Here is a 69428-nt window from a genome sequence, read left to right as displayed (position 1 = left end):
CCCTGATGCAGCCAGTGCCCTGAGCTGGAGGAGCCACGTGGAGACCCCCTGCCAGGGCTGAGATGCTTACAACACCATTGGTCCCACCCACTGGTCTGTGATCTTCCTGCACTCAGCATCATTACATGTGTTTCATGAGTCTGAAGAGAACTTTATACATTGGTACTGGACATATGGGCTAATATTGGACTTATGGACTTGATCTGGACTGGGCTGGGATATTTTCTCAATATTCAATTGCTCTTGTAGATAAAGCTCTTTCTTATACACATATGAGTGTCTGTGAATTTTTTTCTCTAGTCTACCCGGACTAACACACCTTCCATGTCCTTTTTTATTCTCTGACTCTCAGCAAATCCTTGGGTGCCATTCTGACCCCTGTTCTTGGTCTCCTCCATCTGGGTGATGTGTCTTTGCCCTTGTCTTTTCTTTGTCTTGTGCAAGACTTAACAGATGTTCTCCGTAAATTCACTTTGAGAGTCGGGTCTCTTTTAGAACCTCAAACAGTGGGGAATATGTTCAATCTCTGTCTTTGACAGGCTTCCACCTTACACGGACAAGTTCTGGCTCACTCAGGTTTCATTGCCTTGTGAGCATTAGCTTCCTTAACACTGAAGCTGAAGTTCACCTGCTATCACTGCCGGTGCCGTCAGTCTTCTTGAATATGCTACTTACTTGGTGCGTTCACATTACCTGCAGTATTCATTTTGGAGGCAGTGGCAGTTACATAATCTCCTGTCAACTTACGAAGGGGTGGAATCTAGCCTGTCAATCAGGTAGCAGCTTGATGACCTCATTTGGAGGCACAATGGAGATAAATAGCTCACTGGAGGCCAGACACACACTCTCCCTGCAAGACATTCCTGTTGACAAGCCACATGGATGGAGCTATGCTGACGGCAGCCAGAGCCTTGGAGCTGGAGGAGTCACGGGGAGACCCACACCAGCGCTGAGATGCTTCCACTGCCACTGGATCCACAAGAATTTCCACCCACTGGCCTGTGAGCTTCCTGTATTTAGCATCATTGCATGTGTTTCGTGAGTCTGAAGAGGAAATTATAGACTGGTATCGGACATATGGACTAATATTGGACTTATGGATGTGATCTGGACTGGGCTGGGATGTTTTCTTCATATACAATTATTCTTACACACGTTTGAGGGTCTCTGAATTTGTTTCTCTAGTCATGGGGTCTTTGGTAACACATACCACAAACTGGATGACTTAAAACAACAGACGTGTGCGTCGTAAGTTCTGGAGGCTACAAGTTCAAGTCAATGCACTGGTGGGGCCATGCTTACTGCAAAGTCTCTCGGGGAGGGCCCCTCCTCACCTCTTCCAGGTTCTGGGAGCCCGGGGCATGCCCTGATTTGCAAATATGTTTCAGGAGACCCTCTGCCTGTCTCTGCCTCTACTTCTTCAACAGGACACTGCTGAGACAGACTTATGACCCACCCCACCCCAGTACAAACCACACCAAACTCACTGCCATCTAGTCGATCCAACGCACGGCGACCCTGTAAGACAGGGTAGAACTGCCCCTGTGGGTTTCTCAGATGGCCACTTCTTACAGGGATGGAAAGTCTCCTATTACTCCTGTGGGGCAGCTCCTATTCTTGAACTGCTCACCTCGTGGGTAGAGGCTCCATGCCTGACCCTTATGCCACCAAGCTCGCGCTAATGTTCACTGTAGGGAGGCCTAGCAGTTCAGTGCTTGGGTGCCAACTCCAAGGTCCAGGGCCCGATCTCCCCAGCTGCACCACAGGAGATGGGGCAATCTGCTTTGGTGACCATGAAAGACTTGGAAACCCTATGGGCGGCCCCCTCCTGCCCTGTAGGGTCTGTGAGTCGGAATGACTCCATGACAACTGGTTAACTCAAATGATGACGTCGTCCACCTCCCTGTCTCCAAAGAAGCATGTGCTCACTGGTACCAGAAATGGGAGCTTACATCTTTTCAGGGGATAGCATCAACCCATACCTGCTGTCCCCCATAGGTGCCTGACCTGCTCCAGGACTGGCTTCACATGATCCCCTGGGGAAGCGTTTGCATCTAGCCCTCCCCCGCGCTCTCAACCACTCCCCCTGAGATCTCCTTCACCATAGTCATCCTCCCCACATGGCAATGACTCACCGACAGCCTGCCCTGCATTTTCACGTGGCCTTCTCTGTGCCTGTGGCTTCTCGTCTGTCTCCCATGAGAACAGGAGTCATTGGATGCACGGGCCACCTAGGTTAACCACCATGGTATCATCTCTGCTCCACTTAAGGACCGATGCAAAGATCCAATTTCCAAATTAGGTGTCACAGGATTTGGGGGGACCTGTCTTTGAAGGAGCCACCATTCAACCCAACACAGCCCTCCCCCGCCCCCGCCAACCACCACCACCACGAAGGCTTTCCAAGGTCTTAGCTTTCTGTCTCTCTCTTCGCTGGAGCAGTTGTTTATCAAGCCAGGGACCTAGACCCTGGGTCCCAGCCCTGCCCCTCAGAAGCCTGCCTTCTGGTCCTCCCTCTTCCCTACTCTCCTGCCAGGCAGGAAGGATAGGCCCAAACCCTCCCCATTAAATGTCTTCATCTGCCCCTGAGGCCGCTCCTCCGGGTCTACAGAAGAATGGGTGAGCGCCCCAGCTTGCAGAGAGCACCCCTGCCAGCCCCACTCCACTCTGGTGAAGGGTGGCCGGCTGTCATCTCTCATTGCTTTCGACAGTTCCCTGCTGGCCTCTGACCTGCCAAGGCGAGCTTGCCAGGGCTGACAGGTTGGGTTAAGAGGGAGCGCTCCCCCGAGCCAAGACACACTTTCTCGCCTCCAAGTTACTTCACCCTCCCCTCACCAAGGATGCCCACAGCTCCGCTCTGCACTTTTTCAGTCAAGCACCACTTCACTGCCTCCTCCGGCCCTGGCAAGATGGGCACAGTTCTGTTGGTCTGTGTTGGAGGGGGCGGGGGACTTGATTCCTCGTTTGGTTCATTTGTGTTTAATAGAAGTATAAAATCCGCAACATAAGAGCACCCCGTTCAAAGTGCACCCCTCCATGGCATTTAGCACACTCACCATGTGATACAGTGTGAGATTATAAAGAGACTCTTCCCCAGCTTTGTCTCCCCCAAAGACATACCAAACATTAGATGCTATTTGCCAGCACATGGTGGGAGGTCAGATGCTGAGAGACATCCTCCCTGAAGGCGGTTAGTCAGACTACTGTCTGGGTCCACCACAGGTAGGGCCTGCTCCAGCTGTTAAGGACAATGGGCTACTTCTCCCTGAAGACTTGTGACCATTAGTCTGTAAACCCTACTGATAATGGCTTCTATGTGAGCCAGAAAACAGGTCAAACTGGCTCAGTGACCTCCAAAGTTAGGTCACCATCATGAATCTAGGATCCACCCATCTTGTCATATGTATACCCCCAATCCCTCCTCTTCCTATTGCGTGTATATCTCTAGATTGTCCCCCTCTCATTGCTGTATCACCTATAGTACAACCCCTTCCCGTGACATATGTCTTTACCTGTAATTAGTGGGCTTGCATGCCCCCCAAAGATATATAAGCTTTGGTTAGCAATAAAGATTCCCCTTGACCTCTCCTCGGCTTCCTCTCCCCCTTCCTCACTTCCCTGTTCCCTTGTCCTCCTTCCCCACCCCTTCTCTCTTGCCCTCTGGGCTCCCATCTCCACATGGACCACCAAGCGGGGCTGAGGTGAGCATGCTACATGAAATGGGTCTGACTCCATTATTCCAATCTCTCTTCTCTCTCTCTTGCTCTCTGTGACTTCACTATAATCTTTATATATATTAACCGTACAACTGCGCCTATTGAGCCTGCGGTTAGTTGTGTGTGTGGGGGGCTGATCTTTCCCCCCACAGTACATCCACAACCTCTCCCTGGGGGCAGAACAGCCTCATCCCTTCAAGCAGCAACCCCACACCCATCAGCAGTCACTCCCCCTCCCCGTTCCTCCCCTCGGGGGGGGCCACATGCCCCCCATTTCCCACCCCCCCCAACATCATGTGCTTTCTGCCTCTGGGGCTTTGCCGGTTGGGGGAATTTCATGTCAGTGGGGTCAGACACACTGTGTCCGTCCATCTCACTGAGGGTCCTCCTCTTTCTTGATGACTTGCGACTTTCCAAGCACGATGACCTTCACCAGGGGCTGGCTCCTCCTGAGCACATATCCAAAGTATATGGGAGACATGGGGGGGCCCACAGTGAACACATAGATCGCAGACAACGACATAGCACAATTCACAGACAATGCTCCACATCCTGCTTGGGTGAGTAACGAGGGGACTTCTAACTACTTAATAAGCAGCCTAAGGTACAATCATTGGCCTCTTCCCATCCAGAGGAGAGACAAGGTGATGCAAATTAAGACTTATGGGACTAATTAGTCCACACGGACTAACGGACCATGCGGGCATCAGTCTGCACCACCCTGAGACCGGAAGAACTAGATGGTGCCCGACCGCCACCACCCACTGCTCTGAAAAGAATCACACTGCAAGGTTCTGGAGAATGTGAAGTAGTCCTCAAAGTCAGGAAAGAGACCAGGCTTGCTGCTCAGAAAAAGATGGGTGGGATTCCCCCTGCCCTTCCTGCCCCACCCCGCCCCCACAGGACGATGTTTCTTAGTTATCCAATAAGCCTGAAATTGAACCCACCCCTGTGGTTTAAAAAAGAAAATCACCCCCAATAAAATGATTTTTTAAGAAAACAAAACAAAGAAAAACAGCTCAAAAGGACCTCGTTGACTCCGTGTCCAGGTTCAGAAGGTTAGAAAAGGAGGAATGGAAACGGGAGACAGCTGAATGGATGCCAGTATACGGAGAGGGAGTTACAATGGATGAGTTGAAACAAAAGGTGTATGAATCATCGAATGGATAACTGATGATCTTCTCTGTAAACCTTCGCTTACTTCACAATATTCTCATTTGTTTTGTTTTGTTTTTTTCATTGTTATCAAGACATAGTGAGAACAAGAAGAGAGTTAAAAGTGCATGAGACCGTCTCACCATGGACGTGGCGAAGCAGGAATTGAGCCGTACTTCTGTCAAAACAAAGCAGGAGCTTTGGCGGCATAGTGGGTTATGTGTTGGACCATGACCCGTAAGGTCGTGTGTTAGACAGGGTTCTCTAGAGAGAAAAAACCAGATTGCTAACAATTATATATATCTATATATATACAGATAGAGAGATAACACAAGAAATAAACAGTTAAATTATAAAGCAGTACAAATGACTCAGTGCAACTGACTCCCGTGAGACAGCTGTGGCACACTGGCAGTCCTTCAAGTCTTGAGGGCCACCAGGTCGTCCTCTGTAGAGCAATTCAGGCTCTCCAGGCACAGGCAGCAAACAGCAAGGCAGGTTACCAACAGTAAGCCAGATGACAGGGTCCCACAGTCCCCAGTTCAAGAGATGTAAATTCCAATTGTGTGGCAAAGCAGGTCTTGAAGGAACCTAAAGTTACAGCGACACAGTCCATGGGTTAGGTGTCCTACAGGTAGTGTAGCTTGCAAATTGAGGCACAGAACAAGAAGGCAGCCCGCACAGTGGTCCAATGACCAAAGAGCGAGAGACAAGAAAGGCGAGGCTCCCCGAGCCATTTATCTCTCCGCCTTTCAATTAATCCCACATGTGTTTATCGGTCAGGTTGGCACAATAAACTAACTATCTCAGGTCATCTGTTTGAAACCAGTAGATGTGCTACAGGAAAAAGATGGGGTTCCCACTGCTGGAAACAGTGATAGTACCCAGAAACACACAGGGACAGTTCTACCCTGTCCTATTATATGGTCACTATGAGTAGGCATCAACCCGTTGGCAGGGGGTTCTTCCAAAATAATTTCAGACTGAAGAAGTTGGTAGAATGCTTCAATTTCTTCAACCCAAGCTATATGTTCAGGAGAGACCAGGCTCTGGAAAGGGATGACTTCCAATGTATCTAGACTCATGCTTTGTAGATTCCACATTCCAATTAGTCATGGCTACTTGCTGCTCTTTCTTCTCCTTTTGAGTCATGCTTCATCAGCAAGTGGAAGTGTTGGAAGCTTTACTCCATTCAAGCCATCGTGTCCTACTCTCCGTTGGGGAGGCAGCTCTTCCCCAATCGTAATTTGAGTGCCTTTCCACCTGAGGGGCTCATCTTCCCGCTCTATATAAGACAGTGTTCAGCTGCTGCTCCCAGCGGCTAACTTTTCGGAAGTGGTCTGCCTCTTCCTCCTTCCTAATCTGAGTCTGGAAGTCACACTGAAACCATGGATGACCTTGCTGGTAGTTGAAATGCCCGTGGCGTAACTTCCAGTATCACAGCAATAGGCAAGATGCCACAGCACAACAAACTGGCAGGTGGGTGGACGGTCATAAAGATTAAAACCAAAAAACCTCTCTGCCATTGAGTCAATGTTGACTCATAGCGACTTTGTAGGGATTATAAGAACTGCACCCATGGGTGTTCGAGGCTGTCAATCTTTGGGGGAGCAGAAAGCCTCAACTTTCTCCCTCTGAAAGGTTGGTGGGTTTGAACTGCTGACCCCGTGGCTAGCAGTCCCCCCTGTAATCCCCTATGCCATCAGAATTCTTGGCTCTTACAAAACCCTCAGGGGCAATTTTACTCTGCCATATTGGATTTCTATGAGTCTGAAATAGCTCCCAGCACCTATCGATAAGATATAAGAGAGATCATACAGTGTTGGTCCCTTCTGAGCCTGACATTTCATTTAGCAGAATGTCTTCAAGGTGGTAGCACGCATCAGAACTTGAAGAATATTCCCTTGCAGGTATGGACCACATTTTGGTTTTATCCATCAAGCGCTTGGATACATGGATGGTTTTCATCTTTCGGCAATCATAAATAATGCTGCCATCAACATTGGTGCATCATGACTCATTTGAAAGTTGTTTCTGTTCTTTTCTGTGTTCTTTTTAATTGAGTTTGAGTTTTTTCTATGTGTTGTCTAATCATTGTTTGTTTGTTTGCTGCTTGTGCTGTGTGTAATTTTCTGCATGTGAAATCCACGATGGGTAAATCTATGGAGACAGGAAGTGGGTTAATAATTACCTTTGGAGGATGGCAGGGAGGCTGAGGGGAAATGAGGAGCTCCCAACAATGAAGATGAGAAGAAATGTTTCTGAAATGGATCGTGGGCATGACTGCACAACTCTTTTCAATAGGATTGAACAACTCAAGTGTCCGATGGGTGAAGCGTGTGAGGCTGGGTAGACCAGAGAAACAAATCCAGGGACACGCATATGTGTGTAGGAAAGAGCTTTATATCAAGAAGTTGTTATAAATCAAGAAAACATCCCATCCCAGTCCAACTCAAGTCCATAAGTCCGATACTAGTCCATAAGACCCTCTTCAGACGCACGCAGTCACAACCGATGATGCAGAATGCAGGAAGATCGCAGGTTGGTGGGTGCAAAGTCGTGCGGATCCAATGGGGGTGGTCACATCACAGGGCTCTGGCAGCAATCAGTCAGCCAGCAGAAAGGGGAGGACAGACGGACAAACAGAGGAGGTTCCCAGGACCCTCCTTAGGAGAAGGCCATGCCCACAAGGAAGCACCATCAGGCTGTGACCTGATGGACGGGTTGGAGACCACCCTTACACTTTCATATAGCTTCAAGTTGACATGAAGTCATAAGTAGATGGCAATAAACCTCTTTTTAAAACATTGGTGTATCTTGATTTTTAACATTGATGTGTATTTACTAATGTGTTACCTCTGTTTATGAATGTTTTCTCTCATATCATCTTTATCACGTGGGTGACCAAAAGTTATAGAACATTCTAATCATCCAGAAGCCTGTCTAGGGCCATTTCCAGTCAGTGCCCTACCCCAAAGTTACCACGAGGTCAGTCTTTCTCATTCAGGGGCAGTCCTCCCCCACCCCAGGGTAGGGCGCTACAGACTTCATGGGAGCCATGGCCGGAGATGACCTTCAACATACTATAATGGGAAGGACAATGTCCCATGACAAAATGTCTCTCAGCCCCAGTTGTCAGCAGTGCTGTACTTGGAAAGCCCTGGGTTCCCCTGGCTGCTCTCCTCCTAGTTGGTTCCTCCTGTTCTTGATGGTCCAGGTGGCTTCATGGTTAGCCATGGGGCTGCTAACCGCAGAGTCAGAAGTTCAAAACCACCAGCCGTTCCTAGGAGAAAGATGGAGCTTTCTACTCCCGTCAAGTTACAATCCCACAGGGGCCGTTCTACCCTGTCCCACAGGGTCACTATGAGTCAAAATCAATTTGATTGTGTTGAGTTTGGGTTTTCAGTTCCTGGCGGTCATGGAAATGGCGTCATGCAACGTGTCCTCTTTGCGTGTGTGTGTGCCTTTGAAATTCACCGTGTCACGTGTGCCTGCGTAGTTCGCTCTCTGGTGTGGCCGCGTTGTGTTCCGATGCACAATATACTTGGGCGAATGTTCCACTTGCCGATCCGTGGCCGCCTGGATGTTGCCCACTGTTGGAAACTGTAAAGGAAGCTTCTGCGAGCATCTGTGTGTATGGCCTTTGGTGGACATCGGTTCTCATTCTGGCTGGAAATAAGCCCAGCAATAGAAGTGCTGGGTTGTAGCCCCTTTGCTTCAACGCACCTTCGTGTGATGTTTAAAATGCAAGGGATTGTGTCCAAAACAAAACCCGAACCCCAACCTTGGGTTCTCCTCTTCGAAGATCCATCCTGGAAATCCTGCACCTGGAGTCTCATGAGTGGTGACGAGGGGATGCCCACGGTGGAAAGGGGGGACATTTCCAGCTCCCCACTACCTCACACTGCATTTTCACTCCCTGGTCAGCTGGCATTTGGCTTTCCGACATCCGTCCTAGGCTTGTAGGTTGGACATCATCTTTTGGGTTCCTGTGGTCATGGCCTAGACCTTCACAGGACCCCCGCATCCCCGCCATAGCTCCTAACCCAACACCTATTTTGCGGTATCAGAACCTCAGCCTGCAGTAGAGCCTAACGTCTCCACCTCCACCCCAAACACAGGATCCCTTTAAGACTGGCTCGCAATCCCAGATTGCCCCAGGCCCCACGACTCCCTCTCACACTATTCTAGCCTGGTCCCTGTAGGCATTTTCTCTGACTACATCTTCAGAGATTCCCTACTTCTGGTTCTCTCAGCTTAAGTGTGACTTCCCCCAGGGAGTCCTCTCTGAACCTCTGCACAGGAGAGGCCACCCAGTTGTCCCCTCCCACTGCCCCATGACCAAAACTCATTGTGCACTGGCTGAGTAGTGGGGAAACAGTGTGCACAGACACTCTAGCCCTAGCCCAACTGGCTAGGAGTCAGGACGGCCTACTCCTCTACCCTCCCCCCTCGCCCTGATTAGTGGCCCTGGGCAGGCAAGAGAGCGTGGGATTTCAGATCCTTAACCACAGACCGGGCCACGCCTTCTACAGAAGCCACCTGGGACCCTAGGATCAGTTTGGCAGGCGCACTTTACTTTCAAGAGGCTGCTTCCCATTGCTGACCCAAGAGTAGCTAAGACTCAAGAAATCTCTTCCACTGCCATCCACACAGCCCATACCCACCCAGGGCTGGCAGCATGAAGGGGCCCTGCCCTGGGGTCCTCAACTCTGCAGAGGGCTGCCCCCACCTCCCTCCATCACTGCCAACATCCTGGCCCAAGCATCACCTCCTCTCCTCTCTCCTCCTCACCTCCCCACACCCACAGCCTCCCTATGGCTTCTTTTTCTCCTTCCCTCAACACCCCTTTCAGCAGCCCCCACCTCAGACGCGCTCAGCTCTCTCCCCTCACCCCTACATTGCCCCGCTCACAGCCCAGGTCAGGGCCCCAGCTCAGTTCCCATCACCTGCCCCAGCCCCGGGGTTGCGCCTTCCCGGGCACCTAGAGGGGAGGAGGGCGGGGCCGCCTCACCTGGCGGCGGCAGAGCAGCGAGGCAGCGGCCCCTAGCGGTCGGGGAGGGAAGCACAGTCCAGCGGCCTTCCCACCTCCCGCCCTACCCACCTCTCCATGTGGACCCTGCACCCCTCCTTTGCGATCCCATCTTCTTTCTCATGAGCGCCTACTGTGTGCCAGGCGCTGCTCTAGGCGCTGGGCATGCAACAGTGAATAACACACACACACACACACACACACACACACACACACACACGCCCTCGCTGAGCTGATATTTTAATAGACAGGAAAGAGCAATCATTAAACCAAAAAGAGCTCTGTGGTCTGTCCCCAGGTAGAAAATGTTGCGGGAGGAAGGGGAGAAAGGGGGCCTAGAGAGTGAAGTGGGTGTAAACATTAAGAGGCCTTGTGAGCTTTCTCTGTCACTTATTTACTTATTTATTTGTGAGCTTTCTCTTTAAGGCAGTGGTTCTCAGCCTTCCTCAGGCCGTGACAGTTCCTCATGTGTTGGTGACCACCCCTCCCAACCATACAATTATGTTCCTTGCTACTCCATCACTGCCATTTTGCTACTGTGGTGAATCAGGCGAACCCTGTGAGAGGGTCGTTCGACCGCCTCCAAAAGCCGCAGCTTCTCCCTAGCACCCGAGACCAGGCCCCCACGGTCTTTCAGTTAGACAATGTCAGGCTGACTCTCAACACCCCCACCCCAATCTTTTATGAAAATCTGTTATTGAGGCTGCGTTCATACAGCATAACATTAACCACTGATTCCGTGGCATGTAGGCCATTCACTATCTTGTGCACCTACCACCTCTACTTCCAGAACATTCTCGTCCCCGCAAGAAGAAACCCTTTCCTCACTAAACACGAACCACCGCCCCCCCCCAACAAGGTCCCTGCTCACCTAACCCCCGCAGCCACTTATCTGCTTTCTGTCTCTGTTTCACCATTTGGATGTTTCAAATTAATAGAACCACAAAATCAGGGACTTTTGTGCCTGGCTAGTGGTTATGAGTTGGGCTGCTTATGGCAAAGTCAGCAGTTCAAAGCCACCAGCTGCTCTGAGGGAGAAAGATGGGACTTTCCACTCCCATAAAGAGTTACAGTCTCGGAAACTCATGGGGGTGCACCTACCCTTTCCTCTAGGGTAGCTATGAGTCAGCATCAACTCAATGGTAATGAGTTTGGTTTTTTTTTTTTTTTGCATTTTCTTTCAATGAGCATGATGTTCTCCAGGTCCATACACATTGTAGGAGGTATCGGGCCTTCATTCCTTTTTTATGACCGAATAATACTCCATTGCAGGCCTACAAAGGAGCCCTTGTGGCACCATGGTCAACTAAATGAAAGGATCCAACAGCTGAGAGATGTGACAGTCACCATTCATAAACATGAACCAATACCAAACACTGCCACTGATTCGATTCTCACTCGCAGGCTATAACTCTTTACAGGAGCAGAAAGCCTGAATCTCCATCCGCAGAGCAGCTGGTAGATTTGAACTGCCGACCTGGCAGTGAGCAGTCCAACACTTGCTTAGCTGACCTTGGGAACCTCATGAGACAGTCCTACTCTGTCCTATCGGGTTGCTATGAGTCACCTTCATGAGCTTGGGTATGTTTGTTTGTTTGTTTTTGGGGAGGGGGGTTGGTAGCTCACCTACTTTGGACATATAACCAGGAGAGACCCGCCCCTGGAAATGGACATCATGCTTGGTAAAGTAGAGGGACATCCCAAAAGAGGAAGGTCCTGGACAAGATGGATGGACTCAGTGACTGTAACCATGGGCTCAACCCGAACAACAATGGTGAGGAGGGCCCAGGACCGGGTCGTGCTTTGTTCCGTTGTTTATAGATCGCTGTGAGTCGGGGCGACGCCACAGCACCTAGCCACAATATGCATGCGCCCCCAAAAGCCCCGGAGGCTCAGTGGCTTATGAGTTGAGCTGGCAACCAAAAGGTTAGCAGTTCAAAACCACCAGCTGCTCTGAAGGAAGAGATGAGACTTTCCACTATCATAAAGAGTTACAGACTCGGAAACCCATGGGGACAGTTCTACCCTGTCCCAATGAGTTGCCATGAATTAGGATCGATGCAATGGCAGTGAGTGTTTTATGCATACGCCACATTTTATACACTTACTGTGGATGGGCTCTTGGGATGTGTTTGGATATTGTGAATAGTACGGCAATGACCATTTGTGTATATGTTTCTGGGTAAGTATTTCTTTTAATTCTTTGGAGTATGCCTCTGGGTGCAGAATTGTGGGGTCATATAGTCGGGACCCCACTGATCTGTCCGTTTGTCATACTGGGGTACATTTGTTCTGCTCTGGTGCTAGAAGCAGTGCCACCGGTATTCCAAATATCGTTCATGGAGAACAAGTTTCAGTCGAATCTGCAGGCGAAGGAAAGACCAGGAAGAAGGAAGAGGCAAGTGGTCCACTTCTGAAAAGTAGCCACGGAGAACTTTAAGAACAGCAGCGGATCCTTAGCTGACAGAGCGCTGGACAACCAGCCCGTCGGGTCAAAAGGGACTCAACCCACGACTGAAGCAGCGCTGCCTCCGTGGAGCAAAGCGCTGGGCACCTTCATTTGCTGGTGGGACACGGTTCAAAATAAGAAGAGTGGACTGCAAGTTTCCATTAATAATCAGAATGTGGAACCGACAGAGGAGGAGCCGAGGGAAACTGGAAGTCAACACGACAAAACAGAATACATAAAGATCGCTTCCCCGGGCATGAGTGAGCTGAACGTTTCCGTTCAGTGAAGTGTTCCAGAGCAAAGAGGTCACTTTGAGGACTGAGGTGGCCCTGACCCGAGCCGTGATGTTTTCAATCCTGCGACAGCTGCAAGAGCAATTAGAAAGGCTGAGGAAGACGCGATGCACTTGAATCACGGTGCTGGCGAGGACCATGGGCCCGCCTATGAACTGTTTGGAAGGCAAGATGGCAAGACTTGGTCTAATGTGCCGTGTTTGGTCAAGCCTAGGGTCAGCCAATGAGAAGACTCTCACCAAGATGAATGGACACGATGCCTACAACAGTGGTCTCAAAAACACACGGACTGCAAGCATGGCGCAGAACCAGCCAGCTTGCTGTTCAGTGGCACACAGGGCTGCTCTGAGTGGGAGCCCACTCGGCCACACTACCAGCAGCATCGTGGGTCCAAAGAGGCTTGGAGGGCCCGTGGTGAAAGGGCTGGACTGTGAACAGAAAGGTTGGTGGTTCGGACCTCAGGAGGAAGACACGAGATGAAGGTGTGGCAATCTGGTCCCTCTTTCCCTGTGGAGAGATAAATAATAACTTGCCCCTTGAGAGGGTTAGTGCCCTGTGCCTCCGCTACCCATTTCTTTTTTTTTTTCTTTCCTCCCCCACTCCTCATTTTTAGTTGGCTACCACATGTATCCCTGGATTTGGTCTGGTCCCTGCCATACTACCTGGACCTACCTCACCCCAGAAATCTGGCTAGACCAGAGGATGTACACTGGTACAGATAGGAACTGGAACACAGAGAAATGGACCCCTCAGGGCCAGTGGTGAGAGTGGCGATACCGGGAGGGTGGAGGGAAGGTGGGGTAGAAAGGGGGAACCGATTACAAGAACTACATATAACCCTCTCCCTAGGGGACGGACAAGAGAAAAGCGGGTGAAGGGAGACGTCAGACCGTGTAAGACATGACAAAATAATAATAATTTATAAATTATCAATAGTTCGTGAGGGAGGGAGGCGGGAAGGGTGGGGAAAAATGAGGAGCTGATATCAAGGGCTCAAGTAGAAAGCACATGGTTTTGTTTTGTTTTTAAACATTTTATTAGGGACTCATACAACTCTTATCACAATACATACATATACATACATCAATTGTATAAAGCACATCTGTACATTCTTTTCCCTAATCATTTCCTTTTTTTTTCTCCTCTTTTCTCTTTTTACATTTTATTAGGGGCTCATACAACTCTTATCACAATCCATACATATACATACATCAATTGTATAAAGCACATCCGCACATTCCCTGCCCCAATCATTCTCAAAGCATTTGCTCTCCACTTAAGCCCTTTGCATCAGGTCCTCTTTTTTTCCCCCTCCCTCCCCTTTCCCCCCTCCCTCATGTGCCCCTGGTAATTTATACATTGTTATTTTGTCATATCTTGCCCTATCCGGAGTCTCCCTTCCCCCCCTGCTCTGCTGTCCCTCTCCCAGGGAAGAGGTCACATGTGGATCCTTGTAATCAGTTCCCCCTTTCCAACCCACTCACCCTCCACTCTCCCAGCATCGCCCCTCACACCCTTGGTCCTGAAGGTATCATCCACCCTGGATTCCCTGGAAAGCAAATGGTTTGAGGATGATGATGGCAATAAATGTACAAATGTGCTTGACACAATGGACGGATGGATGGATGGATGAATTGTGACAAGAGTTGTATGAGTCCCAGTAAAATGATTTTTAAAAAAGATATGGCAGTATCCTTCCGTGATGGTTCCAGCTCAGGAATCCCTCTGTGGCACTTCTGCTCCGGTAAGATCTGCTGTGAGTGGGCACTGACGGTGTGGCAATGGGTACATGATGCTGAGTTTAACCTTGGGAGGAAACATCCCTAAAATCTTTCAAATTCCCCTCCTCCCGCCCCCCTCACTGCCCTCTCATGGTCCTGCGTGTCACTAAGAACAGATCTATGAGGCAGGGCGCGGTAGGCCAGCCTGCAGTCCCTCAGCCCTTCACACAATCGCTGCCCGTCCCAACTCCAGCTCCTCCACCTCCCTGCAAACCCCCTAAATCCTACTCAGTGGGGCTCATCTCCTGACCTAGGGTAGTGACATTGTCCTTGTAGTCCCCGTAAAACCCTGGACCAAGGAGAGGGACTCCTATCAGGTACAAAGGAGGGAGGAGGCACCGGATATACAGTCATCAGGACAAGTCACACTGGTATGGAATCTTTTTTTAAAATAAAACAACGTATGCCAAAAATCCCTGGTGAAGGAACCATCAAAATCTTCACTAAAGGCAGCACGAATATTCCTGACTTCCTTCTTTCCCTCAGGCTCCAATATGTCTTGGCAGAGCGCTGTTACTAATCGTGTCTTTATTTAAAATCTTTGATATTTCACTCATCATTCATTCTGCCTTCTTTTCAAACATGAACATTTATCCGGATGGTGAGCTTTTGGGGTGCTCCAACGTGACTTCGTCTTACGTACATTGGCCATGTTGTCAGAGAGGCCCGCCTCTGGGGAAGGACCTCGTGCTTGGTAAAGTAGAGGGGCAGTGACCAAGAGGAAGGTCCCGAAGAGATGGATGGACACGGCGGCTGCAACAACGGGCTCGGGTGCAGGACCGGGAAGTCGTTGGTTCTGTTGTGCATAAGGTCACTATGGGTTGGAACAGACACCTAACAACAGGACAGCCAAGAGTTTCCCTTGAGGTTGGGAGACGGGACACTGGGAGGGGCTGTGGTGGGAGTCATTCTAGGCGCTTGGTGGGCTCCGGGCTGCGGTCAGGCGACCGTGTTTGCGAAGCTGTTGGCATCTGTGTGTCTGCCACGTTGACAGTGGAGACTCAGCAGCATCTGTCCCCTCCCCTGCTGTACACCAGGACCTGCTGTATCATGTTCAAGGGAGGACGGACCCGTCCATCTTCCAGACTGCTGGTGCAGAGCATGTCTGAAGTCTGGAACCATTGCCGCATCCGGCTCCTCACTCTGGGCTTGTTTGGGATTCTTTGTAACCTAAGCTTGGCTGTCCCGACCAGGCCATGGTGTTTTCCAGCGCCTCCCACGCCTGTGAAAGTTGGGAATTGAATAAGGAAGTCCGAAGAAGGACCTGTGTGCATTTGAATTGTGGTGCTGGGGAAGAACATTGAAAGTGCTATGGGCTGTCTAAAGAATCAACAAATGGCTCACCTCCTGACATGATCGCTGAAGACAAATGGGTGCATAAGCAAATGTGGAGAAGAAAGCTGATGGTGCCTGGCTATCAAAAGATATAGCGTCTGGGGTCTTGAAGGTAAACAAGCGGCCATCTAGTTCAGAAGCAACAAAGCCCACACGGAAGAAGCACACCAGTCTGCGTGATCACAAGGTGTTGAAGGGATCAGGTATCAGGCATCAAAGCACAAAAAAGTCAAATCATTGTGAATGAGGGGGAGTGCAGATTGGGGACCCAAGACCCATCTGTAGGCAACTGGACATCCCCTTCCAGAAGGGTCATGGGAAGGAGATGAGCCAGTCAGGGTGCAGTGTAACATCGATGAAACATACAACTTTCCTCTAGTTCCTAAATTCTCCCTCCCATCCTCCCCCACTATCATAATCCCAATTCTACCTTACAAATCTGGCTAGACCAGAGGATGTACACTGGTACAGGTAGGAACTGGAAACACAGGGAATCCAAGGCAGATGATCCCTTCAGGACCAGTGCCGAGAGTGGTAATACCGGGAGAGTGGAGGGAGGGTGGTGTGGAAAGGGGGAACCGATTACAAGGATCTACATGTAACCCCCTTCCTGGGGGATGGACAACAGAAAAGTGGGTGATGGGAGATGTCAGACAGTGTAGGATATGACCAAATAATAATTTATAAATTATTAAGGGTTCATGAGGGAGGGGGAAATGGGGGAGAGAGGGGGAAAAATGAGGAGCTGACGCCAAGGGGTTAAGTGGAGAGCAAATGTTTTGAGAATGAGGAGGGCAACAAATGTGCAAATGTGCTTTACACAATTGATGTATGTATGGATTGTGATAAGAGTTGTATGAGCCCCAATAAAATGATTTTTTAAAAATCAATAAATCTGTCTTGGAAGATGTAGAAGCTACATAATCTACTGTCAGTTTGAGGGAAATGGTAGAGTCTAGCCTGTCAATCAGGTCATAGCCAATGAGGCTTCAACGTGGGCATGGCCTTCTCCTAAGGATTATGGGAACTCCTGTCTTCCTCCCTGGAGGTGGGACATATAGCTCCCTGTGAGACATTCCTGTTGACAAGCCACATGGAGTTATGCTGATGGAGCCAGAGCCCTGGAGCTGGAGGAGCCACATGGAGGCCCACACAGGCACTAAAATGCTTCTACCACCACTGGATCCACAAGACTTTCCACCCACTGGCTGTGATCTTCCTTGATCTGGACTGAACCGGATGTTTTCTCAATATACAATTGCCCTTTGATATAAAGCTCTCTCTTAGACTCATATGAATGTCAATGAATTTGTTTCACTAGTCCACCCAGACTAACACCGAAGTACAACTAGAATGCCCCTGAGAGGCAAGGATGGCGAGACTCCTTCTCACATACCTTGGACAGGTTACCAGGCGAGACCAGCCCCTGGAAAAGGACGTCATACTTAGTCAAGTAGAGGGGGCGTGAACTAGAGGAAGACCGTCACAGGATGGACTGACACAGTGGCTGCAACAATGGGCTTCAACACAGAACCACAATGAGGGTGGAGCAAGACCCGGCAGGGGTTTGTTCTGTTGTGCATAAGGTCGCTATGGGTCGGAACCGACTCGATGCACCCAACAACAACTTCCATTTTGTGCCCGAGGTGAGTGGCTCCTCCCTTCACCCTAATCCTGGCTGGCCAGGCCAGGAGCCCAATAGACACTCTGTCTCTCTATCTGGGGTTTGAGGGGAGAAGTTGAGTTGGAGGAAAGCGGGGACCAGGATGTCAGAGTCCCCCCATCGCAATGTCTGTAGCTCTTCTTCTCATGCCCTGCGTTGCTTGGCAGCAGCTCTAAGTCCAATCACTGGGTCGGAACCTGAACCCTTTTTGTGCAGGGGCGTTCTGGAGCACTGTGAAGTCATGGGAGAGAGGAAAGAAGACTCAAACAAGCGTTAACACGGATCACTGTCTTGGCAGCCTACACTTCCCTCCAGCTGCGACCGAAGGAAACACTTGGGTTTCTCAAACCCCAGGGAACTTCTGAATTTCCTGCCCAAACAGTCCCTCCTTCTGCCTTTCCGCCCTTCCAGGTACTAGGGCCACAAACCTCCAATTCGCCCGTCTCCCCTGCTCACCTTCAAACCATCTCAGAATCTGCCCACATCTCTCACCTCCACCAGCCCCACCTGGTCCAGCCTTAGCTTAGATCACCTGGACCGGAGCCTACCCTTCTGCCTCCCTGGTCCCCCAGCTTCTATCTTTGACCCCCCCACCCCCCAAACCTGCGCCCCCACTCCTGCCAGAGGTGTCCCTGCGAGCCCCGGAGTCAGGCAGATTCAGAACTCTGTAGGACTCTCACCTGGCGCTGAGCAAACACCCAAGTCCTCCCTGTGGCCCAGAAAGCCCTTCACAACCCGCCCCCCCCCATCGGCTCCTGCTCTCGCCCTCCTCACTCATGCCTCTTCAGCCACACGGGTCCTCTCACCCACCCCGTGAACACCCCGCCACATTCCCACCTCGACTCCTCCCACCTGGGTCTCTCTGTCCTAGACTCCCACTCTTCCTCACCACCTTCAGGTTTTTGTCCCACCATTGAGGAAGGCCTTCCCTGCCCTCCTGAGTCTGGAATGGAAGCCGCTGCCCTCCTGCTCCGCCCCATCTTCCTTCCTTCCTGCTCTTTCCCGGAGCCTTTATCCAGCTCAGGCACCTGGGTCTTTCATCCAGGGGGCTGTTTTCTGAGTCTGTCTTCCTGGCCAGGGTCTCAGCCCCTCCAAAGACAAAGCATCTCGGGCAGCCTCGTTGACCACCGGGTCCCTGGTGCCTAGCACAGGGCCTGGCACACAGTTGTGGATAGGCGCCATCCCCACCACTGTCCCCGTGCCTGAGCCCCTTGATGTGGCCTGAGCCCCCCGTGTGACTCTGTCCGGTCAAGGTCCTTCCTCTTTTTCACCACCCTCCGCTGTACTGACCATGATGTCCTTCTCCAGGGACGGGTCTCTTCTGACAATATGTCCAAAGTATGTAAGACAAAGTCTTCCCAAGGGACACTCTGGCTGCACTTCTTCCAAGAAAGCTTGGTTTCTCTTTTTAGCAGTTCCTGTACTTTCAATAGGCTTCTCTAGCACCACAATTCAACCCTTCGGTCTTCTATATTCAATGTCCAACCTTCACCTGGATATGAGGGAATGGAAAATAACATGGCTTGGGTCCGGCACACCTTAGTGCTCAAAGGAACACCCTTGCTTTCCAAGACGTCAAAGAGGTCTTGGGCAACAGATTCACCTAAGGCAACACATCTGATCTTTCGAGTGCAGCTTCCCTGACTGTGGATCCAAACACAACCCAATCCTTGACAGCTCCAACCTTCTCCCCATGGATCAGGATGTCACCTGTGGGTCCAGTTGTGAGGGCTCTGGTCTTTTTTTTTTTTCACCCCACCCTGGCCCGCCCACCGGGTTCTGGTCTTCTTTACATTGAGCTGAGATCCACACTGAAGGCTGCATTCCTTCATCTTCGTCAGCATCCAGTAGGTGCTCAGTAATTGTTTGCTGAGGAACCAAGTGATTCCCACTCTGGTTCTACCCTATCTTGGTAACTCAACTCTGGGACCTCTTGACCTTTTACTTGGGTGCCGAAAGAGCTGAATGGGGCTCAAACATTGTTCAAGATGGGGTTCAAGGAGCCCCAGGTGCACACGGAACCCCACCCATGTACCCTCTTAGAGCTCAGAAAGGTCTAGATCCTGGGTTACCCAGCCCTATAGCCCTGGGTTTTTCATGGATTAATTACGCCATAGGAGCCCTGGTATGGTAGTGGTTATGCGTTAGGCTACCCACCTCAAGGTTTGCAGTTTGAAAACACTAGCCATTCCTTGGTGGAAGGATGAGGCTCTTCATTCCCATTCAGAGTTTCAGTCTCAGACACCCATAGGGGCAGTTCTACCCTGTCCAAGAGGGTCACCATGAGTCAGAATTAACTTCATGGCGGTGAGCTTGCTAGTTTCTTGGTTTCATTTAATTCCACCATATATTCTGGACGGTTTCATCAGAGGGGGCCCCTGCTTTCCCAGTTGCCATCCATTCTGACTCAGAGAGTCCCCATATGTGTCGAGAGTAGAACTAGGCTCCAGGGTTTTCAGCGGCTTTTCTGATTTAAATCATCTTGTCTTTCTTCCAAGGCACCTCTCTGATAACCGGAACCACCAACTGCAGCAGTTGTATAATCTGTTGCAATTTGAGAAAATTAAGAGTGAAGGGGTGGAGTTTAGCCTGTCAATCAGGTGGCAGCTTGATGACCTCATTTGGGGCGCTAAGGAGATAAATAACTCGCTTGAGGTGGGACACAAGCTCAATCCCTGGGAGACATTGCAGCTGACAAGATACATGGAGCTACACCAGAGCCCTGGAGCAGAAGGAGCCACATGGAGACCCCTACCAGTGCTGAGATGCCTCTACCGCCACTGGATCCACAAGACTTTCCACCCACTGGCCTGTGATCTTCCTGCATTCACCATCATTGTATGTGTTGTGTGAGTCTGAAGAGGACTTTATAGATTGGTATTGGACAGACATAAGGGCTAATACCGGACTTATGGATTTGATCTGGACAGGGCTGGGATGTTTTCTCAATATACAATTGCTCTTGTATATAAAGCTCTTTTTCAGACACCTATGAGTGTTTATGAATTAGTTCCTCTAGCCTACCCAGACTAACACACCAACTTCTGTTGCCAACCCACTATTGTCAGGTGCCATGGAGGTGGTCCTGGCTCATAGCAACCTTATGTGCATCAGAACAAAGTGCTGCCCAGCCCGCGCCACTTCCACAGCCATTGCTCTGTGAGAGCCCACTGTTGTAACCACTGGGCCTTCTTGGGAGCTGTCTCTCTACTTTCCCGGGCATGATGTCATCTTCTTTGAAGAAAGGTCTCTCTTGAAAACATGTCCAGAATATATGGGATGAAGTCTCTCCATCTGACTGTTTTTCCTGCTCAGTAGGGCATCCTTAATGCCTGGTGTTGAGGAGGGCAGGAAGGAACCAATGGAGAAATGAAGGATATACACCAGGGGGTGCACAGGGAGCCCCCCCACCCGCAGCCCAGAAAGGAGCAAGGTGTTGCTCTGCTAAACACTGAGTCCACAGTCCATCCCAATCTCCCAGGCGAGGAGGCCAGCTTCCTGAGACTGGGCACCTGGAGGGGCCTGGGCCTCGAAGGTGGGGTGCCCTGGGTAGAAGGGACAAAACTCAGAAGGCAGAGAGTGGGCCCAGGTCTCAGGTGAGCAAATGTGTCTGAGGACCAGGATGCACAGAACGTGGGGGGACCCCGAGGCTCCGGGCCCCATAGAACTGGGGCACTGAGTTCATAGGTTCGGTGGCAGGAAAGGGAGACTCATGGTCATGGGACAGGGTAGAGCGTTCAAGAATGAGAATGTATAGAGCCCTGGGCGTGGAGGACCCAAAGCCTACGATAGTGACAGAGGTACCGGTACCAGTGGGCCCGGAGTGTTGGCTCTGGAGCCAGACTGCAAGCACGGTCTCCACTGCGCCTGCGCAGCAGAGGGGCTTTGGGGCACTGAGGGTTGAGAGAGGACTGACGGTGTCCACATGGCCCACACCGAGGTCCTTTTCATGCCCTAGCCTCTCCCCACCCTTTGCCCCATGAGCAGCACCTCTGCCCCCATCCCCTGCCCGCCCCACCAGCCTGAGGACCAATCCCTGCACAACTGGGAGGGGGCGGGGAGGGTGGGAGAACGCTCCTCTGGTCACTTGGACCAACTGTTTTGGTGGGGTGTCTTTTTTGGGGGGAGGGAGCTGTCCTGACCTAAATTTTTCAAAACTGAGACAATGGGTCCCTTCAAGGACGCCACTCCTCCCCCTATATAATGAAAGGGGAGAGCAAGTGAAATTCCCTCCTAAACCAGGAGTTGTGGGCATAGGAGGGTGGGCGGCTGAGGTTGGAGGGTTGGGGGTGGCTTAGAGATAGAGGTCTGGGGTCTGTCTCTCTGAAACTGACTGCCAGAGAGCGCAACTTTGTGTGCATGTGTGGTCCAGGTTGGCTCTGAAACACCGTACCCACTTCCCAGAACCTCAAAGCCCTCTGTGTGCCCTACCCGGTGATATCTCAGTGGGAAACTGAGGCATGGAAAAGTGGGATGGATCTTTCAGGTCCAATCCACCCATAGACAACATCCAATTTCCTTGCTTGTTTTGTTTATGGGGTAATAAGCCCTTGCTTGAAGCCAACAGTGGGGTGTTCTCATGTCCACCAACCTCCACTTCATATCCAGCGCCATCCCCAGACCTTAGTCATATCCATTTAAACCCAGATCCTGGTTACTTGGATCCAAGGCTGGCTTTCTGTCGGCCTTTTGAGTCCCGGGTGTGATGGGAAAAGCAAGGTGTACCCTACCTGCCCCCTCAACCTTGGGACAATGGGTAGGTGTCTTGGGTTCAATGGCTGGTCATATAAATCAACCTCTGGTCGTCCAGCCTACCAGGAAGTCTGGGGTCCCTGTGTTTAGCCAAGATGAGCAATAAACGATTAACCCCACATGCTTCCGCACGATTCAGTCTGTTCCCTTAGGCCCCTTGGAGCCCAGACAGGGATTCTCAAGGCCAGGTTCATTCCTTTCAGATATCCAGTCCAGGTTTTCTTAGATGCTCACAGACCCCTTTCAAGCCTGCCTCAAGCTTCGTGTACCGACCACTGGAAACCTTCCACCCACCCTCTACTCCAGCGCTTTTTCCTTATTTCTCCCCAAGAGCCAAGCTTGGGAGGCAAAAGATGCTCTTCCTTGGAAAAGATTGAGCTTGGCCTTCGCTGCCCCTTGCACGCACTGCCCCCACCTTTCTATGCACAGCCCATCATTTTTTGGTAGAATCCACATCAGGATTTGTCGAGGTCCTACTCTTCTCCCCGGCCCCCACCCCCCCCCCGCCCCCCGCCCCGTGCCAGATCCTGGTATGCAAAGGTTCAGCCCAGACTTTGCCTACACTGGCAGCTTTAATATTTAGGTCTCACTTGGCCCGAATCCCTTCCCTAGAGATCCATGCCCAGGTTTTGCTCTCCCCTATACATCAATCTCACCGTTGCATCAGTCTTCCATAACACAGCGCCTGCAGCCTGGCTTCCAGGTCCTGTCTCTGGAGATCCGAGCCCAATCGTACCCCTTTCCCCTCCCCCACGATTCTGCCTCCTCTCATTCCCCCACCCCCCACCCACATCACTGCACTGAGCTGTCTCTTCTGCGGAAGTGCCTATTTTCGGCATGGAGCCCGATTGCATATCCCCCCATTGTGGGTCTTGGCAGTCAGAGCTCCAGCTCCGGGGATCCAAGCCAAGTCGGACAGCCTTCCTCACCCCAGAGAGGGGTGTGGGGCTCCCTCTGCAGCCTCAGCCCGAAACCTGCCCCTTGCCACACTTCGCCAGATGCTTAGCATCCAAGCCCGCTCCTTGCCCTACTTCTGCAAGTCCACCAGCTGCGTACAGTGTGTTTACTAAGAAGTGGAAATCCGTACCGCGTTTTTGCTCTTGCCGAGAACCTAAAATTCCATTCCCCCCTCCCCAAAGCAAGGCACTTATAGATACTATCCTCCCCCTAAACACATACGCACCCCACCCCCTCCCCTCCACCGGCTCTGCTGCACCATCAGCTCCAAGTCCTCAACCAGTTGCACAGAATCTTCTGGTGGGCCTTGTTCCGTTCCGCATACTCCAGCCCTGGCTTTGCGTCCTTCCCTTCCTTTCATTGTAGGTCTCGTCTCCCAGGATAGCGGCCTCTCGGTTGCATTCCCTTCGCGTAGCCCCTGGAATCCAGATACCGCTTTTACCTGGACGTTCCCGGTGCAGCCGCCGCTCCGGATCCACTCTTGCTTCGCTCCAGCCCTCTTTTTTGCCCCCCCACCCCCACCCGCACGTCGCTGCCAGGAAGATGGGGACAGCCCACCCCACCATAACCACTATGTAGCCCTCTTTCCTAGCCCCCACCCCCACCTCAGGTCCAGAACATGCGAGGCCGGGTCTTACTTGCTCCCGTTGCATTCGGCATGACGCATTACTCCGTCTCCTAAGGAAGATTCCAGCCCCAGATTTGCGTGCCTCGGGTGCATTTGGCTTTGTCGCAGTTTCCCCCAATTCCCACAAAGTCCGACCCGGGTTTTGCAAATCTACTCCTTCCCAATCTCCCCATTCCCCACCCCTGGGCACCGCACTTTTCCTTGATTTCAATCCGCTCCGGGTTTTTCGTGCACCGCTTCCCCTCCCCCGCTCCCCGTTAAGTCTCCCGAGATCCGTCACGTCACCTTCCCACTCCCGATTTTCCAAGGGGGCGAGGGGGAGGCAGCTCAGGAAATCCAGCCCGTGTTTTCCTGCTCTCCCCGGTGCGCCCGGGCAGCCAGCAGCGGCTGGTCCGGGGCGGCGGCTCCGGGCCGGGTTTTGCGCGCGTCCGCGCCCCCTCCCGGAGCGGGTGCGCGGGGGAGCGGGGAGAGCAGGCGGCTTGTCATTGCTGGTGCCCGGCGCCGGCTCGGTCCGCGCGTCCTGCGGTGCCCACGGCCCGGCGCCCCCCCTCCGGCCGCCCCGGGGCGCGACGACGCCGTGCCCGCCTCCAGCCGCGCCCCCCGCGCCGCGCCGCCCGCCCCAGTCCCAAGCCCCGCGGCCACTGCGGGGAGCCCGAGCCGTCGGCGCGGGAGCTGTGGGCGCTGCGGCGCCCCCGCCCGCCGTCTGCCGAGGAGGCCCCGGCCGATGGGGCCGCGCGGGCCCCGGAGCGGCGCCGCCGGGCGGCGGGGGGCTGCAGGGGCGTCCGGGCTGCTCCGCTGAGCCCGCGGCTGCCGCCGTCGGAGGGGGCTGGGAGGTCGCCTGGGCGCGCACGTGCCGCCTCCGTCGGGGCGGCGAGCTGCGGGGGAGATGCGGCCCGCTGCCGGCGCCGCCTCGGGGGGCTCCGCCTCACACCAGCCCCTGGAGCGCTGACACCGCCCCCGCCCGCTCTCTCCCCCGCCTCCATCCCCGGGAGGGGCGCAGACCCGCGCGCCCCCGGCCCGGAGCCGCCGTTGGATCGGTGTAATCCGCTTTTTGTGTGGGTGTTCTGGTACCTTGTTGGCCGCGGGTAAGAAGGGACACGGAGGCCGCCCTCAGCCCGTCACCCTCCACCCGTTCACCCCTCGCCCCGGCGCCGGGAGATGTGCCGGGCGGGGGGCCCGGGTTTGCGGAGCCGCAGGAGAGATTCGCAGGGCCAACTCCAGAGCGCCGTTGGACAGGTGAGTGTCTTCGGGCCTCGGGTGAGGGGGACACCGTACCTGGACCAGGTGTGTGCGTGCGTGTGTGTGTGTGTGTGTGTGTGTGTGTGTGTGTGTGTGTGTGTGTGTGTGTGGAGGCGGGAGACGAGGATGCGAACCGGGGCTCGTCCGGGCCTTGGACGGGGGAGGGGATGCTGCGAGGCTCTGGTCACCGCACCTGAGCCGGGAGGGCGGTCAGGGGCCGATTGCCTTGCACCCTGGCTGGCGAGGGGGCTGGGAGGGGTGGCCCGTGGAGCGCCGGGGGTGCGGATGAGCGACCGTGGGGGGTGCCCTGCGGGGGGAGGGGACGGCGAGTGTGCCCGCGCGTGGCTGCGTGTGCCCGCGCGCGCGCCAGTCTTTGTGGGGAAGCGGTGCGGCGGTGCCTGCGTGTCCTCGGTGCGTGTGCGCGCGGGTGCTTGGCGCCCTGTTTGTGTAGGTGTCTGGGTGTGAGCGGAGAGGTGGCGTGTGCGCGCGCGGCGCGGGCCCCCGGAGGAGCCCTGTTGGGGGCTGGCTCCGCAGGAGGCTGGGCTGGGGGTTGTTTTTCTCTGGGAGGCGGTGGCGCGAGGCGGGGGTCTGTCTGGATGGTGGGCCAGGGACAGCCCCGGGCGGGGTGGAGGGGTAGGCGGCCGCTCCCAGGAGGAGGGGTTCTGCCTGGCAGCGCCCCCTCAGTAGTACCGGCTTAGGCTTGGGGGGAGGGGGGAGCTGTCAAGTTTGAACCCACCGGGTCCCGGCGCCAAGCCCTCCCCGAGAGAGATGTGCATTGTAATTGTACCACGTTGCCATCCGAGGGTCCTGAGATGGAGCCTAAATCTGAGCAGGGGGGGGTACTTTGTGTACCCCAAAAGGCTTCACTCTGGCACCCATCTGAAGGCAGCACCCCACCCGCACACAGCACCCACCCACCCCCCCAGCCTCCAGGCACAACTCTGCCCACATACATCAGTCTAGGTCAGCCGCTGCTCCCTCCATCACTGACCCCTCCTCCACCCAGCGCGGGCGGGCGTGGGTGTCCCTCCATCTCTCTGTCTGGTGGCAGGGCCCCCCTTGCCTCCTGGCTTCTGCAGGACCCACGGCCTGGCTTGTCTGCCCACATCCAAACATGTGGTGTGCCTGGGGAGCAGGGGGAGGGTTTCAAGATGGCTGCCAAGATGGCTGGTCGCTCTCTGCCTCTCTCTCTCCCCCCCTTCTCTCTCCTTTCTGGCTTCTGACTCGGCTCCCTTCCCTTCGCTGCTTTGGGGGGTGGGGGGGTCACCGCAGAGAGGGATCAGGGGCTGGGCTGGGCGTTGTGGGCACAGGTGTGGAGGTACCTGAAGGTGGATGTCTGCTCTGGGCCGCTTGACCTCAAAGCTGCTGGGGGAGGAGTCAGGTCTCTACTCCCTTCTCTGGTACCCCAAAGGTGAGGGGCGAACCCCTCCATCCTCCCAACCCCAGGTTCCAACCTCGTCACTTCAGGCAGCAGCTCAGGGCCTGCTCTGAATGGCCCGGTGCGGGAATTGATCCTTGGGGTGTCAGGGTGCCCCACTGAGCCTCCCCATTATCTTCCAGTGCCCTGCCTGGGCCGGGTCAGGCTCCAGCCCTGGGGGCAGGTGGCTTCTCCTTACTCCCGATCCCCTCCCACTAATGCCGAATTTATTACTTAAAAGTAGGATGAAAATAGGGAGAATAAAAGAAGGAATCCAACCTTCATTATCATATCGAGAAAATTATCCATGATTTTCCTAACTAGCAATTTGCCTGCCTCGCCGTTCAGAACTGACTTGCCCATTAATTACGGAGATGAAAAATCATCTAGAAAGAGGGAAAGGAGTCCTTGCTGCAGGCCGGCAAATACCTGTGCACTCCCCGTGGGTGCCAGCCCTCCTGCTGGCCAGCACCCTCCTCCCCCTCCCTGGCCCCCCACCAGGCCTCACACCCTCCCTCCCCCTTGTTGCCCCTGCCTCCATTCCCCCCCACAGACCTTCCCACCCCTCCCCCAGTGGCCCATCTCAACCTTCACTTAGGCAGTGGGGGGACTTGTGTCTGTACCCCAGTCTCCATGAATGGATGTCTGCCCTTGAGAGACTGGAGAGACTGCCCACAGGGCTGAGGGGGGAGGGTGGGGAGCTGGGGACCAGTGCACCTGGGCTGTGTGGCCTGCAGGGAGGAGGTGGGAGGCGAGAGACTACAGGAGGCTTCTATTCCCAGCCTGCCCTGGGGAGTCCCCACCTCCTGGGGGTTGGGGGCCAAGAAGGACCCTGTGGACACGTGGGGGAGGGGGCTGCTGACTCTGTTTGCATCAAACTGTCTGGGCTCCTTGTCAGTGGTCGTCCCTGCATGTCTGGCTCTGAGAGAGGGAGGGGGTTCAGCCCTCTCCCAAACCTCTGTGGGTACAGCGGTCTAGCAGGCTTGCATACTTAGCCCAGAGGTGTGAACCCCTAAGAGGTGGCGAGGTCCCCAGCACTGGGCGGTGGAGAGGTGGGGCTCCTGGGTCTCACCCCGTCTTCTTCCCAGCCAGACGTTCGGCCAAGGACACGGAGCGGCTCTGGTTTCGCTGTGGGCTCCTCTCCCGGAAGCGATTTCCAGACGCCAGACACTTCCCTCCTCCAGGCCCCTCCGAGAGGGGAGGCAGGAGAGGGGCCTCTCCAGGTGGGGGTTCCCCAGGGCTGGATGCCAACTGCAAGACCCTGCAGGTGCTTCCTGGCTACCCCAAAGGGCAGAAGAAATCAGGTGCCCGGGAGGGGTGTGCTGGGTAGTGGCACAAAGGAGTCCCACTGCCCACTCCCATCCAGTTCTGTCAGCTGTCTGTATGCCTGTTCTGTGCATGGCTGCACAGGGATCCTCGCCGACGGCCATGCGTAGCTGCCTGCCCTCCAGTCCCGGGGTCTCCTGCTCGCCGGCTTGTGTCTTCCCTGGGGGCTGGCTGGGTGTGCATGCGACTGCTCCCCTGAGCGGCTGTCTGCATCTCCTGTACACCTGCGCGTGTGCCCAGGTGTGTACACTGGGAGCCTCGGTTCAAGGCTGCGTGTGCCTCTTCACCCAGTCTGCGAACATTTGATGGGGGTCTCCCTGCGCCAGCGGCTGGCGGTGGGGGAGACACCAGGGAGGCACTGCCCTGGCCTCCTGAACCCCACAGTCAAGGGATATAGGGTGATCTCAGCAAGGGGCTCCTCATCTCACATGAGTCAGTGGGGGGGAAGATTTGAGTCTCCCCCTCCCGAGGGGCCAGGCCCAATCTGCACAGCACCACCCCTGCTTCCGGAACTCTTCCACTCCTTCGAGGGGTGCATGGTCTTCCAACCCAATCCCTCCAACCTGCTGGCATGCCCTCACCCCTCAGGACCTTTGCTCTGACTGCTTCCTCCACCTAGGACCACCTCCCCCCCAGACTCCTGTGAGGATTCTCCTCCCCCTTTAGATGGTGCCTCTTAGTGGCCTCTTCCCTGTCTCTCTCCATTTCAGTTGCAGCCCCACCCCAGGCTTCGGCTCCCTCTTGCCCCCTCAGCCCTCATCTCTGACAGATGGATGGCGGTTGCTGGAGGGACCCACTGAAGCAGGACGCTCCATAGGCTGTGTCCACTGTGGAATCTCTGGTGTTCCGGAACCCGTTACCGAATGACCTGTGTAGCCCTGCCCCTGGGCTGGTGTTGGGGATATAGGCCCTGCTCAGGACTCCAGGCCTGGCTGGCTCTCTACCTGTCCCAGCCTGCACACCTGTGCAGATTCAGGTGTGACTGGCCTGATAGGCACTTGGATGTATGAGGGTGACTTCAGGGGCAGGTAGCTCCGCCCCCCCCATCCCCTCTGGTAGGAACCTACCCCTCTCTCGCCTCTGATTGAGGGAGAGGGGAGGGGCACTTTGGGTTTGGAGGTGTCACTGCCCTTGCTAATTGACTGATTGCCAGGGGTCAGAGTGCCTCAGCTCCTCCCCTTCTTCAGGTCAGGTCCCAGCTAAAGGAGAACTAGCTATGGAACCACCACCACCACCCCCGCCCACTCTCCCAACTCCAGGTTTTTTGGGAAAGTACGCATCTCCTTGCAAAAAATAGTCTTGCCCCAAAGCTAAAAATAGCTGGTGCCGCTCCCCCAGGGGCTAAAAATAGCAGGCCAGGAGGCCGATAAGGCAGGCCTGGGCAGGTGATGGGCGCCCAGCGGCTGGCTCCCCAGAGCAGGGTATCCCACCCAGGCACTGTTGACATTGGATACAGGATCATCTCCTCTGGGGATGGAGGGATTGGGGAGTCTCCTGTGCACTGTCTGGTTATGATCCACCAGGTGCCACTAGCAACAGTGACAGTCCCCGATGCCTCCAGACACTGCCCAGTGACCCCAAGATCAGCCGGCGACAGGGAGCAGTGCCCTGGATACACCTTCCTCCCCCTCTTTCTCCTCCTCCTCCTCTGTTTCTTCGTCTTCTTTTTCAAAGCCCCTCAAAAATGCGAGGCAAAGATTGGTTCACCTGTCCTGCAAGATGAGAGATCTGGGCTATAGTCTGCCCAGCGTTGCTCACAGCATACCCCCCCTCTCCCCCAGAGGGCCCCTGGTGTTGGTCCCCCACAGTCTCCCATCACCTGCCTGCCCTGAGTCCCTCACGTGTGCCCCCATCGCCTACCCCTCACCTCTCCGATGTGCAGGTTGTGCCCACCCCCCACGGAGCTGCTCTGTCCCTAGACCCCTTCTTGGCTACCCGCTCACCTTCACAGGCAGCTGCTGCCCCCTCCCCGCCTTTCAAGCTTGCTCTTGTGAATTGGGTGAGGGCTTACAGAGTCACGGAGCAGATCCAGACAGTTTGTCTCAGGGCCCTGCTTGCCCTCCCTGACAATGTCGCAGCGCTGCCCCCACGTCCACCCTGGTTTTTCCCCTTTCCTAACCTCCCTGTGTGTCCTCCTTCCCGCACCCCTCTGAACTCTGGGCCTGAGTCTGGGCTGCCCATTTGCTCTCAAGTGGTTGGTTGCTTGAAGGTGTGCAGATCTCCCTGGTGTTCCCAGCCCCCCTTAAAAGACCTGAACATTGAATCTTGGGGTGGGTTCATTTACAGACCTGAAGGGTGACCAAGGGTCATATTCTTGGGCATCTAACCCGGCCATCCAACCAGTAAGCTTGACCTTTCCCCCCCTCCCTCTGCCTAATAATTCTTTATTGAGTAATCTGGGTTTTAAAAATTGTTTTATTAGGGGCTTGTACAACTCTTATTCTTGAGTTCAGGACTTTCTAATGAGGGATCCGTTTCAGAGCACCTGTTAGTGGTAGTCAGGCACCATCTAATTCCTCTGATCTGAGTCTCTGAGACTGAGGCTGGGTGGTCCGTGACAGTGCGTCAGAATTGACTCGTTGGTACTGAGTCTGAGCTCTTGTTAGTCCGCCCACTGGACTGTTTGCACGTGGGGAAAGACCCAGAGCTCAATGGTCTTTGATGGCCACTCATGAGCTCCTAAGAGCTACTCCTCAAAATAGATGTAGAGCATTGTCTTCGAGGTCTCAGTTGGGCCAGTGACCCAGGTGTTTCCAGCCCCTAGGCCCGCAGGTTTCTTTGGAAAGATTATCCTCTCGGGTGGGGCGGCCTCCGCCACCCCCTGTTTAAGATTGCATGCACCCACCCATGGCCCTCCTGCCCACGGGACGACCCACGGCACTCCTGGATCTATGAACAGCAGCTTCCATGAGCTTGTGGGCAGGGGGTTCTTGCTCCGGTCACCTGTGTTTCTAGCACGAGTAGTGTGGGCACATACCAGGACTGGCCGAGACATGTTTCCTTAACCCCCCTGTGAGGGGTCATCCCATCATGGGCGCTGCACAGAGCTCCCTTCCCTCCTCCCCCTTCACTGCCCCTGCCCCTGACCCGGCTCTTGATGCCAGCGTGCCAGACTCTGGGGTGAGCACCTTGGGGTGGAAGCAGGCCCCGCCAAAGGGCTGGCGGGGAGGGGAGGGCAGATGGCGGGGCTTCCTGGAGGAGGGGTTTTTCTAGATGTCATTTAGGGGTGGGAGTTGGGAAGCTCTGAGATCTGAAAGAAGGTAGGGGCTCAGAGGAGACAGGGTATCCCCATCTCCCATTCGGGGTGTGGAGGAGGGGCTGGGGGCCCTGTGGGCATTTGACTTGCCATGGGACTGGGAAAGCTAAGGAAGGCTAAGGTGCCTCGGAAGAAAGACCTTTCAATCCGCTGCCCCCGAATCAGCCGTGGGAGGAAAGCAAACACGCCCCTGTGCATCTCCCATAGCCCTCCGGGGTGCATGTGGCGGGCAGAGGGTGGGACAGCGTCAGCTTGGGTAGCAGGAGCTCCCTCTGGGCTGTGAGGGAGGGTCCCAGAGAGCTGGCCGAGGCCAGCAGGAGGGGGCTCCCAGGCGGGCCTCTCAAGACCTGAGAGATTGTTGGCGATGATGTGACTTGGTGGCTGGTTAGCTGAGTGGACAGGGTAAGGGCGGGGGATCCGCAGTTTCTAGCTCTGACTGTTGGAGTGGGAACAACCTCTAATGCCCCCCCTCTTCCCACCCCACTCCCATACACAGGCACACAGTCTGTCTGCCCCACAGCAGCCAGAGGGCACCTGTGAGCACCTGGGTCAGGTACACCTTTCCTGGGCAGAACCCTTCCAGGCTCCCCCCTCACTCAGGGTAAAAGCGCACACCCTTCCCAGGCTCTGCCCGCTCTGCCCTGTCATCTCTGCCAGCGGTAGCCAGGTTTCCTCACTGAATCGAGCACACTAACTGTGCCCTTGCCCCAGCGGCTGCCTCTGCTGGGTGCTGTTTCCCCAGGACCTCCCCCCCCCCAGGAGGGCTTGAAACCTAGAGGCCCACACAGGCGTCTGTCACCACCGCCCCCTCCTGGACCCCTTTCGCTCCATAGCCCTGGGACCAGGCAGGTAACCCCCACCCAGTGGGTGATTTGTTCCTTAGTTCCCTGTCATCTCAGTTTATTAAACAAATTAAAGTGCCCGCTTCCTACCCAGGGCTGGGCGCTCCACCGGGAGCCAGGCAGACCCATGGGTACATCGGGAGACACCAGGCAGCAGACAGCCTTGGTGGGGGGGGGGGGGGACAAGGCGCAGCGGGGACTGAGCTCAGAGTGAGACTACTGGCGCCATGACGGCGAAAGCCCCCGTGGGGGCGGCTGAAGTGAGCAATAGGGAGCCATAGAAGGTTGTAGGCAGGGAGCAACGTGACCAGAATTCCATTTCTGAATGATCACTCTGGCTGCGGACAGAGCTTGACCAGGGTGGGGTGGCATGACCAGTAGGTTGGGGAGACCCATCTCAGGGTGGGGGAGGCCGTGCGGCGGCCCAGTGCCACTGGGTGGCTAGAGCAACCCTCGTCAGATACATGTCAAGTTCCCGTGTGTGTGCCCGGCCTGGCAGGATTGCCACGGTGTTCTGTTTAAGGACTGGGCCCGGAAAGGGGGGAGGAGAGGGGACCCAGCCACAAGACAGACACAGCCTGTCTCACCGGATGACCCTGGAGGGAGTCTGCAAACTGCATGGTGTGGCGCCGGCCAGGAAGTGGACTGTGAGGTCACCGAGGAGCGAGTGTCCAGGCAGAGGGGACGGCGCATGCAGGGCCTGGCGGGTTGCCGGGAAGACTTGGACTTGTGCTCAGAGGAGGGTGAGAGTCCAGGAAGCCCCCATGCAGGGGACAAAGGGCGTGGATTCTTTCAGTGGTGTGGGTGTAAGGGAGAGGGGAGGAGGGGCCACCTGCAGAGATGGGGGAGAGGGGAGCTGGGGAACCAGGGAACCGTGTGCTGGGTGCTCTGTGAACACACCCTGATGCTGGGTTGGCCCGCTTAGGGACCAGAGACAGCCTTCGTGTCCAAAGCCTGGGCTGTGCGGCCAGACACCTGCCCCAGGGGGCAGCTTTCCAGATGGGGCGGCCGGCAGGCAGGCAGGGTTTGGGCATTGGGATTTGCTGGGGAGGGTGAGTTTCTGGGGGCTGCTGTGACAAAGCCCCACAAAGTGGGGGGCATGGAACAGAAATTAGATATCTCCCAGGTCAGGAGATGTGATGGCGGAGTTCATGGTCTTGGTGGGGCCCGTCCCCACCCTCTTCAGAAAGGGCTCCTGGTAGCCATGTGGGCATCCTCCCTCCCTCCTTCTGTGTCTCCCTCCCCCTTCTCTGTCATAAGATGTAGTTAGGAGGGCCCACCCTGTTCCAGTGTGACCTCATGTTCCCTGATAACAGCTTGAAACACCCCATTTCCAAACACAGTTCCCAGGACCTGGAGTTAAAACTACAACAGAAACGTTGACCGGACAGACCTAAGACCAGGAAAGAGCCAGGACACGTGATGGGGGGTAGGGGTGAGGACCACCAGGCAGGTGGGCCTGGCTGCCTTTGGGAAAGGGGTAAGGCTGTGGGGGGGGGGCAGAGCCCCCCTTTCTCATACCCCCTAGGCATTCAGACACCCACCCACTCCACACAGAGGGTTGCCATGACAACCGCACTCCAGGGCAGGCGGGAGGCGCCCCCACTCCTCAGGCAGCCAGTTCTCCTCCTGTCTCCTCCCCTCCCCATCCCAGGGCACCCGAGGATAGAGCCCCCAGTTGCCACCTACTCTGCTGTCCCCCCCCACCTGCCGCCCCCAGGAACAGTATGGTGGGTGGGCAACCCCCAGATGGGGGGTATCAGGGGAGCCTGAGGCCGAGCCCCCTGTGTCCCAGGGTGAGCAGCTAGTCCCATGTCCTGTGGGTTCAGAGGGGGCTTAGCAATGCCTGGGGTGTGGGGTGGGAGCAGACATCGGGCAGGGGAGGGGAGCGCCAGTTGGGAAAGGGGCGATGTCCTGGGTTCACAGCCCATTGTTTATTGGGTGCCTCGGGGCCAGGCTCCCCCCCTCTTGGAGTGACGGGTAGGGTGGTGCCAGGGCTGAGGGATCTATGACAGTGAGACAGGGTGCTGTGCGGTGTGCAGACTGGCCGTGAACCTGTCACTGTCGGCATGGGGTGGGGGTCGGGTGAGGTGCTGGACATCCCATCTGTCTCCTGCCCACCAGGGTTTGTGATCTGTGTGCAGCCCAAGCCATGTGGCCTTGTCTCTGTCTTCTGCTCCACCATGTCCTCGTCCTCGGGCAGGGTCAGTCCGGGTCTTCTCACCTACCCACACCTGGTCTTGCCTCTGCCTTGGTGGTGCCAGGTATGCAGGTTGAACTTGCCCTGGAAGAGGGCGACAGATGCCCAGCCCTCTCCCCACCACCACCTGCAGCCGGTTCTCAGGGAGAAGGACACTTGGGCACTCTCTGGGCTGCTCCCTGGCCATAGCACTCACTGCACTTGCTCAGGAATCGTCCCTGTGTGGAGACCCAGGTCAGGGAAGCCACACACCACGAGCTTACCTCCTCTTGGGGCAGGCCGGTGTGGGGGTGGGACATCTGTGGGGTGTTGCAGGGTGGGGAGGATGGGGTGGCGATGGAGGTCAGGCTGGGACAGGTGTGGGGACAGGGAGGGCGCGATACTCTCATACCGTGAGCATGGTGAAAGAGACACTTTGCAAAGTACTCAGCTGTGTGTCAACCCACAGGGAGCCCTGGTGATGTAGTGGTGGGCTGCTAACCTCAAGGTCAGCCGTTCAAAACCACCAGCCAGCTCCCAGGGAGAAAGACGAGGCTTTCAGACTCCTAGTAAACAGTTACAATCTGGGCACCTCACAGGGGCCGTTCTGCCCCGCCCTTGTAGGGTCACCAGCGACTCAGTGGCGGCGAGGGTGCCAGCTACTGCCCCCAGCATACCCACATGTGGGTTTGTGTCGTCTGTGGGGTTCATCCCTGTGAAACAAGCTCTTCAAATTGTGTTGCCTGTAACTTATGCCTGTAGAGGCCCAGTGGTTAGTGAGTAGAGCCAGTCAGGTGGCCCTGACCACTGAGGAGAGGCCGCTTGGCATGAGAGAGAGAAAGAGAGTGTGTGTCTCGGCGGGGGGAGGAGGGGGGCGGGTCCTATTACCCTGGAGTTGGGGTGGGTCTCGTAGGCTGTGAAACACAGGTGATCTTGCAGGCTGGGCAGCTGCCACAGAAGGGCAAGTGCTGGGATGTTGTGGGGGGACCACCCCCACGACCCATTCTCCACCCATATGTGGTGGTGGGAACACGAGGAGCCGGGGGTTTGGACCCTGATAGGGGTGGGGCTCTGCCTGAGATGGGGCTGTGTGCCAAGGTGGGATGAGAGGGAGGTGTGGACCGTGGTGGTGAGGCCAGGGAGCACAGGAGAGGTGGCGGGGGGGGGGGGGGGGGGGGAGGCCACGGGCAGTGTGGGTAAAGGTGGATTGGCATCTCAAGGAAAGTGTGTTGGGGTTGGCAGGGGAGCACTGGGGGTGGCAAATGACCATTTCAGAGCCCCCTCAGGTGAACACTTGCCATGTCCTGGCCCACCATTGACCCCAGGTGGCTTGGGGGCCAAGCCAGGGACTGGCTGAAGGCCACACGCACAGCATGGAATGACGGACTGACGTGGCCTGCAGCCCCAGAGATGCACTTGGCCCCCTCCTAGTGTGGACCAGCCTCTGATGGCTTAACCCCTGCCCCGTGGGTGTCTCCTTGGGGAGAGCTGGGAAGGGGGAACCCACAGACCTGGGGTCAGGGCTGTAGGCCGCCAGTGGTCACTGTGGGCAGTTTGCTGGAGGAGGTGGCTGGGGAAGACACAGAGCCTTCCATGCAGGCAATTCTGTTTTTCAGTGGGGAGGAGGGGGTGTCTCAGGTCTCTGTGAGTGAGAATCGACTCGATGGCAGTGAGTCTGGTGTTTTCAGGGCTGGGGAGGCCCTCTCACCCTGTCAGTGTGCCCTCCAGACTATTCATGGGAGGCCAGTGGTCACACGCTGGACTTCGACCCACAAGGTCAGCAGTTCAAAACTACCAGCTGCTGCTCTGGAGGAAGATGGGGCTCCTATCCCTGTGAAGGTCACAGCCTCAGACACCCACAGGGGCAGTTCCACCCTGACCTGCGGGGTCGCTGCGAGTTGGCACCGACTTGTCAGCAGCGAGCTTGGGTTTGGCTGGGTTTTGTTGTAACTCTGTGTGCATGCTTGGTGGATGGGGTGGACATGGAGGAAGAAGAGGCTGGGGCCGCCGGAATGGCCCTGCCACGGGGGATGGTGGTGGCTCTGGGGCCAGAAGGAGGGGGTGTGAGCTGCTGCTGAGTCCCAGGTGGGGTGGGGGGGAGGCCCGAGGTCAGGGACATACAGGATAGGGGGGCCAGTGTGCACTCCTAGGCCGGGAGTCTGAGAGTCACTGGGCAGAGGCGAGCACCTGCGTTCCAGACCCTGTTCCAGCAGCCGAAGGTGGGGACACACCATCCAGAGAGAGACATTTGCACTGCCTTCGGCACACCACGCTGCTGCCCACCCATTAAATAAAGAAACAAAAGGACAGCTGCAGCGGCCTTCGCGGCGACCCCGTGAGTGTCAGAGCGGAATCCTCCTGCATCTGGGCGCAGTCGCTTGCTAGGCCTCTCTCGTGAGGCACCTTGGGGTGCTCATGCCATCGGCCACTTGCTGCTTGGGCCTTGGCTGTGAGGAGGGAGTGGAGTACTGATACTGCCCCACAGCCCGGAGCAGCCTCCAGAGCATCAGGCTTCCGTGAAACAGTCCCCAAAGGTCATCGTCCTAAGGGGGGGGGAGCTTTGAAAAGTTCATGGGAAAGGGGGACCCAAAGGTGTTGGATTTCTCCATGGGCTTTTGGAAGCCCCACCGCCACCCCAGTGCGACTCTGTTTAAGAACGACTTCTAGGCTGGGCAAACCGAGACAGAAGTGGAGTGTGGCTGGCAGGGGCTAGGGAGGGTGGGAAGACAGGGTGATACCTAAAGGGTGCAGGTCTTCCTGGCCAGGTGATGAAAAGGTGCTCATGCCGTGAAGGGACTAAACACCGTTCATCGCAGCCTTCCGATGCGCGGCTTGTACGGTGGGTGAATTCCACGTCATCCTAGTTGCTGGGGGGTGGGGGGGCACAGCAGTTACATCTGAACCAGAGCCCAGAGGCAGTGTCCTGTGCAAAGGCCTAGGGCCAGGTCTGGTGTAGGGGAGCAGCCATGGACAAGGCTGCTTCTAGGTCAGGAGGGGGGGGGGGCCTTCGTGTTCGGTGACGTCACACTGACACACTGTCGCGGTGGCAGTACATGAGAAGGTTGAGGCTTCAAGTCGGCCAAGAGGCTCGGTCTGGTGAGTCCCCTGGGACAAGCTGGCCCCTAGAAACCCTGCGGGGCCCAGGTCGAGCCCAGAGCTTGCAGGGTGCTGAGAGGTGGCGGTGCGGTGGGGTCGGGCGGGGACTGCTGCAGGAAGGGACGGAGTGCTTTACACACACCCACTCAAAGCACGAACTCGCTGCCATCAAGTCGGTCCTGACGCATCGTGATCCTATAGGACAGGGTAGAACTGCCCCAGGAGCTTGCGAGCACACCAGTCACTGTTCGTGGGGGAGGGGGAGGGGGGTAGAAAGGCCCTGTCTTTCTCCCATGGAGAAATTGCTGCACTTTGAACTTTGGGATCGAAGCTGAACTTTGGAATTGAAGCCCAGTGCGTAACAACCAGGACACCTAAAAGTCCACACACTGGGGGCCCATTTGAGCCTGGGGGCGCTGGGCCTCGCCAGAGAAGGTGGGTCTCTAGGCAGGGACCCTCAGAGCGGAGACCATGCTTGCAGGACCGGGTTCAGATAAAGCCGAGCCCGGGCCAGGTCCCCGGGCTGTGTCCTTGAGGGTAAGAGGGAAAGAGGTGGAGAGGATGGGCCTCCAGGGAGGTCCACCTGGGTCGGAGCTGAGCTCCCTGACCCTCCTTCGAGAGCCCTTGGGCCTGCAGAGCCAAGGGCTCTGCCAGGAAGACGCAGTCAGGGCGGAGGTGTTGCCAACTCCTCTCCCAGCTTCCAGGCCCCCCGGGGCTGCACCCCCCCTCCCACCCCGCCTGCCTGTCTCCAGCTCTACCCCGAGGGTCCTCTGGAGGGGAAAGAGGGGACTCGGGCGTCCCTGGTCCCCACCCGTGGCGCCAGCCAGCCGGATTCTAATTAGCTACCGGAGCGCAAGAGACAGGAAGCAGGGGCTGGGGGCGGCTGCTGGAATCCTGCCCGGGATCGGAGGCTGTGCCCAGGACACCTGGGTCCCCACCCAAGTCCATGTCCATGCTTGGCCTCTGGGCCGATGAGGGCAACGAGTGTGCAGGGATCTGGATTGAGGATGGAAGAGAGGGCTTCTGTCAGGGTGACCCTGAGGGGTCCCAGTGGGCTTCTGTGATGGTGCCGTGGCTGGGGGTGGGGGGAGCAGGTGTCTGAGGTACCCAGCAGTGGGGTCAGCCTCTCCACCCGAGGATGCAGGGAGGTGCTGGACGTTCAGCCGCAGGCGGAGTGAGCACTGCCAGGAGGAGGGGGCAGTGTGGCAAGGCCTGGGCCCCGCTGGGATGCCGCTGGCCCCCGGGCCCGGGCAGCATGGCACCTCACGCTCTTTGTCCTTCCGCAGGCTGGTGGGCCAGGCCTTGGTGGCCACCGGTGATGCGGGGCACAGCCCCCCCAACAGGCCCCTGAGCGCTCCGTGCACACTTCTGGCCGCCATGGCCCGCCTGGCCGCCGTGCTGTGGAGCCTCTGTGTCACTGCCGTCCTGGTCACGTCTGCCACCCAAGGTAGGTGCTGCTGGGGCCGGGAGGGGACATGCCCAGTGCCCCCGAGAGTCACCCAGCCAGGGTGCCAGGGCCGCCCCGGTGAGCCTGCATGCTTCCGTCTGGTGTCTCTCTCGCCCATGATTACATCTCCCAGGCTCTCGACGGGAAGAAGGCTTAATTAAAGCGTGCCCGCTGACGTTTATTTAAAAACAACTAATTACCCAACTCGGCCCTGTGCCGGCCCCGGGATCCTGCACAGGCCACAATTAGCACCCCGAGCCGCCACCCACCCGCCCCGATTATTCAATTACGTTTCTGATGGCAGCTGGCGGGCATGGGCGCCGAGACAGGCCGAGGGACAGTGCCTCCTGGCAGTGCCCCATCGCCCCGGCCAGCCTGCCCAGCCCTGCTCCACAGTGCCTTCCCCCACCCCCACCCCCACTGGGCTTGAGGGGGAGGTGGCAGCGTTGGGCAGAGCTCCAGGACATTGGTCCTGCCTGATTGGTGGCACCTGGCCACCCGAGTTCCCTGCTCACCTGGGTCCTGCCCCACCGCCCCAGCTGGACCAGGAGGGGAGGGGCTGCCTCCACCCCCAGGCCCGTCTGAGCCAGCCTTCCGCCCCCGGCCCTCCCTCCCAGCCCGGGAAGCACTAAAATTAGCCGGGGAAGCAGATGGTGTGGAGAGGGGCACATGTACCACTTCTTCCCGGCTGGGACTCGTCTCACCCCAAGAAACCCCACGTCCCGGCTGCCATACCCAGCGCCCCTACAAGGAACCCCTCGGCCTGGTCTCCCCTTGGGTCCGGTGGCCCTCAGGCAGTCTGGTAGCGCAGGCTGTCCCCTCCTGCTCCTGCACCGGCACCCTGTGCGGTCCGGCTGGGCCCAGCGTGGGAGAGGGGGTTGTGCCTGAGAAGCCCGCCTGCACATACATCTTGCTGAGGGCCAGCAGACCTGGAGGCATGTGGTCCCAGTGACCCTGGAGCTCCGAGTTCGCACTGTCCCTTGGGAGGAGCCAGAGGCCCAGGGACCGTGGGGACTTGAAGGAGTGGGAATGTAGGCCAGGTTTCCCATCCTGCATGGCCCTAGGTTGGGAACTTTTGTGTGGGGCGATGCCGTGCCAGGTGCCGGGCCTGCCCAGGACACACTGCTTCATGCCCTTGCAGCCCTGGGTTCACACTCAGCGCCTCATTCCAGAGCACTCTCGACATGGACCAGTCACAGGACCGCCCTGGGTGCCCATTTTGCAGACTGGTACAACAAGCTCGGGAAGGTAGAGTTCAGACGCATCTAGTGGAGGCCCGAATCTGCATTATAAACCAGACCCCAAGTGGCGGGGAGGCTGTTGGCTCCAGGGCCATCCGGTGGAACCCTGGCCCTAAGGACAGACGCCCCATCCACCAGACAGTGGCAGGGTCAGCCGACAGCATCGCCTTCAGGGGCACCCCTGGGTCCTTTAATTTACTAGCAGGAGTCAGAGCTGACCCTCTCAGGGCTGCAGCTTACGACGGGGAAGGGCACAGGTTCAGATCAGCCCAGGGAAGAGAGGCCGTGGCAGGGACCTAGCAATACACACACACAGGAGTTGGTGAAGGTCCCCAGGACCAGGACTGTCGCCGGGGCTTGCCACCCAGCTGACTGGCCTCAGCCCACTCCCCCACCCCCGCCCAGCGGTCAAATAGTGTGTGGCCCAGGGCGGGGACAAACGGTGGTGCCCAAGGCTCCCTGGTGAGCTGAGACACGCCTATGGAGCAGAGCCTCCCCTCTCGGGCAGACAAGTCTATGTTGTGGCTTGGTGCTCACAGGACGCTGGGTACAACCGACCGAAGCACCTCCCGGCCCTGGGACATCCTCCTTGCAGGCACAGTCGAGCCCATTGTTGCAGCCACAGGCTCCTCGAGGGCCCTCCTCTCTTCGCTACCCCTCCCCTCTGCCAAGCATGAGGTCCTTCTGCAGGCGCGGGTCTCTCCGTGTCTGTGGTCAGGTTACATTCTTCACCGTGAGCAAGGCGCCCGGAGGCTCCTGACCCAGCTGAACCGGAGCGGGAGCCCCTTCTCTGTCCCCTGACGCTGCCCCCTCCCTGCAGGCCTGAGCCGGGCCGGGCTCCCGTTCGGGCTGATGCGGAGGGAGCTGGCATGCGAGGGCTACCCCATCGAGCTGCGGTGCCCCGGCAGTGATGTCATCATGGTGGAGAACGCCAACTACGGGCGCACGGACGACAAGATCTGTGACGCCGACCCCTTCCAGATGGAGAATGTGCAGTGCTACCTGCCGGACGCCTTTAAGATCATGTCGCAGAGGTGAGCCGCCACCCCACCCCCCACCCCCACCCAAGGAGGCCACTTCCCTCCACGAGCCCCACTCACCTGTCCTCTGCTCCTTCCATCCGCTCCACCCACGGTTCCTGGGCCCCAGCCTAAGCCACACACCGGCTCATCCTCCCCCAACACGGGCCAACCCCTCCAGAAGCTGGCTCTGAGTTTAGTGGGAGGCAGGGATCTCGCAAAATAAAAGTAATTGCAGGACAGTGTGAAGGTGTCCTGGGATGGGGAGGAGGGTCTTTAATCCAGACACGAGGGGTCAGGTGGACAGGTCAGTCTACCTGAGGGGATGACACTGCACTGCACAACACAAAGGGGAGGGAGGGAGGGAGTGTGATGTGCACGGGGAGAAGAGGCTGTGTGGCTGTGTGTGTGTTGGTGTGTGTGGTAAATGTGGGTGAGCGTGTGTATGTGTACCTCACTGCGTGTATAGAAAGGGCATACCAGGGTGACCCCCCCCACCAGCGCCTCCACAGCCTGAGGGAGGGCAAGAATCACAGAGCCCGCTCCCCTACAACAGGAAGGGGGTGAGAGGGAGCCGAAAGGAGGCAGCGTAAATAAACTCAGCGACCTAAACAAGATCAGAGTTCGTGAGGCCCGTGTCCTTTGACCTGTGTGGCGAGATGGCCAGCGGCTCCCCCCAGCTGTCCCTTCAGGGGCACAAGTCACGCCTTTCGAAGCTCAGTGGCCATGGAGTCCCCTGTGCCCGGAAGGGCTGGGGCCTGGGGCCTCCAGGTGAGGGCCAGCCTTTGGAGGCTTTTTCTTGTTCTTGTGGTCAAGTTCGTGCAACATAAAATTCCCCGTGTTAAAACGAACGGTCCGGTGGCACTTAGCACATTCACCGTGTTAGGTAGGCATCCGCAGGCTGTATTTAGTTCCCAAGCATTCTCATTGCACACACACCCCTCGCCCACCCCACCAGAGAGCCCTGCACCCATTACATTACAGCTTCACTCCCTTCCGTCCACCCCCACCCCCACTCACCCACTTCCTGCTGCCGGCCCGTTAAGGGAGCATTCGTAGTGTGACCGCTGTGCCCGGCTTCTTAGGCTGAGCATAGTTGTCTTGGGGTCCACCCACGGTGCACCCTGAATTACAACCTCAGCCTTTCTATGGCTAAACAAGACCCCACTGTCTGGAGGGGCCACATGCCTGCCCATCACCTGCTGGTGACAGTGGGGCCATCTCCACCTTTCGGTTAGCATGTCTAGCGGTGCAGTGAACATTGGGGTACACGTCGCTATTTGATTTACTACTTTGAAGGCTCTTGGGTATAGAACTAGGGGTAGCTCCGACCCACAGCGGCCCCATGCACAGCCGAACAAAACCCTGCGCGGTCCTCTGCCAGCCTCACGTGGTTCCTCTGCCCGAGCCCACGGAAGCAGCCACTGTGTCCCTGCATCTCGTTAGACGCCTGCCTCCATTCCCCACCCCGCCACTTTACCAAACAAACACGATGCCCTCCCCCAGGGCCTGGTCTCTCCTGACAGTATGTCCGAAGTGTGTGAGATGAAGTCTCGCCATCCGTGTCTCAAAGGAGCCCTCTGGGCTGCTTCTTCCAGCACAGATCGGTGTGTCCCCTTAGCAGCCCGTGGTACCTCCAATCTTCTCCTCCAGCCCCCCAATTCAAGTACATCGTTCTTCTACGGCCCTCCCTGTTCAGGGCCCAACTTTCACCTGCATGGGATGCAGTGGAGAAGACCGCGCTCGGGTCAGGTGCACCTTCGCCCTCAGAGTAGCATCCTTGCTCTTCAGTACTCTGAAAGGTCTGTGCAGCAGATTGACCTGGTGCAGTCACGTCTTTTAATCTCTTGACTGCTGCCTCCATGAGCATTGCTTGTGGGTCCAAGGAAGACAAAGTCCTGGACCACTTCAAACTTTTCTCCACTGACCGGGATGTTCCCTGTTGGCCCAGCTGTGAGGACTTGGGTCTTCCTTCTATTGAGGCTACAACCTTGATCTTCCCCAGCAAGGGCTTCAAGTCCTCCTCACTGTCAGCAAGCAAGGTTATGTCCTTTGCATACCACGAGTGGTTACTAAGCCTTCCTCCGATCCTGATACCGCACTCTGCATACGATCCAGCTTCTCCGATGATTCGCTCGGCCTACGGATTGAAGGAATATTGGGCAACCGTGACACACGCCTTTCCTGATCTTAAACCATGCAGTAGTGCCTTGATCTGTTTGCCCAGCGGCCTCCTGATCTGCGGACAAGTTCCAAACGAGGGCAGTAAAGTGTCCTGGAATTCCCATTCTTCTCAAGGTCATCCACAGTGTCATATGGTCCACACGGTCGAATGTCTTTGCGTAGTCGATGGAACACCGGTGAACAGCTCGCTGGCCTTCCCTGCTTTGAGTCGAGATCCCTCTGACATCAGCTCTGTTCCTTGTTGGAGTCGTCGACTGAGTCCGGCCTGAACATCTGGCAGCTCCCTGGCAATGTACTGCTGCAGAGTTAGGTCTCTGCCTCCTCAAGGCACAGGTTCTCTTTCTCGGAGCCCTGTAGTGTAGTGGTTCTTCGCTGGGCTGCTAGCCTCAAGGTCCACAGTTCCAAACCACCAGCCGCACTGCGGGAGGAAGGCAGGGTCTTCTATCCCTGTAAAGAGCTATGGTCTGGGAAACTCGCAGGGCAGGTCTACCCTGCTCCGTGAGCAGCATCACCTCAACGCCAGTGAGGCTTGTTTGGTCCTTTTCACCTTATGGTTCTATCCTAAGGAAAGGTGGCGCGGGTAGATGGAGGTGGAACCCGCCACACCCCGGTCTTTATCGGTCCCTTCCCGCCAGGCCCTTAGCCCTCCTGGCATTTCTGCCTCCGCATTGAGCACCCTGCACCCGCAGGTGCCAGGCCTGTCTGGTTTAGAACGGAGCCCCTGACCGGGAGGCGGCAACAGATGCCTGTGGGTTGCTGGTGTTCTGAAATAGATATTGCATATTAACCTCACATGCTAACGAGGCTCTTGAAGTTGGCGGGGACTTGGGGGTTCCCGTGGGGAACCAAGGGTGGGCCTTTCTACTGAGAAAGGACAGGGCCCCTATCCTTCCCACTCTGACTGCCCTCCCGCACAGCAGCGTGGCTTGGGGAGCGCATCCCAGCCATGCTGGGCAGAGAGACGCTCTGCAGTGGGCGCGGAGTGGCTGTGGCCCTGTCCTGAGAGGGAACTCGCCTCACTCGTGTGACCACGTGTGCTCGTTCAGTGAGAGGGGCACCAGGGACGTGGCAGTGCTTGGGCACCAGGGGGACAAAGTGATGCAGGCCACTTGGCTCATAGGGCTCGCCTTCCAGCCAGCCCTGCACCCCGCGCCCTGGCTGGCCTGGAAGGTGAGCCAGCCCACTCACCCACCCCCCGGTGGGAAAGAGACCACCACAGCAGGCACAAGACCCTGCGCCCCATGCCAGGCCCAGATCTCCAGGGTTCAGGGCTTGACTGCTGAATGTGGGTGGATCGGCTCCACCTAGAGGTGGCTTGGAAGAAAGACCAGGTGATCCACCTCTGAATGGTCACCACCCAGAGAACCCTGTGGAAGGCAGTTCTGCCCAGACACCCCGGGCTGGCTGGTTTGGCTGTCCCTCCCTCGACACCCCACTCCCACAGTTGGGTCTATTCTGAGGCCCCGTCTCTTAACTTCACAGGTGTAACAACCGCACCCAGTGTGTGGTGGTGGCTGGCTCGGATGCCTTTCCCGACCCCTGCCCAGGGACCTACAAGTACCTGGAGGTGCAGTACGACTGTGTTCCTTACAGTGAGTCATCTTGCTCTTTGTGTCACCCGGGCCCTGCCCCTGAGCAAGTGAGTGAGGAGGAGACACCTTGACCTGCCCAGGGGACAGCTGGGCCTGCTCCCCCGCTCCTGCACGCACGCTCTTCTCCCAGGCGCCCTCCCTACCCACGCTGGGGGCCCCCTCTCCACAGGCGATGTGTCCCGCACCAAACACCTTCTCCAAGTCCAGTGCACAAGCCCCTCACTGACACGCCCATGTCTGCTGGGTCCACATGGTTTCATCACCCTTGAACTTGAGCCTGCCTCTTGTCACACCCTTTCCTTCCCGACCCCTTCACACACCTGCACGACCTTCACACGCACTGCCCTCGCCTCTGTCTTCCCCCATCCGACCCCCAGCCCCCCAGCTCTTAACCCCTTCACCTGCCTTCCTGTCATGTCCCCTTCTGGTCCCGGAAGCGGGCCGGGCCTCTGGCCAGCAAGTGGCCGTGGTGCAATGCAGACCACCCTATGAGGCCTGGGGGCAGACCCCAGGAAGGGCTGGGGCACCTTCAGCAGATTCTTGTCTCCTGGTTGGTTTGTCCATGGCCATGATCCCACTTCCTATCCACAAAGGAAGTGCGGCCCTGCTGGACTGTAAGTGGCCCCCGGAAGCCTGAGCAAGGTACCGTGGGAGCCAGGAGGGAGCCTGGCTGTCTGGCACCTGCCAAGGGGAGCAGACAAAGACAGGGTCTCTCCTCCTCAGCGCCCCTGCCCTGAACATCACCCTTGCCCCCTGCCTCCTCTTTTCCCTCCTTCTTCCCGCCCATTTCCTCTCCCAGCTTCATGTAGCCAACCTGGAGGTAGGGCCTCCGGGTGGAGGGGAGAGGAAGCAGGACAACCAGGGATGCCTGAGCCTGGAGGGTGGGGGTGGAGAGGGTGGGCAAGGGGGGCAAGAAGCCCTGTAACTCTCCCTCCTCTCCCCTCCCCCCACCTCTGGTCTCTCCTTGCAGGTGACTCCACAGGGGGAGACAGGACGCTCCTGTGCTTCCTAACTCTCATTTCACTCCTCGCCCTTTCCTTTCAGCAACGGAGGCCTCCAGCCCCCAGCCTGGCCTGGCCAGGGGATGCCTGCCTGCCCGCTCCTCCTCGGAGCCTCCCCACAGCACTGGGGCAGCAGGGGACGGGGTGTCGGGGTGGGAGTGCAAGCAAGTGTAGCCCTAGGGAAAGCCAGGCAGGCCCTAGGGTGGAGGCTTGGCTCCCGAACCTTCTGGTGCCGAAACTCTGGAGCAAATGGATTCATTTCTCTGGGCTGCCGCAGGATGGGGAGAGCCCAGGATGGCACACGCCCATCGCATGCCCACAGACCTGGAGTTCTGGGTTCTGGTGGGACTGTGCCCGGCGCCTGGTGGGGGACGTGCTCAGCTACACTCTGAAACACTCGCTCCAGCGGGCCAAGCCCAGGTCTTGGGGTTGGGGGGGAAGGGGGACGGTGCAGCGAAGGCTTGCTGGCGTGCTGTGAGAGTGAACTGGGCGGCTGAGGCACCTAGTGTGCGCCCCCACAGGAGGGATGCTGCCTCTGCTAGCCAGGCAGCCTCATCTCTCTGGGCCTCAGTTTCCCCCTTCCCTAGATAAGGCCGTTGTCCACACTTCTGGTCCCTAATCGTATGAGCTGTGCACTTGGTAGTTACTGCTTTTTGCTGACTGCTCACCAAGGTTCTGAAGTTACTGCTGCCGTTAGTAAACTCAAAACAGCCGGGGAGTAGCCTGTTCATCCCAAGACAGCTGGGAGGCAGGGCAGCTCGGTGTCCATGCAGGGAGAGGCAGGACGAAGCTGGGGCACCGGGGAAGGAGGGAGGGAGAGAGAGTGAGTGGGCCTGAGGCCCAGAGTCTAGGATGGCCCGGATGGAGGGCAGGATAACTCAGGGAAGGGGCACTCCCAGTCTGATGGGAGAGCGCTGGCCTGAGTGCTCTGGGAGATAGGACAGCAGGCACACAAAGCTCGCTCGTGTGGGGGACAGGTGGAGGCAGGGCACTGACGCGTCTCCCAACATTCGCTGAGCACCTCCTGTGTGCCAGGCTTGGAGGAGCTGCTGGAGCCCACCGCCCCAGAAACACCCTGCTGAGGCTGAGGCCTTCTGAGAGAGGCAGGGCCGGACAAGCAGAACCTTGTGGGTGGCTGGCAGCCATCTGGCCCCAGGCTTCAGAGACTGGGCCCCCTCCCCTGAGGGTGACCCCAGTGCTGGTGAGGGTGGGTCAGGGATGGGTGATAGGAGTGTCGTGGGGAGAGGGAAGTGGGTGTCTGGGCACCCCCCCTGTGCCCAGACTAGCCCGACTAACACGATTTGCCTTGCAGCTGAGCACAGCCTAACATGCCCCTTCCTCCCCCAGGTGCGGGCAGGTGCAGAGCTCCCAGCTACTGGGCCTGGGGTGGGTGGGGGCTGGGGGAGAACCCCAGCTCCAGGCTGCCTGCGCCACGGTGTCTGTGCCCACTGCGTGCTGTCCGGCCCCGTCTGTGTCCTCCCTTGCCTCTCACCTCGTGGCCTCCGTCTCACCGCCCTGGCTCGCTCGGAGGCCAGGCGCGTGCCCCCTCTCCCCCCCACTGTGTCTGCCTCTGCCACCTTCTGTGTGCGTCCTCCGAGTGGTCAGGGCCGGGGGACTCAGCCAGACAAGGAGGCGGCCAGCTGGAGGGCGAGAGGCTTAGCCTGCCCTCTGGGCACCCCAGCCCGCCTCAGCAGGAAGGTCTGGCCAGGTGGGAAGGCCTCGGAGCGGCCCACCTCCCAGCTGGGGGTCCCCCCACCCTCTCTCTGTGCAGAAGATTCTCTCCCCCCCTCACCTGAGGGCTCTGTCTGCCCACCTGCCCTGTCCCTGCCCCCCCCATGTCTCTCCCTCCTCCCTGTGTCTCCCCTCTGTGACGTCTCCCCAACATGCCTGCCCACCGGAGGAGGGGACCTGGGGGTGGGGGAAGCAGGACGGAGAAAGGACAGGAAAGGGGCGTGTTGCCGAGAAAGAAACAAAAGCAATTTAATCTTTTTTTTTCTCTTTTTTTTTTTCTTGCACATTTTTTTTCACTTTGTTTTCTCTCTCTCTTCCGATGCTTAAAGTAGAAGTGGAGCAGAAAGGTAAAAGCACCGTTACCAATGCTAACCCCTCACTCACACTTTGTTCTACCTGTGCCCCTACTTAATGTGAACCCCACCCTGCCCCGCCCGGCCGGTGGGTGACCCCACCCCGGGCGTCCTCCCAGCAGGGCCAGCCCTGGGACGCCCGAGGAGGCACCTCTCTGAGCTCGGGCAGGACTCTCTCTGTCTCTCTCTATCTTTCTCTCTGTCTCTCTCTCTGCCTCTCCCTCTGCCTGCTTCCCGGCTCTGGCTGCCGGGACTGGCTCTCGCTCACTGCATTTACCTCCTTCAGGAGACCTGTAAGCACCAGGGGGGCGGGGAGGGACCCCCTCTCGGCTCCAGGCCGGGGCTCTTGGGGAGCCCACTCCTCCTCCTCCTCCCCCTTCTGCCCCTCCCCGTCTTGTGTCTTTCTGGGTGGAGGGGACACTTGTTTTCCTTTGGGGGAGCAGACTTCTAGTGGCTCCTAAGGTTCCTTCCGGTTTGGCGCTTCCAAGACCCAGAGCTGCTCGCAGTGTGGAGCACACGCCCAGCCCACTCACGCCAGCTGGGGGGTCCCATCCTGGGAGGGGGCCCCAGGAGGGGTGCCCAGCTCTTCCCAGCCCTGCGGGGGTGGGGGCAGCCTGGCCATGGGGGAGGCCGAGGGTGGGGGTGGGCCTTGAGGGGGTGCGCTCTGTCTCTTCATACTTGCGAAGCTGCAGTCAGGGTTTCTTCTGGGCTGCTGTGGATCGAGGAAGGGAGAGGCCCCGAGGGGGGGGCTGGGGGGGCACGCGCATAGGCGGGCCTGGGGACCTCCACGAGGACCGTCATTTCTCACCCGGTGGAGCTTCGGCAGAGAAGCGGAGGCACGGACTGCGGGTGGGCGGCATGCTGGGGAGCCTATGGCCTCCCCAGAAAGGCTTGGGAAATTGGCAGAGCCGAGGCTGGCCCGGGGTTGGGACTGGATGGGATAGCATTTCAGAAACCCTGAGGCCTCGAAATTACGGTCTGTGGAGCATCCCCGTGGGGGGGGCGGTCCCTCTGAGCTGCTCTCCTCCCCTGTCACCCCCTCCCCACTTTTGAGAGCACCCCTCTGCTCGCTCCTGGAGTCTCTCCCACCACTCTTCTTACAGGCCCGTGTGGAGACCATGCAGCCCTGGATTCTTTTTCCTTCGAGGGCTGGGGGTGGAGAGGAGCTGGGATCTTGGTGCTGGGAGGGGGTCCTTGCTGTCAAAGGCACCCCGGGCAGACCCTTCCTCATCTGCTCCCTCTTCCCCATAACCTCTAACCACCTTTTTCCTCCCCCCAGCCCTTCACCAGGTCAGGTTCTGAGACCACCATCGCCCCCCCCCCCACCCACCCAGCTCAGATGCCGTGGACCTAGAGGGGTCCTGGGGAGAGGGGAGACAGGCACAGGGGTTCAGGCTGGCCCTGCGGGCAGTCGGGCCAGGGCCCAGGGCCCTCCAGGTCCAAGGCCAGGGGGTGGGTGGTGAAAGATTTCTGGGGACAGGCATTTTGGCCCCAGTCCCCCTCTGTGCCTCAGGCTCCCTTCCCCCTGCTAACTGGCATGCTCCTGGCTGCTTGGTCCTGGGGACCCCTTGCCAACTCTCAACTAGGCTGAGGGGTGGGGGTGTACACCCTGCTCCCAAGCCTGCGGCAGAGCAAAGCCAATGAGTGTGATATGAGCATGGGGGGCCCCCGGCCGGCGCCAGGTCCCCACCCTCCACCTCCCTCCCCCAGCAGCTGCTTTGGTGATGGGCCAAGCAGGAGCAGAGAATTCACTGCAGCCCCCCAGCGCCCCCCCACCTGTCCCTGAGAGGGAGCCCCCCCCACCACTGAGGAGGAGGAGGAGGTGGTGGCGGGAGGCAGCTGCACCCCGTCCGTCCATCCGTCGTCACAGGTGGCGCTGGGCCGTGGCGGGCAGGGCGGGCAGGCCAGCGGCGGCCAGCGAGATGCAGTTGAGGTTTTCCTCCTTTTCAGGGAATGGGGGGGTGGGGCGGGGCCCCCCACCTTTCTGACATCAGCGCTGCCTTGATCCCTCCTCCCAAGCCGGGGATAGTCGCAGGTAAATCGGGGTCCGGGGCAGGGGAGGCGGGGTGGGCTGGCTGGGGCGGGCTGGGTCTTTATCCTAGCACCTGGTTCCCTCCCTTGCCCCCTCCAAGCTGGACCTGGGACTGCCCCCCCGAGGGACACCCCCCCCCAGAGTCGGGCCTGGGCCTTGGAGTGAATTCTCTGCTCACCCCTCTCTCCTCCGCCAGCACTAACCCTTTCTTCCCAGGTCTTCTCCGGCGCTGTGAGCAGGACCTCATCGCACCCCGTCTCTCTTCACGCCCCGCAGCTCTCCCCCCCCCACCCCTCTGTGGGAGCCCCTTCCTCTCATGTACCCTCCTTCCCCCACCATGTGCACCAGTGTCAGTGTCTGCTGAGCAGAGACCCCGAGAGACCCTGCCGGCTGGGGCAGGGCTAGGGCCCGGGCAGGGCAGGGTTGGCTGGCTGGTCCCCCACCCAGCCTCTGGAAGCCTTTCCTTGGCTGTTGATGGAGTGGGGACAGGTCAGACACAAGGGCTGCTGCTCCAGGTCCCTTGAAGAATTGGTGGCCCTGTGCCTCCCCTCTCCTGGAATGAGGCATTCTGACCCCCACAGTGGGTACAGGGATGTCACTTGACCTTGCAGTTTTTGCAGAAGGAAGACTGTGAAGTAAAAAAAAAAAATGTTCTCTGTCCTGTGTGGTTGGTGAAGACCGGGGAGGGGGTTCTTGACTGAAGCTCTGGGCAGGGGCGGGGCAGGCCTGAGTCCCAGGGAAGTGGGGAGGGCACACTGCAGCGGGAAGTCACCCTGCCCATTCTGAGTCACGTGGTGTCTCTGAAGGGGGCCTTATACCAAGCCCCTTCTCCCCAGCCTGTGGGGTCTCTAGCAGTCAGGAAGGAAAGAGGGACACCTCCCCCACACTAACCCTGCTCTTAATGGTCTCCAGGGTCCACATCTTCAGGGAAAGGGGCAGCTGGGGGGGGGGCTCCCAGCCAGAACCCCCTCCCCATCACCAGCCCTACCAAGCAACCGTGACTGCAGCTGCAGGAGGGGAGAGCCTGGTCCTCTGGCAGCGGTGACCAACTTGCTTTCTCCTCTCTCCTCCCCTCGCCCCGCCCCCTGCTCCGCTCCTCCCCACCCCCACCCCACCCCCGCCCGGCCCAGTCTTCGTATGCCCAGGGACCCTGCAGAAGGTGCTGGAGCCCACCTCGACGCACGAGTCGGAACACCAGTCTGGTGCGTGGTGCAAGGACCCGCTGCAGGCCGGGGACCGCATCTACGTGATGCCCTGGATCCCTTACCGCACGGACACGCTGACCGAGTACGCCTCCTGGGAGGACTACGTGGCCGCCCGTCACACCACCACCTACCGCCTGCCCAACCGCGTGGACGGCACCGGCTTCGTGGTCTACGACGGCGCGGTCTTCTACAACAAGGAGCGCACGCGCAACATCGTCAAGTACGACCTCCGGACTCGCATCAAGAGCGGGGAGACGGTCATTAACACGGCCAACTACCACGACACCTCGCCGTACCGCTGGGGCGGCAAGACCGACATCGACCTGGCGGTGGATGAGAACGGGCTGTGGGTCATCTACGCCACCGAGGGCAACAACGGGCGGCTGGTGGTGAGCCAGCTCAACCCCTACACGCTGCGCTTCGAGGGCACGTGGGAGACGGGCTACGACAAGCGCTCGGCGTCCAACGCCTTCATGGTGTGCGGCGTGCTCTACGTGCTGCGCTCCGTGTACGTGGACGACGACAGCGAGGCGGCCGGCAACCGCGTGGACTACGCCTTCAACACCAACGCCAACCGCGAGGAGCCCGTCGGCCTTGCCTTCCCCAACCCCTACCAGTTCGTCTCCTCGGTGGACTACAACCCGCGAGACAACCAGCTGTACGTCTGGAACAACTACTTCGTGGTGCGCTACAGCCTGGAGTTCGGGCCGCCCGACCCCAGCGCTGGTGAGCATGGCTGTGTCCAGCGCTGGGGCTGCCCCACCTCTGAGCCTTGAGACGTGCAGGTGGGCTCGGGGGACGTCCAGGGCAGAAGGAGGTCACAGTCACAGCATGGGACAGGCCCTGGTGGGAGCACCCTGAAGCCTTCGGCCTGTCCTGTTTTCACGGTGACCCAGGAGGTGGGGACTAACACTGTCTTCACTTGACAGATAAGATAAACTGAGGCAGGCCAGGGTGGCTGGGCATTTCACTCACCCAAGTCAGGATCTGAACCCAGGACTCTGAGTTCCTAAGCACTAACACACACTGCCTCTCCCCGGAGCCCAGGCCCAAGTCTGTCAAACGGCAGAGCCGCTGGTGTTGACCCAGGCAGGGCGCTCTGCTGCCCAGAGCCCACTCAGTGATGCTGAGGTTCCCCTGGCAACATACTGACCTGGTTTGTCACACGAGAGGGGACATGGGTACAGAGACTGGGTTGGGTAGAATGAGGATGGGTGGTGACCCAGCCGTGTGGCCCTCAGACACCACCCTGCTGTCACTTATCTCTGCATGGGTCTCAGGCCCCATGGCCTCATCTGAGTCCTTCTTTGGCCTCTTGGGTGCAGGTGACCTCTGCTGTCTTCCAGGATTAAATGATGTGGAGAGAGCTGACCCAGGCCCTTTAAGGACCAGGGAGCCCCAGGCCCAGAGCATGCCATGTGGTGGTCCCCCAAGCTTGTGGGTCACCCCATTTCCTTTCCCCTCCCCCTTCCAGGCCCAGCCACTTCCCCGCCCCTCAGCACCACCACCACAGCCCGGCCCACCCCGCTCACCAGCACAGCCTCACCTGCGGCCACCACCCCGCTCCGCCGGGCACCCCTCACCACGCACCCAGTGGGTGCCATCAACCAGCTGGGACCTGACCTGCCTCCAGCCACAGCCCCAGCGCCCAGCACCCGACGGCCCCAGGCCCCCAATCTGCACGTGTCCCCTGAGCTCTTTTGTGAACCTCGGGAGGTGCGGCGGGTCCAGTGGCCGGCAACCCAGCAGGGGATGCTGGTGGAGAGGCCTTGCCCCAAGGGGACACGAGGTGAGCGGGTCATGCAGACCTCGGCCAGGTTCACTGTGACAGGTGGGCTGGGAGGGGCAATGGAGCTTAGCTTTAAGGGAAGATCCTTCTGGGAGGAGGGCCCCTCCTCCACTAAACTCGCCTGCCACAGCTGAGAGGGGACAGCCCAGGAGCAGTGGAGATGAAGAGGCTGCACAAGGAGGGGCGGCGGCAGCGCTTGGCTGGCCAGTGGGCTGTTCTGGCCCAGGGGCAGGAGGCAAGATGGAGTGGGGATTGGGGGAAGTAGGGAGCAGGGCATCTCAACTACGTACTGCTTCATCTGTCCTCCATGTCCCCTCTGTGTTCTTGCCCACCCATCCCGTGTGGCATCTGTCAACTTCCCCGCCATTGCCTGTCCTTCCACTCCCTCCTCTGCCCTGTCTCTCTCCCTGCAGGAATTGCCTCCTTCCAGTGTCTGCCGGCCCTGGGGCTCTGGAATCCCCGGGGCCCTGATCTCAGCAACTGCACTTCCCCCTGGGTCAACCAGGTGGCCCAGAAGGTATCCCTCCACGGCCATGCAAGGGGAGCCAGCTCGGGGCACAGCAGGCCCCAAGTCTGGAAGGCAGGGCTGTCCCAGCCTATAGAGGGAGCGGTGGGCCCGGGGAAGGAATGGGGCATGGGGGTGGGGTGGGGGTGCACAGGGTGGCCCCGACGGCTGGTGCCCATGTGCCCACCTCACACAGATCAAGAGTGGGGAGAATGCAGCCAACATTGCCAGCGAGCTGGCCCGCCACACCCGGGGCTCTATCTATGCGGGGGACGTCTCCTCCTCCGTGAAGCTGATGGAGCAACTGCTAGACATACTGGACGCCCAGCTGCAGGCCCTGCGGCCCATCGAGCGCGAGTCGGCCGGCAAGAACTACAACAAGGTGGGCTCTGCAGCGGGGCGAGCAGCGCCGGCGTGCCGAGCCAGGCTAGCAAGCTCAGACGGTGCTGAGGGCCTGCCCTGTGGAGGTGGTGGGGTACCACGAGGGAGCTCCCAGGCCCCTGATGGTAAGTGTTGGGATGGGGACCTGACGCCACCTCTGTCCCTTCCCCTAGATGCACAAGCGAGAGCGAACCTGTAAGGACTACATCAAGGTGAGCCGCCTCGGGTGGCTGGGGGAAGGGCCTGGGCAGTGGGCAATGGGCACTCATGGCGTCCCGGCCCCCTGTGCAGGCCGTGGTGGAGACAGTGGACAACCTGCTGCGGCCGGAGGCTCTGGAGTCCTGGAAGGACATGAACGCCACGGAGCAGGTGCACACCGCCACCATGCTGCTGGACGTCCTGGAGGAAGGGGCCTTCCTGCTGGCCGACAACGTCCGGGAGCCCGCCCGCTTCCTGGCTGCCAAGCAAAACGTGGGTACGTGCCACCTCGCCCAGAGCATGTCTGGGGGACTCGCGCAGATCAAGACTGGGGCTACCAAGGGGTGTTCTTGTCAGCCTGCCTCTTGACCAGCAGCACAAGCCTTCCCTTCCTGTCCCCACAGTCCTAGAGGTCACCGTCCTGAACACGGAGGGCCAAGTGCAGGAGCTGGTGTTCCCCCAGGAGTATGCCAGCGAGAACTCCATCCAGCTCTCCGCCAAGACCATCAAGCAGAACAGTCGCAACGGTCAGTGCCGGGGACCCCGCAGCAGCCCCTGCCCGGCTCTGCCCGCCTCCCTGGCGCAGAGCTTCCCTCCACCACCTGTGTCAGAGATTCCAAGTACAGTCTGGGACCCATCAGAACATACCGAGACTGCTCCACAGCCAGGCTCCCCAGAGCGGGCCCTTGCCAGGTGGATCCTCACAGGGCAGGACCGACCCACGTGAGGCTGAGGCTGAGAGAATGAGCACAGAGCTCAGAGCTGAGCCCTCTGAACTGCCTGCATTTGTGCAGCAGTCCGGTGGGGAGGAGGCCCTCCCAGCAGGTCTTGGCAGAGGACATTCCAGGGGCAGGCAAGGCCTCAGCAGAAGATCTGGTGGCCCCAGGAGGCCAAGGACCTGGGTGGTGGTGCGGTGCGCTCCCTTGGACTGGTGGCCTGACCGGTGTACCTGCCCTTCCCAGGGGTGGTCAAGGTTGTCTTCATTCTCTACAACAACCTGGGCCTCTTCCTGTCCACGGAGAATGCCACGGTGAAGCTGGCTGGAGAGGCAGGCGCGGGCGGCCCGGGTGGTGCCTCGCTGGTGGTGAACTCGCAGGTGATTGCTGCGTCCATCAATAAGGAGTCTAGCCGCGTCTTCCTCATGGACCCCGTCATCTTTACGGTGGCCCACCTGGAGGTGAGTGGAGGTGTCCTGGTCTCTGCAGGGGGGTCCCAGCATGCTCCTCCTTTTCTCTGTGTGCCGTCCCTCCTTCACCAGCATGAGCAGTTTGTCCCCAGAGATCCCAGGCTGTCCCCATGATCAGGAAAGCCTCGGGCCCTTCTGTTGGTGTGGGGCTCAGACCCGACTCGCTGGTTCTGACTCCCGGCCACACTGCACCACAGGCCAAGAACCATTTCAACGCAAACTGCTCCTTCTGGAACTACTCGGAGCGCTCCATGCTGGGTTACTGGTCCACCCAGGGCTGCCGCCTGGTTGAGTCCAACAAGACACACACCACGTGTGCCTGCAGCCACCTGACCAACTTCGCCGTGCTCATGGCCCACCGTGAGATCGTGAGTGCCTGGCGCTGTTCCTAGGCCTTCCTGGCCCTGCAGGGGCAGCCTGGTGAGGGGCAGGCACCAGGCTCTCTGGTCACAATCCTGCCTCTTCCAGGGCCCTCGGGGGTGCAGCTGTGCGTGTCCTTTTGCCCCTTCTCCCCAAGTACCGCAAGACTAGCTGTGGGGGGAAGGGGCGAGTGGGGTCCAGGCCCCAGGCTCTGAGCACCGCTTGTCCGCCCCAGTACCAGGGCCGCATCAACGAGCTGTTGCTGTCTGTCATCACGTGGGTGGGCATCGTCGTCTCGCTGGTCTGCCTGGCCATCTGCATCTCCACCTTCTGCTTCCTGCGGGGGTTGCAGACCGACCGCAACACCATCCACAAGAACCTGTGCATCAACCTCTTCTTGGCCGAGCTGCTCTTCCTTGTCGGCATAGACAAGACTCAGTATGAGGTGGGCGGGCACGCAGGGCAGGGGCAGCGGGGGCAGGTGGGCGGGGTGGGGCGGGGGCGGGGACGGGCCTTCCCTCACCTGCAAGCTCCGCTGTCTCCCCAGATCGCTTGCCCCATCTTTGCCGGCCTGCTGCACTACTTCTTCCTGGCGGCCTTCTCCTGGCTCTGTCTAGAGGGTGTGCACCTCTACCTGCTGCTGGTGGAGGTGTTCGAGAGCGAGTATTCCCGTACCAAGTACTACTACCTAGGCGGCTACTGCTTCCCCGCCCTGGTGGTGGGCATTGCGGCCGCCATCGACTACCGCAGCTATGGCACCGAGAAGGCGTGAGTGTGTCCCCTGGCTGCCCCTGCTGTCCTGGCCCCCTCTCCGCAGCGCCCCCACCCGCCGGGTCCCTGGTGCGGGAGGCCGGCCCTGCTCTACCCCGCCGTCTCGTCCACAGCTGCTGGCTCCGCGTGGACAACTACTTCATCTGGAGCTTCATCGGCCCCGTCTCCTTCGTCATCGTGGTAAGTCCAGAGGCGGCCTCCCACAGGGACCTGTCCGGAAATGCCCTGGTGGGCACTGAGCTGGCCGCCAAGAGAACAGAAGCCAGTGGGTCTGTGGGGCATCCAGGAGCCACACCCGGGCCCCTAGGGATCCACGGCAGGGTGGCCAATCGAGCCGGCGGTGGGCCCTAGGGCGCCCAGGGATGCCGTGCCCAGCCCGTCTCCTCCCTCTGCCCAGGTGAACCTGGTGTTCCTCATGGTGACGCTGCACAAGATGGTCCGCAGCTCTTCCGTGCTCAAGCCCGACTCCAGCCGCCTCGACAACATCAAGTGAGCGCTGATACATGCGCACGCACACACAGGCGCATGCGCGTGCATGCAGGACCTGCCCACCGCCTAGGGAGGATGGGCCTCTCCCAAAGTACCCCGCTGTTAGCCCATGTGCCTCTGGTGGTCTGGTGCCTTTGGTGGTGAGCTTAGCCCCACAGGTCCTTCCCTGTCTGTTGAACCTGTGGTTTTATAGACCGAACTGGTCAAAGGCTGTCTTTAAAGGTGAGTCTGTTTTAAGGGCAGCGGAAAGAGGAAGAGGCAGTGACCCTAAGTGTCTGGGTAGAAGGCAGCAATGATGACGGCAGGGGAGTGACTGGGATTAGCAAAACTCACACACACGCCTGGCCAAGTGTCGCTGGGCAGGTCACTTCCCCCTAGGCCTGCTCACCCCCAGGCGGGGTCTGCAGGCCTTGCCCATCCCAGCCTACCAAGGGTCAGCCCACAAGCACACTGGGCAGGGATGGAGCCTGGCTGCAGGTGCTCCCCTCTTTGGGGGCTCTGATGTGCCCACCCTGGTCCCCCCGCAGATCCTGGGCCCTGGGGGCCATCGCGCTGCTCTTCCTGCTGGGTCTCACCTGGGCCTTCGGCCTCCTCTTCATCAACAAGGAGTCCGTGGTCATGGCCTATCTCTTCACCACCTTCAACGCCTTCCAGGGGGTCTTCATCTTCGTCTTTCACTGCGCCTTACAGAAAAAGGTCAGGGGGCAGGGGGAGGTACAGAAAAAGGTCAGGGGGCAGGGGGAGGTACAGAAAAAGGTCAGGGGCAGGGGGAGGTACAGAAAAAGGTCAGGGGGCAGGGGGAGGTACAGAAAAAGGTCAGGGGCAGGGGGAGATACAGAAAGGGGGCAGGTGGCAGGGGGAGATACAGAAAAAGGTCAGGGGGCAGGGGAGAGCTCTGGGGCCTTCTCTGAGACACCCCACGCAAGTCAAACCCGCAGAGACAATTCTGCAGTGAGTTACCCGTGGGGCCACTAACTGCAAGGTCAGCAGTTCGAAACCATTGGCTGGTCCATGGGAGACAGATGAGGCTGCCCAATAAGGTCACTATGAGTTGACACCCATTTGAAGGCAGTGTGTTCTGCAGAGGGAGCAGTGGGGTTTGGGTCCCACTGTGAGAGGGGCCAGGCTTAAGGCTGAGGAAGCCTTTTGGGGGCAGAGCAGGAGGCTCTAGGCCAGCAGTTCTCAACCTGTGGGTTGCGACCCCTTTGGGGGTCAAACGACCCTTTCACAGGGGTCGCTTGATTCACAGCAGGAGCACAGTTGCAGTTAGGAAGTAGCAACGAAAATAACTTAATACGAGGGAGCTTCTGTGCACAGTTGGTGGGCAAAGGAAAAGCTAAAAGACCGTGGAGCTTTCCCGTGAACTCTTTGAAGCCCCTCGTGTGTTAAGATCTGAGTTATATGCAGACATCCGAAAGGAACAGCTGCACACAGGTGGCTGGAGAGGCCAGAGGTAACTCGGGTCCTGAAGGGAGTCCAGGTGGCACGAGGGACTGCTGATCCGAAGGTTTGCGGTTGAGCCCCGCCAGCCCCTCCGTGGACGGAAAGCTTGGCAAACTGCTTCCCTGAATATTACCCCAAATAAAAAACCCACTGCCATCGAAGCACTTCCGATTCGTGGCAGCCCTACTCGAGGGTTTCTGAGGCGCTGCCTCTTCATGGGAAGAACAGGGAGCCTCATCTCTTTCCCTCGGAGCTATGGGTGGATTTGAACTGCCAACCTCACAGTTAGCAGGCCAGTGCTTAGCAGACAGTGCCACTTGGTCTCTGTAAAGGTCATCGCCAAGAAAGCCAGTTCTACTCCACCATGTGGGTCAGAACACCACTCCTGGCTGACAGGTTGGAAAGCAAGCTAAGAAAGGAATCTTTAGGCTTCATCCCAAAGGCGAGGCGGCCCCGGAGCTGGGCTGGTTTAAGAGAGGTTCCTAGACTCTGGAATGGGGTGTAAGACACCCAGAGTCTTTACATTCTGTCTCTGCCAACCAACTCCTCAATCCCTAGAGGTTAGGCTTTGGGGGCTGTTTTATTCACGTCTAACCCGGGGCCCTGAACACACCCTCTGCGAGAGGAACGGTGAGCGTTGTGAGTGAGGAGAAGCACCATCAAAGGGAGGGAGACTGCCTGGTGGCACAGGGGGCACAGGGTGACCCCAAGGCTCTGGTGGCCTCTCCAGCCTGGCCCGAGGAATGGGCTCTGCAGGAGTCTATTCTGCCTGACACGCCCCTCCCCCCAGGTGCACAAGGAGTACAGCAAGTGCCTGCGTCACTCCTACTGCTGCGTGCGCTCCCCGCCCGGGGGCTCGCACGGCTCCCTCAAGACCTCAGCCATGCGCAGCAACACCCGCTACTACACAGGGACCCAGGTACGGAGGGGTTGGGGCGGCGCCTGGGCCCAGTTTCTTGAGCCTGACCACCACGTGAGGATGCTGCGGGGTGGGGGTGGGGAGGCCCTGAGCACCTCTTCACACCTGGGCCGCGTCCGCAGAGCCGGATCCGGAGGATGTGGAACGACACCGTGAGGAAACAGACAGAATCCTCCTTCATGGCAGGCGACATCAACAGCACCCCCACCCTGAACCGAGGTGAGAAGGGGTCCCTCTGCTGGGCTCCAGCTCCTGGCCATTCTCAGGTTCATGCCTCCAGACTGCCTGCTGACCTCTGATCTCCTGGGCAGGTACCATGGGGAACCACCTACTGACCAACCCTGTGCTGCAGCCCCGTGGCGGCACCAGCCCCTACAACACCCTGATCGCTGAGTCAGTGGGCTTCAATCCCTCCTCGCCCCCCGTCTTCAACTCCCCAGGTAAAAGGGCCCCGGGGAGGTGGCCTGGGTACCGCCTGGACCCTGCGTCCTCAGCTCACTCTCACCTCCTGTCTCCTCTCTCCTCCTGGCTGGCACCGACAGGGAGCTTCCGGGAACCCAGTAAGTGGCTCTTTCCCGGTGACGTTTCTGATACTGAACGGGGACAGGGAGTGGTCTTCTCAGATAGCTTCATTCAGGGAGCCGGACTCCTGGGTGCAGGGCCCCGCCCCACACCCCACATGTCTGACTTGGCAGCCGGATGGCTGGTCTTCTCTGAGTGTGGGCCTTCAGGTGGGGAGAGGTAGGTGACCAGAGGCAGCACATAGGGGCAGCCGGGCCTCCTCACACCACTGACCCTCAGGCCCACTTCCACCAACTGCCTGCCAGGAGCAAATGGGCCAGGGCGGGAGCCCCGTGTTCTGGGAGCAGGGCCCGGGCAGGGAGAGCCCAGGGTGCTCAAGACAGCCAGACCCAACGGTCTCCCCCTCCCCACAGAGCACCCCCTGGGCGCCCGGGAGGCCTGCGGCATGGACACCCTTCCCCTCAACGGCAACTTCAACAACAGCTACTCCTTGCGGAGCGGGGACTTCCCGCCCGGGGACGGGGCTCCCGAGCCTCCCCGGGGCCGGAACCTGGCCGACGCGGCCGCCTTTGAGAAAATGATCATCTCCGAGCTGGTTCACAACAACCTGCGGGGGAGCAGCAGTGTGGCCAAGGGCCCCCCGCCACCAGAGCCACCTGTGCCCCCCGTGCCTGGGGGTGGCAGTGAAGAAGAGGCCGGGGGGCCTGGGGGCGCTGACCGGGCCGAGATTGAACTTCTCTACAAGGCCCTGGAGGAGCCGCTGCTGCTGCCCCGGGCCCAGTCGGTGCTGTACCAGAGTGATCTGGACGAGTCAGAGAGTTGCACAGCAGAGGACGGAGCCGCCAGCCGGCCCCTCTCCTCCCCTCCCGGCCGGGACTCCCTCTATGCCAGTGGGGCCAACCTGCGGGACTCGCCTTCCTACCCGGACAGCAGCCCCGAGGGGCCCAGCGAGGCCCTGCCCCCACCCCCACCCGCGCCCCCCGGCCCCCCAGAAATCTACTACACCTCTCGCCCGCCGGCCCTGGTGGCCCGGAACCCCCTGCAGGGCTACTACCAGGTGCGGAGGCCCAGCCATGAGGGCTACCTGGCAGCCCCCGGCCTGGAGGGGCCAGGGCCTGATGGGGATGGGCAGATGCAGCTGGTCACCAGTCTCTGAGGGACCTCAAGGACCAGGCCAGGGGCTGGTAGCCCAATGCTGAGAAGGAACCTTGGGCCCAGCTCTGGTAGGGAAGGGGACTGGCGGAGGCAGTGGAGGGGGGAGGCCCACTCTCCAGAGGGCACCCCTGGGCTGTAGGCCCAACAGCCCCTTCCAGGAGGACTCCGTCCAATGTAGGGGCCTGAGGTCCAGGGTCACAGACAGGGTTTCCCACCAGCCACAGGCACCAGCTCTGTTTTGGGGGACGTGCAGTGAGGGGCCCAGAGTCCCCCGCCCCCACCCAGGCGGTGTGAGGAGTGGGAGAGGAAGGGGCCCAGCCCTCTGCTGGATGCCCCTACCATCCCTACCCTTGCCTCCCTGGGGGCTGGGGGGACAAGCGGGAGGAGTAACTACCTTCCAAGGTTGCCTAGGTGGTGCTGGATGGAACCGGTCGATCCGATGGGTCAGCTGGTCGACCGGTCAGCTGCTTGAGGTGGCTCCTGCTGGAGGAAGCAGTGGGGCTGAAGGATGGGGGGCAGGTTTCTCGGGCTCCCCCCTGCTGCTGCTCTCTGGACAGTGGGGCCTGAGCCCCTGAGAAAGCCCAGGGCCAGGGCTATGGCTGGTGGTTTAAAGGTGGAACTTTCTCTGAAGCTCCTTCCCCCTGCTCTTCATCCTCACCCCACTCCCCCTCCAGCAAGCTGCCCCTAGCCCTCTGTGACCACCCAATGACCCCCTCCCTTGGGGCGACTCCTGATGAAGCACAACTCCCTGCAGGGCCCCCAGCCCACAGGGGTGGCCATATTGGGGCAGTCCCCAGTCCTGTGGGCTCGGCTGTCTGGGGATCAGATTTTGGGTCTGGAGCTCCCTGGGGAGAGTGGGTCCTGGGCTCAGATCTCCCCCTAGGGGGCCCTCTTACTCCTCCCCCTCTCCTCCTCCTCCATCGCTGTAAATATTTCAATGAAATGGAAAAGACAAAAAAAGACAAAAAAAAGAAAAAGGGAAAAAAAAACAAGAAAAAAAGAAAATCTCATCACTTGAAGCCACCGGGAGCCTGCGGCCCAGGCCCACGCCGGGTCTCCCAGGGGCCCAGCAGCACCCGCCACTCCCGGCAGCCAGGACTCTCCTCCGCGTGCGTGCAGGCCCAACCAGGCAGGGCGAGCAACTGCAGCTTTTTACAACCCAGAGACGGAAAACACAACCTAGAAGCAACAGCGAAACAAAGAACCTGTCTCCTTTCTGGTACCACGTGTCTGTCTTCTCTTCCTCCTCCTCCTCCTTTTCCTCCTCTGCTTCATCCTCCTCCTCTTCTGCCCCTGCCAGGCACCAGCCAGCCCTCCTGGGGCGTGTACCTCACTGCCTGCTCCAGGAACAGGGGCCTGCCCCCGCACCCTGCCCTCCCCTCCCCACTGGCCCAAGGGAGACGTCCTCACACCCAAAGATGCTTTTGCCAAGCTGGCTGGGCTGCCCCTCGGAGTTCCTGCTCCTTGTATATTGCTTCTGGGACTCCCGGCCAGGGACGCAGGGCTCTGTCCTAGAGAGAAGGGTGGGGGATTGAAGACAGGAGCCACAGGGAGAGGGTGGCAGGACAAGCTGAGGAGGGCGGGTGGGAAATGGTGAGGCTGTCTTGGGGGGGAGGGGCAGGCAAGAGACTGATGGGAGGCGAAGCCAGGTACAAGGGTCTGGAGTCGGAACACCATTATCTGAGGACTGTCCTCAAACCTCCAGACCCTGGAAGCTCCAGTCTGGGGTGCCTCCGAGTACCTCTCCCATCATCTGTCTGCTTCTCTCCAGCTCCTTTACCCTGGCTTTCCCAGACACCCCCCACCCCAACTCTTTGGGGTAGTGTAGCCCCACTGCCGTGCTAGTTCATCTACTTCATTGCCATTTCCATAGGGGTGGCCCCCACCTCTGCTCCAACCCCTCCTTGTCTCGCCCTGCCCCCCTCGTTTCTCACAAGTGCCATGAGTTTCCAGACATCTCCGGGTCTCAGCCTGCCGCTGCCATGAACTTGAGTTCAGGTGGAGGAGCTCTAGGGAGGCATGAAGGGAAGGGGACGGGTAGGTGGCTGAGGGGACCCTTTTTGCTGCTAGAAAGCCCCTCCCTCCTCCCGGGGAGCTGGGGCTGGCGTGTCCCCATCGTTTGGGGGAGAAGGGGTCAGACCAAAGATGGTGGTGGTTTGTCCCGTGGGGGGGGAGAAGGGAGGGTTCAGCTCAGTCTCTGGCATTTTCTGGGGGGGCGCTTAACCCACTTTGCCAGAAGACTGGGTGTGGAGGCTGTGGGTTTAGCTGGGGAGGAGGAGGAGGAGGACAGGGATAGCTAGCTCTGTGGCCCACCAGACCAGGAGCTTCATGGTGGGGAGAGGCTATAGCGTCTGAAGGGTGGAGGAGGAGCCTGTCCAGCCAGGTGAGCCCGGTGTGAGGCTGCCTGAGACACCCTAGGGCTGGGAGATGGGGGCAGGGGTGGGTGAGTTCCTGGGGGTGGGGGGGACTCAGGAACTGGAAGGAGTACACTTCCTCTGCCCTGCTCAGCCGGCCTCTATCTCTCCAGACTGACAATCAAAGAGGGGGGTGGGGGGTGGAGCTAGTCCCTTGGTGCCCAGTCCAGCAGGAACCGACCACCAAGGGGGCTTCCAGGGCCTCAGATCTGCGTGGAGGGCCCCCTGTTGGGGCTAGATGCCACTGTAGCGCTGTGCAAGCCACCCCCAAGAGCCCAGGGGTCCCCACCCCAGCCAGACCTGGTGCCTTGACGCCCCCTCCCCCCACCTCAGCTGGGACAGTACAGAGAAGGGTCTTGGTTTCCCCTCCCCTCTCCTCCTTAGGCTCCTGAATTCATTGCCCTTAAATCTTGATTTTTCTCTGGATTTTTTGTTTTCCTTTCTTTCTTTGTGTCTGTCTGGTTTCCCCATCTGTCTCCACCTCTCCTTCCCCATGTCTTTCTCACTGTCTCTGTCCCTCTTTCTCCTCTCATCCTCAAAGTTCTCTGTCCATTTGGGCCTCTTCCCCATCCCCCACCCCCTGCCCCACACCTCCAGCCCCTCCCTCTTTGGTCTCCTTTTCGATATGCCAAACCAATTTTGGGTCGAGTGCATTTAACGAGAACAAAACAAAAGGCTCATAACAACAAGAACGTTTCAGAAAAAAAACAAAAAGTTTTAAAAAAATTGTTGAGTCAAAAAAACAATAAAGAAATTAAGATTTCTTGGAACTGACCGGAGTAATGTGCTTCATTGGTGTGAGTGGGCCTGCAGGGGGAATTCCCCCGTGACGCCCCCCCCCCCACCATTCTGACTCAGAGAGGACTCTACTGCCCACTGTAGGTAGGACCCACCGCACAGCCACCCCCCCCCCCCAGAATCCCAAAGGCAGGCTGCAGACGGTTAGCTTTCAGTTTTACAAAAGGTGGAGCTGACCTGGGGGTACCCCATGTCTCCCGAGGCCCTGTTCCCTCAGAGACACCCATGCCTAGATTGCCTTCCTCAAGCTGTTGGAAGCAGACCCGTATGGTCCCAACTGCCTGCTCTGGGCTCCCACTGGCTGCTGGAAGGGTGCTCTCCGAATCCCGGCAGCACAGTGGCACAGTCGACAGCTGAGCCGCGGGTCTGAGTCTCATGGAGACTATTGGAACCAGGCAAGCATGTTCCTTACAGACCTGGTGGCCAGGATGCCACACTCCCGCCCCTTAGCCCCTCCTTTCTTCCCGTCTCCTTGGCTGCTGCCTCCCACGGTCTTGTGCCTTTTATTGGGAGAGCGCTAGAGCTCAGTCAGTCCTTGGACCTGGGAGCTTTCCAACACTGTCCCCACCAGAACCTCCAGGTGGAGTTTTTGTGGGATTGCAACAGGTCCAAATGGAACAGCTCACCTCCCTGGACCACAGGCTGTAGCGAGGGAGCCCACTCCAGGAATAAGTTTCCCTTGAGCGCCGCCTCTTGCTTCTACCCCCAAATAGTCAGTGCAGCGGCGGCTCGAACTTCTCTGCATCCAGGATTTTCTCCAGCTTGGTGGTAGTCACCACTGACTCTCACTGGAAGACGTCCTCAGGGCTATACGGTGAGCTGCGAACCACAAGGTCAGCAGTTTGAACCCGCCGGCAGGTCTGAGGGAGAAAGATGCGCCTTGGGACTCATTTGAAGAGTCACCGTCTCAGAAGCCCACGCAGACAGCTCCACCCTGTCCCGTCGGGTGGCAGTGAGTTTGGTTTTTCAGAGGACCGCTCCTGGCTCTTCACACGGAACCCAGAGTGGCCACGTAAAGCATGTTGACACTCTGTGCTCTAAACTCCCAACGGAAAAGGACTCAAGTCGGTCGAAAGGGCCGACAGTCTCTACGTCTGACTTCATCCTCCTGCCCCCGTCTTTCACCCCACACCTGCCACTGGGGGCTCCTCACTGTCCTCAAACACGGCTGCCACCCTCCTGCCAGCCTGGGGGCCTCAGCAGTGGCTGTTCCCTCCCGTTTCAATGACCTCACCACCTCCTTGCCCACCTGCGCCGCCCCCTCCCCCAGCAGGGCTCACTTGTCTCCCCTCAGAAGGTGCTCCTCATTTAAATTGTCATGCCCTCTTCCCGGACCTCCTCACCCAGCCCCGCCTGTGCTCCCATCCCAGGCACATGGTTTCACTGGATGTACCGCTGGATGCCAACTCCAGGAGGACAGGGATTCTTGGCCTGCTTCTACCCTCCACGCCTGGTACCCAGTTAGTGATGGATAAAAACCAAACTCCCTGCCGTCGGGTCGAGGCTGACTCATAGTGACAGGACAGAACTGCCCCTGGGGGCTTCCTTTACAGACTTATACTCCATAGGGAAGAGAAAGGCGTTATCTTTCTCCCTCGGAGCTGCTGTGGGGCTCCAACGGCTGCCCTTGTGGTTCACAGCGCGGTGCGTCACCACCTATCCACTAAGTGTCTGTGAAAGGAGCGAACGTTGAGCGGGGCCCGAGACCCAGCCGGAGCTTGAGGTGAGCCTGTATCTCCCTTGACTAGTGTCAATCCCACACACCAGTCAGGCCCAGATCGGAAGTTTGCGGTCTGTTCTAACGCTGACGAAGGAACAGACTGGCTCTATAGGACTCGCTGAGAGATGGGGCCAGCTCTGCGGGCGAGTGCAAAGAATTGAAGGGTAAATGGATTGAACCGTGCTCTGCACAGTACCAGCATCAGAAGGCCTCTTACTTCAAAGGCAGGGCTACAACTCAAGACCCCCAGGATCTGCATAGTGCTGGCTCCTGTCAGGCACCTGCACCCCACTTTTTTTTTTAAACCAAGTCTGACACTGCTGTCCCTTCCACCATACTCTCTCCTTCTCTGCTGGGCACATCCTGTGTTGTAACAGCTACACAGAATTCAGACCTGGGAGCCTAGCGGGATACTGCTGACCACAAGGCAGCAATTGGGATACACCAGCTGCTCTGAGGGAGAAAGTTAAGGCTTTCTACTCCCATAAAGAGTTGCTGTGAGGAGTCGTCCAGTTGGTTCCAATCCACAGGGACCCCATGCACCACCGAAGGAAACACTGTTGGGTCCTGTGCCATGCTCACAGTTGTTGCTACGCTTGGGCCCACGGTTGCAGCCACTGTGTGAAGAGTCGTCTCAGAAACCCTCAGGGAAGTTCCACTGTGTCTTGTCTGTTCTCAGTGAGTTGGGATCAACTCGGTGACAGTGAGTGAGTGAGGCATGATCTTGTAATTCATTGGAAGTTAACGGTCTACAATTTAAAGTCAGCACCAACTTGGAAGGAACTGGAACCTTTTTGGAGACAGGATGCAGTTTGTCAATCAGGACAGCTTCCAAGTGGGACAGCTCTCAGCTCCCTCTAGCCATGCTGCACACAGGTCTGCTTCTCTGCTAGGTTGGCCCCCTCTCAGCTGGGCTAGCTTGCTGTCCATGACTAGCAGACTCTTTCTCAGGGCAAGTGGCACAGCCCTTTAGAGTCCACAGACAAGTGCCCAGAGATACCCCCACTCTACTAGCAAACTTCCTGCCCAAAGGCCCTTAGTTCTCTAGCTCTGGGTCCCCAGGAAGCCCACCGCAGCTGTCTCTGGCTACTCTCCTGCTTCGTGCCACTCTCGATTGCTACCACTTCCTCATCCTGTCTTCTTGCCTCTCATACCATCCATCTCCCTGTTACAGTTCTGTCTCCTGATGAGATGCAGCCAATTAATCTTGCCCTCTGGCCACAATTCCTTATGGACCGTCTTACAATTTTGGACGCTATTCTGGAGGGAGTTCTCTGTTACAGTAAGGTGGCGCCAAGGGCTGCCCTGTGTAGAGGGTACTTTAATAGAAGGTGTGACTTAAGACACCAGCCTTCATTTTCCTTGGGAATATGGTTGCTGAAAGACGGGCTACGCCTCCATCAGAGCCATTCCTCCGTGTGTAAGAGTCAGCTGGGACACAGAGATAGCAAGACCCAGATGCCATTTGGGAGAATAAGTTTAAGAACTTTGTCTGAAGTGGCACAGGGGACCCAGATGTGCCAGGGCTGTGACATGGAGACTCAGAACAGCAGCGCTGAAGCCCAGGAATAATGACATTTATGATAAGGTATGTTGTTACAAAGCTCTTCCATGTATAAAAAAATTAATGTATCTATCATTCCATAGGTCAATCGCGTCACACAAAATTGTACAATTGCTACCGCATTCCGTTTCCAAACATTATTTTTTACATGAGGTCCAAGACATCCTCTCCCCTTCACCACCCCTCCACCAGTGGAGCCTCTCCCTCCATAACCCTTATTCTACTTGCTGCCTATAGCAGGCATCCTCAAACCACAGCCTGCGGGCCACATGCGGCCCGCTGAGGACATTTATCCAGTCCGCCAGGTGTCTTTGCCCCGTTTGTTTTTTTTACTTCAAAATAAGGTATGTGCAGTGTGTGTAGGAATTTGCTCATAGTTGTTTTTAAACTATAATCCGGCCCTCCAACGGGTGTGAGGGACAGTGAACTGGCCCCTGTTTAAAAAGTTTGAGGACCCCTGCTCTATAGGCTCAACAATCCTGGGTTTCATCTCTCTCTCTTACATTTATCTCATTTGATTCTCACAAGATGTGTAGAGTTTGCCTCTGTGGGTTTCTGAAACTGCCACCGTTTGTGGAAGTAGAAAGCCTTGTCTTTCTCCTGAGGAGCAGCTCATGGTTTTGAACTGCTGACCTTGAGGTGAGAAGCCCAATGCTTAACCACTGTACCACCAGTGCTCCTGCCCGTATATATTGTTGTTAGGTGTTGCCGAGTTGGTTCCGATTCATAGAGACCCTAAGTACAACAGGAAGAAAAATTCACAATTGTTCTTGTGTGGGAGCTCCTTGATGAAACCATCGTGTAAATCTTTTTTTTTTTTTTTTGCATTCTATGAAAAATTTTTAAATCATTTTATTAGGGGCTCACATCGTATAAATCTTGTCGAAGGTCTTCCTCTTTTTCGCCGACCCGCTACTTTACCAAGCATGATGTCCTTCTCTAAGGACTGGTTTGGTCTCTTTTGACAACACGGCCAAAGTATTTGAGGTCAAATCTCTCCATCCTGACCTCTAAGGAGCGTTCTGGCTGTACTTCTTCCAAGACAGATTTGTTTGTCTGTTGGCAGCCCGTGGGGCTCTCAGTGTTCTTCCCTGTGTTAGTCTGGGTGCTTTAGAGAAACAAATCTGTAGTATGAGTTGGGGGCATCAGCCCCCCACCACTAATCACAGGTTCAGTAAGCACAATTGTACAGTTGAGATATATAGTATATTAAAGTCATTGAGAGCATGAGAGATAAGAGATATTGCAATAATGGATTCAGACATATTTCATGGTAGCATTGCTCACCTCAGCCCCGCTTGATGGCCCACGTGGAGAGGGGGAAGGGAAGGAGGGCAAGGGGAAAGGGGAGTGAGGATGGGAGAGGAGAGGAGAGAGAGAAGAAGAAGAGGAGGAGGAAGAGGAGGAAGAGGAGGAGGAGGAGGAGAAGGAGAAGGAGAAGGAGAAGAAGAAGAAGAAGAAGAAGAAGAAGAAGAAGAAGAAGAAGAAGAAGAAGAAGAAGAAGAAGAAGAAGAAGAAGAAGAAGTAGTAGTAGTAGTAGTAGTAGTAGTAGTAGTAGTAGTAGTAGTAGTAGTAGTAGTAGTAGTAGTAGTAGTAGTAGTCTGCATTGCTAACCCAGGTCTATATACCTTGGGGGCATGCAAGCCCACTAATTACAGGTAAAGACATATGTCACAGGAAGGGGTTGTGCTACAGGGAATGCAGTAATGGGAGGGAGGGGGTGATCTAGGGGTATCCATGCAATAGGAAGAGGAGGGATTGGGGGTATACATGTGGCAAGATGGGCTGATCCTAGATACAGGATGGCAGCTGGATCTCCATAGGAACCATTATCAGGAATGTAAACCCCACCTACAGGAACCAAGCTAATGGTTGCAAGCTTCAGGGAGAATTAGTCCATGGTCCCCAGCAGCAGGGAGCAGGCCCTCCCCTGTGGTGGGGCGAGACAGCAGTCTGGCAGCATTGTCTTCAGGGAGGATGTCTGTAAGCATCTGACCTCCCCCCACACAAATCCACAGAAACTCATGTATAAGAGAGAGTTTTATATAAAGGTAAAGTGTGCATCGGTGCTGCCCAAGCCTACAAGTCCAACATTAACCCATTAATCCATATGTCCAACATCAATCCACAAAGTCCTCCTCCATCTCACAAAAAAAGATGCAATGATACTGACTGCAGGAGGAAAGCCAAGTCAGTGAGTGTGTAACCATCTCAGTGCTGGCAGGGGTCTCCACATGGCTGCTCCAGCACCCAGGGCTGCATCGGGGTAGATCCATGTGACTTCTCATTGGGG

General features: G+C 57.7%; 1 protein-coding gene across 3 annotated transcripts; it reads left to right on the top strand.

Moving 5' to 3' along the window:
• The first annotated feature begins 24670 nt into the window (after nucleotides 1–24670).
• On the top strand, nucleotides 24671–63823 carry ADGRL1 (adhesion G protein-coupled receptor L1). 3 transcript variants are annotated; one of them, XM_075548126.1, is made up of 23 exons: nucleotides 24671–24997; nucleotides 38403–38563; nucleotides 40625–40838; nucleotides 44490–44599; nucleotides 50847–51647; nucleotides 52396–52710; nucleotides 53124–53227; nucleotides 53412–53597; nucleotides 53770–53808; nucleotides 53888–54071; nucleotides 54199–54321; nucleotides 54757–54971; nucleotides 55178–55348; nucleotides 55582–55785; nucleotides 55888–56108; nucleotides 56225–56291; nucleotides 56509–56600; nucleotides 57128–57296; nucleotides 58834–58962; nucleotides 59085–59181; nucleotides 59274–59402; nucleotides 59505–59522; nucleotides 59898–63823. In XM_075548126.1, exons 2-23 carry the CDS (start codon nucleotides 38494–38496, stop codon nucleotides 60638–60640), a joined length of 4401 nt encoding a protein of 1466 aa, XP_075404241.1. In that variant the 5' UTR covers nucleotides 24671–24997; nucleotides 38403–38493; the 3' UTR covers nucleotides 60641–63823. The 3 variants fall into 3 exon arrangements, with proteins under 3 accessions (XP_075404241.1, XP_075404249.1, XP_075404235.1); XM_075548120.1 differs by having other exon boundaries at nucleotides 24675–24997; nucleotides 55576–55785; XM_075548134.1 differs by lacking the exon at nucleotides 59505–59522 and having other exon boundaries at nucleotides 24673–24997; nucleotides 55576–55785.
• Nucleotides 63824–69428: the final 5605 nt, after the last annotated feature.

This window comes from Tenrec ecaudatus, chromosome 1 (assembly GCF_050624435.1).
Source record: "Tenrec ecaudatus isolate mTenEca1 chromosome 1, mTenEca1.hap1, whole genome shotgun sequence".
NCBI classification, from domain to species: Eukaryota; Metazoa; Chordata; class Mammalia; order Afrosoricida; family Tenrecidae; genus Tenrec; species Tenrec ecaudatus.
Note: the sequence above shows the minus strand (reverse complement) of the source record. Positions and strands in the feature narration are given on the sequence as shown.

Excerpts from the sequence above, each read along its gene's own strand:
- ADGRL1 (XM_075548120.1), top strand. The coding sequence starts at position 38,494 with ATGGCCCGCCTGGCCGCCGTGCTGTGGAGCCTCTGTGTCACTGCCGTC. Across the intron at positions 55,786-55,887 it reads TAGACAAGACTCAGTATGAG|ATCGCTTGCCCCATCTTTGC; the intron begins GTGGGCGGGCAC and ends CTGTCTCCCCAG. Across the intron at positions 56,292-56,508 it reads CCGTCTCCTTCGTCATCGTG|GTGAACCTGGTGTTCCTCAT; the intron begins GTAAGTCCAGAG and ends CCCTCTGCCCAG.